Source organism: Caloenas nicobarica, chromosome 5 (genome assembly GCF_036013445.1).
Source record: "Caloenas nicobarica isolate bCalNic1 chromosome 5, bCalNic1.hap1, whole genome shotgun sequence".
Taxonomy (NCBI): Eukaryota; Metazoa; Chordata; class Aves; order Columbiformes; family Columbidae; genus Caloenas; species Caloenas nicobarica.
In genome coordinates this window covers 47,532,946-47,605,034 of record NC_088249.1, presented here as the reverse complement: position 1 = coordinate 47,605,034, position 72,089 = coordinate 47,532,946, and positions in this window count along the sequence as shown.

The window sequence follows — 72,089 nt, the reverse complement described above, 5'->3', positions numbered from 1 at the left end:
TCCAACTCCAGCACAAAAGAAGAGGAGTGTATTTCTGCATATTATATGTTTCATTTAGAGGAGTCATCATTTTTTAATGCACCTGTCTCGCCAGTTTCCTTTTTGTGTCCTGCTGTGGAGGAAAGGGCACTAATAAACTACAGTTTAAAGCTGCTGGTTTTAATTTTTTTTTATCTATACATGATTTCTTGCACACAAGCTAGGAGTCTGCTCACAGTATTTATTTGTTTAAGTAACTGCAGTTAGTCAATTTGCTTTAGTTTAGCTGGGTCACTTTCATAATCCTCAAAGTTTTCAATGCCTTTTGGTATGTTCAAGCTAAGGAAAAATAATGGTTTCCTTTGTTTTGTTAAAAGCACACCAGATTTGCTCATCTGACAGAGTTATTTTTTAACAGTGCAGTGCAAAATCAGGTGCCATACATTATGGATGAACCTGGATGCAAGGATCTGGAGGATATTAATGGCATTATTTCCCTTCACACCGGCTACCCAGCAAGTCAACTGCTCAGTGGAGATATTCCTGGTTTGATAGCCACCAGAGATCAAAAGTAGACTCTCTGTTTGCAATTTGTTAAATGCAAGTAACAGGCTAAATTTTTTTCTGATTTACAGCCCTGCAGGGGTAAGAGCAAGAATTTGCCTACCATTTGGATGCAAATACTGATGATGACTATATCCATTATGAGAATTATTTAAGACACCCTTCATCCTGCTTTCATAAATGACAAGGGGGAGTGACAGTGGTGCTCTTGCTCCTTTCTTTGCTAAAAGAGCCAGCAGGATCCCAGCTAACCAAAGCTTGCAGTGAGAGTCAGAATGACTATGCCTCTATCAAGGAATATTTTCAAGTTATGCCAAAAATGAGGCAGTCATCTTCTGGCTCATAAAAACAATTATCTGTGTAGGATTTTATCAAAAGTAGCAGCAAATAAGAAAGAAGATAAAGTTTAAACTGGGAATGTCACACTGAATCCAGCTATATTACTTTCAAGGCTCATTAAAGTGGTTAGTAGATAGCATTGAGACATTCCTTTCCCAACAGCATGGCACAGTGCAGAGGGGGAAGGAAACAGCCTGGGGACCAGCACAGCACACTATGTGGGATGCTGTCCAGTGACAGAGCCTGAAGCTCCAGAAATTGCAGATGATAGAGCTCAGTGCAGTCATTTATCCCTTCATCCAAGCCAGTGCAGAGGAGCTGCTAACCAGGCTCTTCAGGTGCCTGTCAGCTGTAGAATGAAGGATGGCAACTGACGACTGGCAGTTTTATTACTGATTTGTCGTTTATTATGGAGCTGATGAACTGTCTGACTTTCTGAAGATGAGTGGTTGGAGCTTATACAGATGCTCCTAGGTTAAGTCTCCTGTTTTTCTTTAAGAAGAAAATGAAACCATTTCCCTTTTTTATGTCTTTATTAGTGCTTTAGATGATTTAAACAAAATTAGAAATGTAATTTAGTTGTCAGTGAATAATCTAGATATTTATTTTACTTGTATTTTGCTCCTCTAGTCAAGGCACAGAAATTAGGCACTTTTTGTCAATAATGGATCTCCAGGCAGTTTCATTTCTAGACCTCTCCTATGCAATCAGGGCACTGCAGTAAGTGTACTGTAGACTCTACAACACCTTGAAATTAAGCTGTTCCCATAGAAATCATTAAAATTATTTCTTCATATATTTTGTAAAAGATAATATTTAGGACTTTTTCCTTGTGAATCCTAACAAGCCAGGCTACATCTTTTTCTTCTTCCGAACTGCCAGATTTAGCTCCTTTATGCCAAAGGGAGAGCAGACGACTGTTTCATGTGGCAATGTCTATTTCCTATAAAACAGCACAGCAATCCCACCTGTCTTAACAGTGCTTTTGGTGACACCAGGAAAGCTGTCTCTGATCAAAAGGCATTGGACAGATAGGTTACATACTGAAGTATGGATCTAAGACTAGGTTGCTTCATGGGTGATATACTGATGCTTTGTGAAGGTATGGACAGTTTGGGTTAGCATGTAGATCATGGACGCAAATGCAGTGTCAGCAGTTGATATGGATCGGGACACTGATGCGTGCAAGTGTCAGAGAGGCTTTGTTTGGCCTTGGGAGAAGAAAACCCCCAGGATCAGCCCCAGTGCAACCATCTCCCTCCTCCTTCACCTCCCACCCCCTTTAGTTAGAAACATGTTTAAGTCACAGAACAACATAAAGTGTGTCCAGACAGGATCAAAACAGGTGGCCTGTGAAACTGCAAGATTTGTGCTAGCCGCACTGATGTGAGTGTAATTCATGTTGGCAGAGTAGCAGCTGGTGCAGGAGAGGGAGCCAGGTTCTTCCAGAAGCAGTCACTCTGTCTGCCATGAACACTGTGCCATGGCTCTGCGCTCCAGCTGGCCTCAAGCACAGCCAGCCCCACAGTTGTAGGGCCACACCTGCTATGTCACCGGCTGTGCTTGGGGCAAGGAGCCAGGGCAGGCACAGCTCCTGCCTGACACAAGTGGGAAACCCAACACGTGATTTCTAGCAGACACCAAGTGGCAAAAAAAGGGATATCTCTGTGTACTTGCTAATGAAAGCTATTGCCTTGCTCCAGATTTGGTGCTTCTCCCTGCCAGAATCATCCTAAGTACTTCAGCTGCTAAGACTGGCCTTCAGACACAGGGTTTGACCTTGAAGCTTGGGAGCAAAAGCAGAAGGATCCATCAGGAAGCAGGGAGAGGTGTCCCTCAAGATGAGGCTACAGCTGTGTGCTGCTCAACCAAGGTTCACAGTCCCTTCTGATGGAACGGCTGGGACAGGGCAGCGCCAAAACATGGGAGTGGGACGGCTGTTTCCGCAAGAGATGCAGCGGAGTCCAGCCAGCAGGAAGGAACACGCTCCAGTGAACTTGTCTGTTCCAATGGCACTTAAAATGCTTAAATCCTTATTTGCAACGCCCTGGCACATTTGAATGCTGTGGTAATGAGCAAATGCCACCTCTGGAATGGGAACTTGAGCATATTGACCCCTCACCCTGTTCAAACTGCTCAACTTTCTTTACCATCTAGATAATTTTTGCTCCTGTCCACACTTCGCAGCAAGTTCTCAGACATCACTAATATTCACACATGCTGGTACACATGATACTATACACACATAAGTCTGCCCACCCCGTGGGGCATGCTACCTCCTCTTTGCTGCTCTGGGCTGGGGAGACCTACCTGTACTTACACGTAGTGCCCCAGAAACACCAGCTAGGGTGGTAAGGAACATGACATGATATTCTATGATGAAATGCAAATAAGTGCTTTCTTCATTGTGATTTTTCAGTCTGCTGTCAATTTAATGATATCCATCCATTTCTTTCAGTTCCAGAAACTATCGGTCTGTTCACAGTCATCAAGACAATTTCTTCTCAAAAAGAAAAGTGTACTCACTGAATAACTTTAAAAATTATCCTGTCTGATACAAATTACTCACAAGGCTCACTAACATTTCAGTTCTCAGTTTGCATAATAGCTGAAAAATATAGGTGTGCCAGATAGAGCCTTTTGTGCATTAGAAATGACAGAATTTTGGCTTCTAACATTTCAGATGTGTGTACATCGTCCTGAAATCATTGGGAAAGGGCAAATATGCTGCGTTTACAGCATCTCTGTACAGCCAAGAAGCTGAGATTTAACATGGGTAGATAATAAATAATAATGCTTATACTTAATGACACAGACCATTCAGAGATAGCAGTACAATAAATACTAGGGCAATATTGTAGATGTACACTAGTGCTTTGGACTTATGCAAAGCATTTCATAATGGATTCAGAGCACTTTACAAAGATGAGTTAAGCATCACCACGTTCTTGTAGCGAGTCTTTTATCGTCCTTGTGTAACAGACAGGAAAACAGGAATTGTGAAGCCAAGAGCATGTTGCAGGGTGCTGGCAGAGCCAGAACACCTAACTTAGCAGGAAAGCAAGGCCAGTGACGGATGAGCTCTAACAACTATTGCATTGAAGGTGGAGGTAAGCTAAGACAAACCTTGCACCAAAGTGCCAAGACTTGGGCACAGGTTTTCTTCTGCTTGTCATGCTGTGTGGACAGCAGTATGCACTCACTTCAGATGTGCTTTTGATGCTGTGGGATGGCAGGAGCCTTCACCATCTGCCGTGGGCAGGAGTGGCCCTTGTTCATGGCTCCTCAGGGGACCTGCTTTCCCTGAGCTGGCAGCCGGTGGCTCAGGCTGCCCATGCTGCTACTGAGAGCTGGCAGAAAGCTCACTCCTGCTGCTTGGCTTCCCTTGTGCCTCTGCCCTTGCAGTAGCAGCACAACCACATTGCAGAACTCTTCTTGTCTCTCAACATTGCCAGGCAGGCTTCATAGTAAAGTAAATGTAATGCAGTCCTGGGATTCTAGTTACAAGCCTCAGGGTCATAATTACAAGTAAAACAAAGCTGTAACATGGTTATAGCCTGTATTTAATGTGACATCTTTGTCGGTTTCATATTTCTCACAGAGTTGGACATGTGCCTTGAAGGGCAACAATGTGGATTTAATGGAATAACCTGACTACAGACACTCCTCAGTATCCAGGTGAATTATTTCTCTTTTTCCCTGTATTCACACTAGATCTTTCTGTTCTTAATGCACACAAATGTGGCATCAATAGCTTGCATGCCAACATCTGTTGTGTTCTGGGATCCCCGCCCTGGGGAGATAGCTTAATACACAGCCTTAAAGTATGCTGAAAAACTATACAGTTTTACTGAACAGTGCTGTATAGTACAAATTTTCTCTTGAGACTATGGTCTTTGTGCCTTCTTGCCTTTGCTAGTAATCAATAGATCATCTTTGGATACATTGTTAACAAGAGACCAGGAAGAAGCTCTGTGCTGGTGAGGCCTTTTGGGCCAAGCTGCTGCTCCTTAGGTACTGTTGATTCAGAAGTGTCAGGCTTGCAATGTACCGGTACAAGTTTGCATGGTGGTTATTCTGCTGTAACGCACCAACCCCTCCGGGGTTGTCTTCAGACTTTCTTGTAGCAAGCGGCCCCCAGTACCACCTGCCAGCTGGCCTGACCCTGTGCTTGGGTTCCCCTTGCCTTAGGAGGAGCATATGCAGCCTCACAGTACACCTGGTCCAAAGCCATTCCTGCAAGAGCAGAAATTTAAAATTGAAATTTGGAACTGCTTGATTGGAGGAGTCAGTGCAGCACTATATATTAGCATGGGTATGTGCACTTACTGGGGGCACAGTAATGACTTAGAAAGATTTCAAATTTCGGTTCTGGTTTTCCACGTGGGTAAACAACTAGGAAATTATTTTTCCACTGCCTTGCTGTTAGTGTAGGAATTTGCACTTATAAAAGTGTGGATCATAATGACTGTAAAATTAAAACATACAAGAAATGTACAAATTTATGCATTTTACTCACTCTGTGGTTGTGCAAATAAAACCCTAGAGACACAGCAGCAGAAAATCAGGCCATTTTATACTGTTTACTACCTAATTTAATTACCGTTCAACCCAACTTCAGAATAACTGAGTTTGACAAAAAGAAAATAAATATACCTTTATTAAGACAGAAAAGTAATGAACTTAAATCATTAGATGTAGGTGACACTTCTGTAGATCATCAGATATCAAACCCATATTATTACTTTTTGAGAATGACTTGCTTGTCTGTTGAGGGTTGGTGATGGCTCTGTTAGTTTGCATTAGACTGCAAGTAGTATCAGCTGAAGTAAGTCTGGCATTCATAGGCTCCTCACAGAGCCTTGTTTTGCTCTGTCAACACTTTTCATATGTGCATTGCATTAAAGATTCTGTATGACAGGTTTGTACCTGGAGGCATAGCCTGTTCCCTTCCTCGCACTTCTTCCCTGAAACCCCAAGTCTTTTCACATCAAGTATTTAATTTTCCTTTGTTCAGGACAAAATGATATGTAAAGTATGTGTTGCCATGGATGCAAAACTGAGAGCCTATTGATACTCCCCCTATCCAACTAGATTTCAAACAGGATATTTAACATCAGAGGGCACTATGATATGAATGTCAAGACAGAGACAGATCAGGGCAAAATTACTTTAAAGTTGAAGTTCCTGTAGCTCAAAAGTGTCTTGTTGAAATAAAGCAAATCTTGTGCCCCCTAGGGGGTTGCTGAACTTGTTGTCCATGTGCTTGGCAGTATTCCGCTGCCAGCACCCGGTTTTCTCCCTCCTCTCCTCCATGTGCCTCCCACCATGCAAACAGCACAGATCATTCCCATTTCCCACCCAAACCCACTCAGATTTGAGCTGTGGCCCAAGTATGTAATTTTTTTCTGTATAACACAGATTAAGAAGCAACGGCATTTTAAATAGCTCAGGAAAGTGGTGTGAAGACGAACGTCTGAGTGTGCTGTAGGAGGATCCCCATCAGCTGAATGACCCAGCAGGTTCAAGCTGCTCATCCATCTAGGGCAAGCAGGTAGGGAGACGGGAACACACAGCTGCTCACAGCTCAGGGACTTTTGGAGAAGACACCTCTGCCTCCGTGTTTTCTTCTTGCAGCAAATGAGGCACTGCACCTGGTTTTCATTAACAGCATGCTGGGTAGTGTCCAACTGTGTGAAGAGCCATTCATCTCACAATAGCACTATAGTGCCAGAGAGGGACACAGAGGGGGCATGGTATAAATAAATACGTTTCAAAAGTGGTTAACAATGTTCCCCTAACTTAATTTCAGCCTTGTTTTTCATACCTATTGTATTTCCCATGACTTAATATCCTTTCCTTTCAGCGGCAGCATACTCATACCAGAACATCAATTTGCCATTGTAATTACATTGGACTGTGGCCTCCACAGAACCCCATTAAAATCGTTTAATTTAATTTTTTCTAAAGACTGTAGCATTGCCTACATAGACTTGCACCAAAATTGACTCATTTTGCTTCAGATTATCTTTTCCCCACAGGATTGCATTATTATGGCTCGCACTTGCTCCTTGCTGCTGAAAGCACACACTTTAATCCAGCTTGGGTCATGAGCTAAATACCTCTTGGGATTTTTTTTATTTTTTTTGTGGGATGAGCTCTGCATACATGTGGGCAGGACACCACCAAAGACCTGCTCAGTGGTGCCTATGGCATAGCAGAGGGGGCTAGAGGAGCCTGAAATGGGGTGAGCACAAAGCTGAAATTAGCTTCTCTTCCAGGCAGCTCCATGTCTCCTGGAGTCATGGGAAAAGTGAGGGCATCTGCTGAAGCAGTGGGGACCATTGCTTCCCTTGTTTCCAACAATCACCCTGCTGTAGAGCCCTCTCTCCTTTGTCATTGTCAGTCATAAGGGCTACCGCAGTAAGAAAGGCACTTTCTTTTTTCTAACTGAAATGGGCTTTAATAAAGCTATTGTATTTGATCACTGGCTAAGGAAAGGAAGTGATGGAAGTGGTAGCAAGGCTCTTAAATCTGCCGTCCCAGTGAAGGTAGGGGATGGAGGGCCATGCAGTAGGAGAAACATGAGGGTTATAGATGTCTTAGAAACCACTGAAGCACTTGAGGATGGCCACAAAGGAAATAGGGCTTCTCAACAGAAAAAGGTGGTGGGATCAATAGCCCAGCTGAAGTGTGTCTACACACAGCATGGGCAACAGACAGGAGGAGATGCAAACCATTATGTAGCAGAAAAACTACAATGTAATTGCCATCACAGAAACATGGTGGGACAACTCTCACAACTGGAGTACCGCATTAGGTGGCTATAAGCTCTTCAGAAGGGATAGGCAAGGAAGGAGAGGAGGTTGGGTACCCATGTATATTAGGAAGTATTTTGATTGGCTGGAGCTTGATGAGGGTTATGATATGGTACGGGTGAGAATCAAGGGGAAGGGCAAGAAGGCAGACGTCCTGGTGGGAGTCTGTTACAGACCACCCAACCAGGATGAAGATGCAGATGAAATATTTTGCAGGCAGCTTGGAAAAGTCTCCCAATTGCTAGCCCTTGTTCTTGTGGGGGACTTCAACCTACCAGATGTCTGCTGGAAATACAACACAGCAGAGAGGAAGCAGTCTATGAGACTCCTGAGTGCATGGAAGACAACTTCCTAACACACGTGGTCAGTGAGCCAACTAGGGAAGGAGCCCCACTGGACCTGTTTTTTGTAAACAGAGAAGGATTCATGGGCAACGTGTCGATTGGAGGTCGCCTTGGGTATAGTGATCAGGAAATGTTTGAGTTTACTATTCTTGGAGAAGTAAGGAGGGCGGTCAGCAGAACTGCTACTTTGGACTTCCAAAGGGCAGACTTTGATCTGGCTGACACACCAGAAGGCTGTGTTGCCATTCAGTAAGACGTGGACATGCTGGAGGACTGGGTAGAGAAGAACCTGATGAAGTTTAACAAGGGCAAGTGTAGCGTCCTGCACCTGGGGAGGAGTAACCCCAGGCACCAGTACAGGTTAGGGGTTGACCTGCTGGAAAGCAGCATTGCAGAGAAGGACTTGGGAATTCTGGTTGACAACAGGTTGACCATGAGTCAACAATGTGCCCTTGTGGCCAAGAAGGCCACCAGTATGCTGAGGTGCATTAAGGAGAGCGTGTGTGGTCGACGAAGGTTATCCTCCCCCTCTATTTTGCCTTGGTGAGGCTGCATCTGGAATACTGCATCCAGTTCTGGGCTCCCCAGTTTAAGAAGGACAAGGAATTACTGGAGGGAGTCCAGTGGCAGGCTATGGAGATAATTAGGGGCCTAGAGCACCTTTCTTATGAGGAGAGACTGAGCGAGCTGGATCTGTTCAGCCTGGAGAAGAGAAGGCTGAGAGGGAACCTCATCAATGTTTATAAATATCTAAAGGGTGGATGTCAAGAGGTTGGGACCAGACTTTCAGTGGTGACCCACGATAGGATTAGGGGCAACGGGCATAGGCTGAAGCATAGGAGGTTCCATCTGAATATAAGGAAAAACTTCTTTGAGGGTGAGAGAGCACTGGAACAGGCTGGGGAGTCTCCTTCTCTGGAGACATTCAAGACCTGCCTGGACACATTCCTGTGCAATCTACTCTAGGTGTACTGGCTTTAGCAAGTGGGTTGGACTAGATGATCTCTAGAGGTCCCTTCCAACTCTAACCATTCTGTGATTCTGTGAAGCTCAGGGCCACATTCATATTCACTGATTGCTTCAAACATGCTAACGCCAGCATTCACAGCCACCTGCACTTACCTTCCCTTGCCCAAGCCACAGCACAGTTCCTGTCCTGAGTGCTCTCCTCACCTGGGTGGAAAGGTCCCTCTGTGTTCTTTTCAGTATTTTTGGGTGCAGGCTTGGCTCTGGCTGCCACAGCTCGTGTGGGAGTGAGCTCTGGGCACATTCAACTGTGCGAGACAAGGAGGTGAAATTCATGGCAGCCCTGGGCCATGGGCATTGCTGTTTCAGCTCTGCCCAGGGAGCCACTGTTCGTTGCCAGCAGACAGAAGATGAGCCGCTTGGAGCCTAAGCACTGGGCCAGTTGGATCCGATGGAATAAAATGCCTGAGGGCTGCTGTAATGAAACAAAGCATCTCCACAGGAAAGCTGGGACACAGCTAATAGCATCACCTTAGCCTCCGTTTAGTGCAATATGAAAGGGCACCACTAATGACCGTTTTTTCTTGCGAGATTTCTTTGATGGATTTTGCCATTGGAGAATGCACTGTCTTCATCCTCTGCTGGTGCAAGAACAAAACTAAAGGACATGCTGATCAGAGATAAGCAATTAGAAGCAAACGGGGTAGTGGTGCTGTAGCAGGATCTTACCTCAAGTAAATAATAAAAGATTTACAGTGCATATGGCTACACTGTCTCACGTTCATGCCAGACATCACCGATAACTACCATGCCAATTGTAGTGATAATTAACAACCAGGTTAAAGAAAATAGCTTGTTCTGCAGCAACAGCAAGTCCCTGGTAGTGCAGAGTGGATTCGCTGTCACTGAGGAAAATCTGTGTCTATGGGGGCGGATGGGCGTGTGTGGGTGGGAGTGTGTGCATGTGTGCATTGCAGAACACCACATGTTCACGCCACTAAGGGGCACGTTTTGCGGGGGTGTTGGGCTTTGCAGGGCTGCGGCCCCAAACCGATCGTGTGGCAGCTCCGCCTGACACCCCCGCGCGGGTGGCATCGCTGCTTTAAGGTGCCGGAGGGCCCGGCCCCACCGCGAGCGGGGGAAGCCCAGCCTAGCTGGGCCGGGCCGGTGGCTATGGCGCCCGCAGCGCAGCAGCAGGCGCGCCCCGTGTCCCCTAGCGACGAGCCAAGGCTCGCCGCGCCGCCTGCGTGGTGGTAACGGCCGGCGGGCTGAGGGCTGCCCGCCAGGCGGTGCTTGGTGTCGGCTGCGCCCTGCGGACGGCCGGAGATGGCGGGAGTTTGTCTGTGCTGTGGTCCCGGCAGTTGGTTCTTCGCTGGCGGTAACCGTAGTGAGGAAACCCCAAGTAATCAACCCCCCTGCTGCCCAAATAGCAGGGAAAAACCTGCGGTTGCTCAGAACTGCTTGCTCTGTTGGCAGGAGCTGCCAGCACACACTTGGACCAAACTTTGGGAGCCATCAGGGCATGACTTCTCTGTGTGCTAAAGCTGAGGAGCACTTGTTTGCTGTACATGATGTGGAGGTGCCATGAGGGAAAAGAATGGCTGGGGACAACATGAAGACGAGGTCAGGGTGGTCAAACGCAGAGCACTGACGTGTGAGGGAAGGTGCCACCAGTCCGGGGCAATGGGTGTTTTCCATGAAGGAAACAAATGGGAGCTCTTGGCATTAGTTATAATTGTGCATGCGGCTCTTGATAATCGTTGCAGTGCTGGATTTCCTTGGTTGTCTCTGTCACCTGCCTGGCCTTTCCTAAGCACCTTTCCCCTCTACCCACAGCCTCCTGCCATGTTGCTCCAGGAGCTGGTTGAGTGTGCAGTCATTCTTCTTGCCCTGTTTAGTGGGAGCTTCAGGGCTGCTCCAGGAACCTGCTGGCTCAAGGTGTCCTCATAACCCTGGTGGATCTCACTGTATGTCTCCCAAGAAGTTGCTTGATGACTGCTTTCCCAAGAGCCCAATAAAAGTGCTGCTCTGTAGCAGTGGGAGGCTTTTAAATCATAGTGTTAATTTTCTAACTACTAAAATAGACTTGAGGTGGTGGTGTGGTTATTCAGATGAAGCTCCAAGGATTGGGAGTTCATTACTCAGTTGACAATAACATTGTTCATTAACAAACAAAACAATAAGTGGAAGAAGCAAGCACTCTCTGTGTTCTCCCATGTTCCTTCACTGCTGCAAGCTTTGGGAAGTTCCTCCTCAGCTCATGTGCTAGTGAGGGAGGGGAATGAACTGGTTCAGGGGAGTTTGATGATACCAAAATATCAATCTTCTAGCCTCCAAGTTGCTTCCAACCACAATGGAAAGCTGTTACCATGTGATGGCTGTTGGAGCTATTGGTAGTGCATATAGCATAAGTGTTGTATCAGCAGCCAGTGTTAGCAAAAAGGCTACCAGTGAGGTTTTTTTTTCTCCAACTGCTAGATTAAAGCATGATGAGAAAAACTTACATACTGTTATGACTGTGATGGATGTACTCAACTGCCTCCAACCAAACCAACAGTAGTTTGGTACAGACTCCAAAGGAGGTAAAGGCCTGAGCTGTAGTCAGGCCAAGAACTCCTTTTAGGAAACCCACAAGGAAGCAGAATGGCAGAACTCTCTGTGCTAGACAAGTGTGGCAGTAGGACAGTGATCTTTTAGTAATCACAGATCACTGGATGAGCCCAATTTAAGTTTTATATTAATCATTTAGCTTAAGTAAATGAATTTTGAGTCAGAATTATAAGGTTGTGTGATTTTAATATACTGTCTGCTTCATGTTGCTTAGTAAGCTAAATTTGCTGAAACCTTGAACTGTATCTACTTAATTACTTAATTACTTGTATCTACTTAATTACAACAAAGCACCTACAAACCATCATGTTGTCCACAAGACAAGGCCTGTTTTGCACTTTGCTGAGCAAAGCAGGATTAGTTCAGACACAGTAACACTTTGAAGGCCAGCATGAAGCAGCTTTGGACTATTAACAAGGTCTGCAGCTAGACAAAACAAGGACCTCTCTGAAGACAGTGAAAGAATTCAATGAGAAGCAAGAAGACCCCAGACTCAAATATTACTATCATGTGCTAGACAGGTAAATAGTCTGTAAGGGTATAAAACCCCAGGGATTTCTATGCTTGACATGGCAGCTCTGGGAAAGCACCCAGCTCAAGGCAACTCTGATGCTGTACTACTCCATTAAATTATTTATTTCTACAAACTTTGATGCCTGAGAGTTAGCTTCAAGAGACATAGGATCCCATCCTCATCTCAAATGAACTTTGATGCCTGAGAGCTTACTTCGAGAGACCTAGGATCCAGACTTCTTAGCGACCTGGCACCAGACCCCTAAAGGGGAGGTAAGCAGGTTGAGATGCAGAATGATGAAACTTTGAAATCATAACCAAGTGATATAAAGAATCAGGTGTGCAGATATAATCCTTTGGCCATAAACACATATAATCCCTCACCTATATTCCCTTACCCTCTGTGTCTCTTAGACATGAACCATTGACCAAGTCTGGGACTAAGTTTACATGTAGCCATACCTAGACACACCTCTGAGGAGTTTAGAAAGCAAGGGAGTCCACTCTGAATCTCATGACTCAGTGGGAAAGCCTCCCTCTACCCTTTCACATCTCCTGTACCTATATAAATTACTCCAAAGTAACTCTCACCCAGTTCTGCTTGGCGTATTTCCTCCATGCGGTAAGTAACAGAGTGAACCTTGCCATCAAACTGTTAAGTCACTCTTTTCTTTAAGTGATCTAAACACTGCTCTGCAGCAAGCAGGACCCTAAATCACTTATCTGTGACAATGACTTAGCACATTTTGAATGTAAAATTGGGATTTCAGTCTCCAAGGTTTATAAAAACAGCTCCTGTTGTGTCCGGGGTCCACTGTGACTTCAGTGGAAATCAGTCAGATTAAAGTTTCTGAGAAATTAGGGCTATTATCTAGGGGAATGGAAGAAATGTAACTTGAAGTATTCTTTTAGGGAGTAGCCTGTTGTCCTTCTTTAATGAAAGGTTCCTCCTGAAGATCACGGATTTCCTTTTCTTTCTAAAGGAAGTGTCATACCACTGACTTGCTCACACAAATAAGGTTGCTAGATAGCTGTGGGTGTTGTGGTTTGTGTGTGTCTCTCTTTAGACATTAGGCAAACCAAGAAATCCAGAAAATCAGGAAGAAACACGGCTAGTGGAGTTCAGTTTGGTCTCAAGCATCCCTCCTTTTGGAGGAGGCAAGGATACCTTATATTTTGTGCTTTGGTTCAAGCTGCTACTAAAAGGAAGTACAGAAGCTTGAGCTCTTGAGACACCCTCACCTTCTTCAGATTTTCCCTGGAGTCTGGTTTGGAGCAAAGTGATCTCTGTCTGGCTTGGCGTTGCAGTGAGATTACTGACAGTCCTTTCTGTCACTGTGTGACCCCCCCGCTGCTCCCCCTGCATTGTGCAGAATCTGCCCTTTGCCCATGCTGACTCTTATTTATGTCATATTGTACACAGATTAAACTAACTGAATGCTACCAATTTATATTTACCCAATCTCCCAGCTCCATTATTGACAAGATAAATACTTACTAGCTAAAGTTTTAATTTCCTTGGAGTACTGTTTTTCTTGAAATGAGCTAGCAAGTTTGTGTTCATAATGTATACTTGCTGACACCCTCCCAGACACTTGGTACCTAGCTGCATCAGTCATGTGACGTGGGCCTTGGCTGAGTGCGCTCACCAGGTAAAATTGTTACAAGTTAGAAGTGCTTTGCAGGAGATCATCCACATTTATGCACTGGTAGGCTTCCTGTGGCATGGAGGGAGCTTGGATCAGGTGGAGACTGAATAGGATGGATTAGTATTTGTGCATACTTCAAATTGTTGGCTTTGTCCAGACTGGAAAGGTTTTAATGACTACCATTTTTTTAGCACTGGGATAGATCACATTGTCTATAATGTGTGTGTATAAGCCTAAAGGACTCATGTCCCGTGCCTGCAAAGAAGGCCCCTGCATGTTGCCATTGTACCCACTTATTAGCTTATTAATGATTCCTTAAGAGAGAACAGTAATGCAGACCACTTGGGACAGTACTCTTATCCTGCAGAAGAGCCATATAGCAAGGGAAACCAAAAGTGCAGAGACTGCCCCACGCTGATCAGTGGTCAGAGCCATGGAGCTGCCAAACTGGAGCCAGGCCACAGCTGAAGCTGGAGTCAGATGGAATTTGTATATAAACCTCTTTGATTTCAAGTTCGGTCTCTGCAGTGTTTCTTGAGAGAGAAAAAAAATGTTCTTGTTTTCTGCCTCTGTCAGTTACTTCAAGGGGATGTTAATGGACTATTGTGATGCTTCTTGGCTTGTTCAAGTCATTCTGGTTTATGTCTGGAGTATTACTAGTCCCTCAGGACACTTGACACCCACTTGTTTCACCCACTTGTTTCCTTGGGGCACGTGTGTGAAAGCATTGTTGCTTTTGATTTTTATCTCTTCCTGTTGTTTATGCTTGTTATGTCACAAGCTGGTTGCTCAAGAGACAATTGTGCTGTCCAAAGTGGAGGATGCAGTACTTCAGAAGTCTAGTGACTGGCATTCCATAAGCATCACGAGACTCAGAGTGAGAAAAGAGGGTGAGGAACAGGGGAAATTAATTCATTTCCATGCATCAGAAACAAAATATATGTGAAACAGGATTTGGTTTTGTTTTGTGGCAGTCTGGTAAATGGAGTTTAGAGGGGCTCTTCAGCAGTGGGATGAGTACTGAGAAGTGAAAAAGTCTTGAGGTAGCGCTAGTTGGTGGTATGGCAGGGAAGCATTCACCTGCATCAGAAGGGATGCTTTTAGGCTCAGCCATGGTGCATCCAAAAAACCCACATTGTGCCCTTGGGAGGTGATCTCCTTTCCCATTCCCCCTTGTCTCCAGTGGTACATAGCCTGGTTTATGCCCCATACTTATTTTGGAAGACTTCTATGCTAGCATTGACAACCCTCATCAGTGCATTGACATGTCCCTGGCTGGAAGGTTGGGACCACAGCTAGGTAGGATATCTATACCACTTTGTTTCCAACTGGGAGTGGAGGTCAGAGCCGAAGTGCCTCATAGTAGAAAGTACCAGTTAGATGTAGCTGTCTTTCATCCCTGGTGTGCTGTGGCAGAGGGTGGTATCAAGATAAAGCAAAAATACCAGCAACTTGATGTCAAAATCCAGTAGTCTCACTAGTATGTGGGGTGGATAGCCGGGCAGAAACACAAAGAGGACCTCTGACATACTTCCCACTCGTCAGTATGTGAACAAGAGGAAGTTTCTGAAGAGTGATGTGTGAGGGGCTAGATGTGGTGACTGTGAGGGACTAGCTTGGGGAAAGAGCCTTAGCTGAAGCATCGCATCTCTGAGCTTTGGAGTCATCACTACTGTAATACTCTTCTGATTTAGGCCCTAGGCTTCCCCTGTTATATGTAAGAACAGTTACTGCCAGAGAAGGTGATTTAGGAAAGCCACAATGTGAATCCATGAGGTTGACAGACAGGAATGCTTAGGAAAAATATATAGTTATAAGCTTTATCCTTCATCTTCCATGCCAATAAGATCTATTTCTGCTTGGGATATACAGCAATGAATCTTCTTCTTTTTCTGTATTCTGACTGATACCTAATTACTTATGCAGAGAAGAGGAGATGCTGAGATATTGAGTCCTGCCACAGAAGGACCAGCAGGCAGACAGTTGGAGCACTTTTCCTAAGAAGACCTAGTTTCAGGTCTGTCAAGCAGACGTCACCACTGAGCCTGATCTTTGCTAGAAGAGTGCTGGCTATGCAAGACAAGGGGATCATAAGAGCACTGCTTCATTTTGTTTTACATGTGACCTGCCTGTTGCAAAAGCGAAGGAATGGTTCAGTGGAGATTTAGGTGTTCTCCACACCAGAGTGGGGGGGAAAGGATATCTGAAGTATTTTGTTGGCAGACACTCAAGTCAAGGATTGACATTTTGGATGTCAGCATTTGAATGAGGGTTAGTTACCTAAGCCTGCCCCTAGCAAGGTGTCACCACATTTTTATTATCTTCTGTTAAATGCCATAGATAAAATCAGAAAATGCTTCTGGAAAAAGCCTCCATTAGACTTTGCCTCAACTCTTTCATTTGTCAACAAGCTGCTACCTCTCAAATAAGAGCAGTAATTTTTTGCAGGGAGTAGTTGAAGCAAAGGAAACAAGTATTTCAGATGTTCCTTATGTGCCTCACACTTCGCTTTTTCTCTCCTGAAAGATGCATAGAATCATAGAATTGTTTTGGTTGGAAAAGACGTTTAAGATCTGCTGTGTGCCTCTTGTATCTGGAAAGCAGCCTACAGACTCAGAGCAGGAGAAATCAGCAAACTCTTAGAATCATAGAATCATTTAGGGTGAAAAAGACCCTTGAGATCATCAAGTCCAACCATTAATCAAACACTGCTAAACCTGCCACTAAACCGTGTCCCTAAGCACCACATCTACATGTCTTTTAAATACCTCCAGGGTTGGTGACTCCACTACTTCCCTGAGCAGCCTATTCCAATGCTTCACAACCCTTTCTATGAAGAAATTTTTGCTAATATGCCATCTAAACCTTCCCTGGTGCAACTTGAGGCTGTTTCATCTTGGCCTATCGCTTCCTACTTGGGAAAAGAGACTGACACCCTCCTCGCTGCAACCTTATTTCAAGTAGTTGTAGAAAATTATAAGATCTCCTCCAAGCCTCCTTTTCTCCAGGCTAAACAGCCTCAGTTCCCTCAGCTGCTCCTCATAAGACTTGTGCTTCAGACCCTTCACCAGCTTCGTTGCTCTCCCTTGAACTCACTCCAGGACCTCAATGTCTTTCTTGTAGTGAAGGGCGCAAAACTGAACATGGTATTCAAGGTGGGGCCTCACCAGTGCCGAGTACAGAGGAATGTTCATTTCCTTAGTCCTGCTGACCACACGATTCCTGATACAAGCCAGGATGCTGTTGGCCACCTGGGCACACTGCTGGCTCATGTTCAGCTGGCTGTTGACCCACATGTCCCCATGCTTTTCCACCAGGCAGCTTTCCAGCCACTCTTCCCCAAGCCTCTGGCATTGCACGTGGTTGTTGTGACCCAAGTGCAGGACCCAGCACTTGGCCTTGTTGAACCTCATACAGTTGGCCTCAGGCCATCAATCCAGCCAGTCCAGATCCCTCTGTAGAGCCTTCCTACCCTCAAGCAGGTCAACACTCCTGCCCAACTTGGTATCATCTGCAGACTTACTGAGGGTGTAGTTGATCCCCTTGTCCAGATGATTGATAAAGATGTTAGAAAGGACTGGCCCAAATACTGAACCCTGAGGAACACCAGTTGTGACCATCTGTCATGGAGGCACCCCAAAGTCAGTTTTAGGTGGACAACAAGTTCCAAACCAGACTTTATTCTGGCTGGAAAAGTGCAGCCAATAAACCGACTAGAAACAGGGTTTATACAATTAGTTAGCACTCCGACAACTTAAAATACAGGTTCAGATATCAGTTGAGGAGATTATTGGGGTACATTAGGCAAAATAAGAATAATGAGGAGCCACAGCGTGCATGCACACACTTACAAGAAACAAAACCAGAGCCCTCTGACTCCAGGGTACTCACAAGAAATAATCACTCGCCTGGGTTAGGCATGGACTCACACTTGCCTGGTTAGGCAAGGACTCATTCAAGGATATATCCAGTAAATAACCACTCACCAAAACGAGGAGGTGAGGCGCTCTCAATCCTGGGAAGTCTCCTTAGATGGCGTCCCAGTTGAAGGAGAGGGCTCCAGTTCACAGACCTGCTGCTCCAAGAAGACCACTCCAAGGGGGCCTTCGGTGGGAACCCCATTTTATAGTCTGGTCAAATCTGGCTGTGGGCATTACAACCTAGTTCAGAAGCTTCTCAGCTACTCTGGGCACCTCCTCTGCTAACGACCCTGTCAATTGACTCAGGGTCCTGTTAAGGACCCTGTCAACTGACCGAGGGTCCCACTCCTCCTGCCCCAACAGCTGGTGGAGGTGGTCACCCTGCCCTGGGGTAAGGGAGGATGTGATGATCAACACCTTGGTACCATCCTAGGTGTGTACATGGGGACAGGCACAGTGGGGCTAAAAGAGCCATCGACTGCCCCATTGAAGGCTCCAGATCTCAGGGGGATGTGCAACTGCCATACAATCCACCCTGTGACCACAGTCATGATCTGACAGGCTACTTTGGAGTGGTGGTGCAGTCACCTCTTGCCTCCAAAGTCAAAAGGGCCACTCTATTGGTGAGTTTGAATGCCCACTGTGGATCATCATACCTTATGTGTCATTTTCCTGTTATACGTTATCACTACAAATGAACCTACTAATAAACAATAGAATAGTGCAAATTACAACAATTACAGTTATTATCAAATATTGGAGGAGGCTGGTTAGTCATCCTGTTAAGGAAAACAAATGCGTTAAAGGTATTTTTCACCATTTGGTCCCCAGTACAGCAACAATTGCCCCAAGTCTTCTGTTATTTGTCCTCATAGTGGTTCTTGTAATGGCACCCAGATGCTCAGGATGTAGACACGGCTTCCTGTATACACCTTTTTCCTTCCATAGGGTCAAGTGCAATATGGCCTGGCTTTGGACAGTCATTCTGTTTTCATGTTGCTGATGATTCAGGGAGCCTATGTGATGTCATGCATAGAGTTCATCAGTGTTTCCAGTTGCAGGCTTGCCTCCTAAATGGCCTGTTGGTGTCACCCTGGTGTGACCCTCATTCCAAAGACTGACTCTAACCACCGCCCAGTCTCAGCTGGAGCTTCTTCCACCCCGTCCATCTGTCCCTTGGTAGGAGCGGTCAGGATTGTCTATCTTCCTTTTGTCCTGCAAGAGAATACAAAGACGAACCTCGGTCCCTTGGAACTGGGGTTTTGGAGCTAGAAGTCTGGGACTATCCACTGGACACTAATGCGGTGGGTTTTCCCATTTTCATCAAGGGCCTCTCAAGCATATAACCCTCTATGTGTTGCTAAAGTCATGGGCACAATGCCAATGGAAGGTAGTTTCACCATGACAGGCTGGCTCCACTTGTGTTCTTGGGGGCTGGTCTTTTCCTTTGTCTGTTACAGAGTCACTGTCTGTTGGTGGCCTTTCGGGGCAAAATGCCCTGATTTTGGGGCTTCCATAGCTCCCCTAGCGGTTATTGATGATGAGGATTGTCATGGAGGCATCCCAAATATAAGTTTAGGCGGACTAGCACTCCGATAACATAAGATAAAGGTTCGGATATTAGGTTAGGAAATTATTTGGGGTGCAGTGAAATAAGAATGAGGATCCACAGCGTGCATATAGGCACTCACAAGAAAAACAAACCAGAGCCTTCTCTGCCCCGTTTTGCCCATAATAGATAAACACTAGCCTACTGCGGCCAGGACTTACACTCGTCTGCCCCAGACGAGGAAGGTACACTCATCTGTCCCAGACGAGGAAGGTACACTTGCCTACCAGGCAAGGACTTATTAAAGCATATATTCAGTAATTTATCACTCACCCACATGCGGAGGTGAGGCGCTCCCCATCCCGGGAGGTTACCTTAGACAGCTTCTCTGTCTAAGGGGAGGGACTCTGGCAGCATGGCAGACCCGCAGCTCCGAGGGGACCACACAAAGGGAGTCGCCAGCGGGAACCCCATTTATAGTCTGATCAGATCTGACTGTGGGCATTCCAGAAGCTTCTCGGCTTCTCTACACCCCGCCCCCTCGAGTGTGGGCCTTCGAGAAGCTTCTCAGCTTCTCTGGGCTGTGGGCACTCTTGGCCCCTCCTCTGCTGACGACCCTGCCCACCGACTCTGGGTCTCCACAAAGAGCCGTTAACTGCCCCACTGAAGGCCCCAGTTCTGAGAGGGGGATGGGCAGCTACCAGTGCAACCGCCACACCGGTTCTCAGGGCGTGGGGGGGAGGAAAGTGCAACTGCCAACACAAGGATAGATTGTGCCAACTGTGTGTCCCAGCTGGGTCGCGAGATGTCAGCATGTTTTTTAATCAAACCACTGGTCTGTTCCACAATCCCACTGGCTTGGGGGTAATATGGTGTATGAAACACCCACTTAATACCTTCCCCCCTAGCCCAGTCCTGAACCATGGCAGCTGAAAAATGTGTGCCATTATCACTTTGGATATTCTCAGGGGTGAGTAAAACACTAAGCCACTCACACAGTGCTTGCACTCTTTGGTCTCCAGTGGCAGTGCTGACAGCTGTAGCCATTGATAGTCCTGATACCACCTCTACTCCCACCAGGATGTATTTCTTTCCATGAGAGGGTTTTAATGGCCCGACATAGTCAACCTGCCAGGTACTCCAGAGGGCCTTGCCCTGTCTGATATTCTGGGCTGGGGCCTGATTTGGGTGATCAGCTTTAAGTCTTATCCGGCACTGTGGACAGGCTTTAAAGACTGCTCCACATGTTCCCATGGACGCTGGCCATCCCCAAGACTGGCATTCATAATACAGATCCACTTTCCCAGACTGGCCTCGCTTAATGTGTAGCCATTCAGCTAAGCGTGCCCACTCCTCTGGTATGCCTTTAGCCACTCTAATTTGGGCTAGATGGTCAGCCTGTTGGTTCCATTTGGCAGCTGGGGTTCCATCTTTTACATGTCCTTTTACCCAGCCCACACTCAAGGGCCGTGACCTGCCTGTCTCTAATAGTCTCTGCCAATCTTTGGCTCTCCACACTCTGGTGCGACCCACTTCCCACCGGTTGGATTCCCATTGGCATATCCATTCAGTTGCATCCTTATAAGTTGCATAGGAATCAGTGTAAATCATGGAGGCTTCTCCTTCTGCTACTAATAAGAGAGCATGCAACTCCCCTGCTTGAGCACTACCTTCCCCCTCCTCTGTTATTGTTTTTCCAGTGGCAATCTCCAGTGCTGCTGCCTTATACTGCCACTTTGTCCCTACCTGATAGGCTGATGCATCAGTAAACCAGACCCCTTGTGTGTCTGAGTCCTGGGTTAACTCAGGTGCTTCTTTAATTGGAGAGGGCTTATAAGGCAGGCACAGCAGGACTGGATCAGCAATTACAGGTTGCTGGAGTTTTGAAATTTTGACAGAACCCTCTTTCAATGGCAACAACTGACTAACTCCCTCCAAGTAGGCAAACCACTTTTGTACTGTTGCTTTCTGTGCCATCCCCTCGAGGGGGGTTACCCTTTGAGGATTGAGTTTAGCACAGGAAAAGGGCCTTGCACAATAATATCCTGTGACGTACGCAGTCTCTCTACCTCCTTAACTGCTCGGGTGAGTGAGAGGAGTCCCTTTTCCCACTCTGAATATCGTTGTTCAGTTTCCTTGAATGCGGTGGAAGAAAACAACAAGGGTCTGGCTGGCCCTTTTGGCCCCCTTTAGAATATGCCACAATAGGAAGCATGTTCTGCAAACCCCCATTCCACCCTTAACAGGTCTTGTGGGTGCAGTGGGCCCAATTTCTGGTAGGTTTTAAGTTCATCTTTTAGAACATTAAGGGCCTCTGTATGCTGTAAGGTCCAATCCCAACTCCTGCTTTTTTGGAGTATGTCATATAGGGGGTGGGCAATCACTGAAAATCCTGGGATATGCTTTCTCCAGTACCTTAATGTGCCCAATAGGCGTTGCAATTCTGCTTTGCTGTTTGGAGTCTGTCCCTTTTCTGTAGCAGCTAGGGTGTCATCAGGTACTGCTATGGCTTCCACTATCCACCAAGCCCCTAGGAATTTAACTTTCTGCCCAGGACCTTGGCACTTGGAAGGTGGAACATCCAATCCATTCTGTGTCAATAGGTTCAGATAGTCTCCGCTACTTGCCCAACCTGTTCCTTATTGTCTCCACACACTAAGATGTCATCTATATATTGATATACGCGAATGCCCAAGGGCACTTTCACAGTGTCAATGAGTGCAGCAAAGGCATTGTGGGCAATGGTGGGAGAGTTCTTGTACCCCTGAGGAAGCCAATTAAAGGTGTATTGTTTTCCTTCCCAGGTAAAAGCGAATTGTGCTTTGTCTTTCTCCCTTAGGGGAATCATGAAAAACATATCTTTGACATCTAAGGCAACCATCCATGGATGGGCTGCTGCTTGTATTGCAGTCACCACCAAGGATATATTTGGGATGGCAGCTGTTAGGGATGCGGTGTTGCTATTCAGTTTTCGATAATCAATAGTTAACTGCCACCGACCATCAGGCTTGCGAACGGGCCAAACTGGAGAATTATAGGGAGAAAGGGTGCGGCTGATTATTTGTCTTTTTTCAAGATCATTAATGACCTCCGTAATGCCCCGTTTTGCTGCATTTGGCAGGGGGTATTATGGAGTACAGGTTATTTTAGATAGCGGCAAAGCAGGAGCAAGTTGCAAAATCCTAATGTCAGCAGTTCCCTTAAGCTGCAGCGGCACAGAAGTAAATTGCAAGATCCTAATGCAAGCTGCCTCTGCCCTGTGGCTCCCAAGACTCCGAACCTTACCATTAGGCAAGCACCACCGTTTACCTGCCAAAATATCAAATCCCAATATATTTCCCCTATAAAGGCTCAGAGCCACTTCCACAGCCATCATCTGCTTCTCCCCAGGCAGCCAAAATTGAGTTCGAGCTAAAGGATACCTTTCTGCTACACTCATTACCCCTACTGTATTGATGGCCTTCCTCGATGGTTTAATCCTGAGTTCATCGGCTTGCTGCTTGTTCAAAACACTGATTTTGGCGCCTATGTCAATGAGACCATTGGCAGGAAAGTACTAAGCGGGTTGGACGGTCCAGGTCCCAATCCGCAGCTTCTAGTTTTTCGACTCCTTTGACTCCCTTTGTGAGGATACGAAAGGGTTAAGGTTTCCTCTCTCCTCAGTGGATCGGAGGGCGGTTGCCGGTGCTCTCTTTGTGTTCTCAGTTTTCCCCTCTAGCAATTCCACCAGCTCCTGTATATGCCCGGTGGAAAGCTTGTGCAGCAGCGTTCGGGACATCCCCTAAGGCGAGTGCCTGGCGCCGCAGACTGCCGCGCTCCTCACCGCGGGTCCGGTCCGACCGGCCGTGGAAGCGCTCAGGTTCCCGGGGCAGCGGGAGCCGTCCGGGGAGAGGCTCGCGGCTCGTTTTCCGGACCCTCCTGCTCCCGTCTGTGCTGCCGCCCGGGTCCACCCATCCCATTTCACGCCCGTAGGTGACTATATTGTGCAGGATTTCAGCCCAAGTTAATATATGTGCAGGAGGATTTCGGGGGTTCTGCTTGTTACAGTCGATAGACTCCTGAATTCTCTCCCTGAGGGACTGGACATGTACCTTTAAAGCGTCCAGCAGCCCTCTGATAAGCAGCCGAAGGTGGATCGGCTTTACCGGAGCAGCCATGGGGATTCCTTGCCGCCGTGTCTCATACATTGCTTGTATACAAGCTGCCTTTTGAACGCCCTCAGCCTGCTCCGACAAGCCTCTTATGCTAATAGTGATGGGCTCGCCACGTTCCTTGGGATCCACGGCGCCAGCCCGGTAAGCCACACGAGATGTTATGGGATGATCACCATCCGGACCATCACACACCAGGTCCCCAAAACCCCGCAGCTTCCTCATTACTCAATAATATCCAATCACCCCCCGTAAGTGAAACACGCCAAAGATATTCAGTTTCTGTTTCGCCCGGCTTGTGTGAGAATTTAGCTTGCAAGTCGCCGAGCTCAGGTCCCATCCACGGGGTAGTACGAACAGCAGTATGGGAGTTTCCACCCCATGGTGTCCCAGTCTAACAAGAGGGCTCCAGTTCACAGACCTGCTGCTCCGAGAAGACCACTCCAAGGGGGCCTTCGGCGGGAACCCCATTTTATAGTCTGGTCAGATCCGGCTGTGGGCATTACAACCTAGTCCAGAAGCTTCTCAGCTTCTCTGGGCACCTCCTCTGCTAACGACCGTGTCAATTGACTCAGGGTCCTTAACAGGTCCTTAACCCTGTCAATTGACTGAGGGTTCCACCCCTCCTGCCCCAACAGCTGGTGGAGGTGAAGTCACCCTGCCCCAGGCTAGGGGAGGATGTGACTATCAGCACCTTGGTACCACTCTAGGTGTGTACATGAGGACAGGCACAGTGGGGACAGGCCTAGTGGGGCACAAAAGGTGCTAAAAGAGCCATCAACTGCCCCATTGAAGGCTCCAGACCTCAGGGGGATGTGCAACTGCCACACAGTCCACCAACTGGTTTGTTAAAATTCCATTCACTACAACTCTTTGGGCCCAGCCATCCAGCCAGTTCTTTACCCAGCAAAGAGTACACCTGTCCAAGCCATGAGTAGTCAGTTTCTCCAGGAGAATGCCATAGGAAATAGTGTCAAAGGCTTTGCTAAAATCTACATAGACAACACCCACAGCCTTTCTGTCAACCACTAAGCGGGTCACCTTGCCATAGAAAGCAATCAGGTTAGTCAAGCAGGACCTGCCTTTCAAAAATCCATGCTGACTTGCCCTGATCTCCCAGTTGTTCTGTGTGTGCTGCCTGATGGCACTCAAGATGGTCTGTTCTATAATCTTCCTCAGCACTGAGGTCAGACTAACAGGCAGGATCCTTTATTGCTTCTTTATTAGTACTGTTACAACCTCTCTATATTCCCATATACAGATAAATCAAAAGGGAAATCCTGAGCATTAATTTATCAGGTACTCAATGTGCATTCAAGAGAGCAAATTTACCATCTGCACATGCAAGCACTGAGTGCCCCCACAAGCTGCGGAGCCTCTGACTTCGGTGGTGGCTGTGGAGCATCCGGGAATATCTGTCATACTCTGACTTCATTAATAAGGATGCAAAAAAGCAAAGGGAAAAATGAATCGCCTGTGCAATTGCATTTAATTTTCATTCTAGCAGGTTTCCCAGTTCACTTGGCAGCTATTCTTGCTTGCTTTTTTTTTTCTTTTCCTAATTCATGCTTTCTTTAAGTTTTTTTTCATTCTTTCTTGATCCTTCTGACTTAACAAAAGCGGTCCCACAAAGGCAGGCTAATGTATTCATCGCTTTGCTGCAACTTGGCTGATAGAATAAGTGGAAAAATTGATGCCTCCCATTGTTCACTGAGAATCTTTTTTGTGCTTTGTGGAGTTGAAATAAGTGTTGTCTAGTGCCCTCTGCTCCCCATCCTTACAGAACAGAGCCCGTTGTGTGGAAACTTTTCAGGCTGAGAGTTGTGGAAATGGTAAAGTTCAAGTTCACAGACCCACAAGTAAGTTTCAGAAACGATTGCTTGTTTGAGTGTTCGCTTGCTTGCTCTTGCCTTTCGTTCTCCTTCATCTAAGCGCAGGGTATTGTTATTGCCTATCTGAATGTTGCATTAAGCTCTAATTAACCCTGCTCATCAAAAAAAAAAAACCCAGAAAGCAAGCTTCTAATGTGCCTGATAGAAAGTCATATTTTCCCCCTCAATTTTCTGACTATGAACATATAATTGGTAAACATGGGTTTGTTGTTGGTTTTGTTTGTTTATTTGTTTTTCTCTGAACTGCAAACAAGTGCTTAATGAACTTATACCACAGTGTTCACCTTAAGGGCTAGCTTTCATTATAAAATGGTTTTGGACAATTATCGCATGAAATATCCAGACTTTGCCAGGCTCTAGCTAAGGTCATACTGGAGCATCGTAGAGAAGTTGAATTTGTTCTCAGTTTTTCATGCAATATCAGAAAACATGCTACAAGTAATGTGATCAGGAGGAGTGAATATGACAAAGCTGCCTGGAAGGTCTTTCTGGAAATAGGAGAGGAGGTGGATCCTCTATCTGACATTGGAGCAAGAGTCACCGATTGTCACTGCTAGTGTAAATTCTAATTTGCTAAACAAAATTAAAAACCTGAAGTATCAAATGGTGTAGCTTTGAAGCTTCCACTGAGGCATCAGGAATGAAGAAACTAGAGGGCAAAGCCACAGTCTAGTATTACCTTTTTATAAACAACCATAAAAGAAGAGAGGTGGCTTCTAATCCACAGCATATTTGTAAAATAAAGTGCAGTGGTGGGTTTGAGATTACAGTATTTTTTACAACAAGGTTTTCATGACTGTAACGAAAAATGAATTGAGATGACACATTACAAAAAAGTCCCAAACCTCGAAGTCAGTAATAATCTTCCTTTTAGGAAAACACCAGAAGTTTAGCTGCCTTATTTTGATATAAAATGAACAGTATAAAATAATAGGATAAACCTGAGACTAGAGTGACTGGCCAAGATACCTCAAGAGGTCTTTCCCATCTCTCACCCTCAGCATCCATGTTTCTATGGAGTGCAATGATGGTTTCTGCCCTTCTGAGCTGCTGAGTCACATACTTTCGTGCTTGTGAAGTTTGCATCAAGTGCAGAAGTTGTATAGCAACAGCAGTGAGCCAATGCTAGACATCTGAAAGGCTGTGGAGGAAAGTTGTGACTGAAGACATGTAGCTCCTAGATAGGCTATCCTGGCTTGTGGACCTTAATAAGAGATCTCAGACAAATTAGGATTTAATACTGTGGGTAGGAAAGGCTGACAGCTCTGCCCTAGCCTGACTCATTTCTCGATGTGCTTTTGTGGCTGCTTGATTTTTCCCCCTTCCTTCCCCTGCTGTAATCCTTATGCAAAACCTGCCCCAGCCAGGAACAAATAGCAGCTTGTTCTCTGGATGCCGTGTCCTTGTCAGTGCACTCAGGTCCTGGAATCCTTTTGCCCTTTGTTCCTCTGTTGCTTTTTTCCCACTTCTAATACAACAAGACTTGATTAATCCAAATACTGAAATGCCTCAAGCACTGTAGTTATTTTTAGCATTAACATTAGAGCTCTGCAAAGGGTGGCTAAAGATTTATGATTTTGTCTCCTACAAATCTCGCAGACTTTCCATTCTCTGCTACAACTTGAATGGATTCTAACAACCCTCACCACCAATGACCCAAATTGCCTTTTATTTCTTTCCTTAAAGAGCTGTGAGGGCCAGCAGTCTTACCTCATGACCATGGGGCAGAGTGGGTCCTGCATCTCTTCTGCAGTTCAGCACATCTAGAATTTCTGCTTTTCTTTGTGGTCATTAAAACTTTGTAAATCTTCGACCTGGAAGGAGCCTTTTTAGCACTTTCTATTGCAAGCTGGGAGAAGAAATGTTGCTTAAGCATGTGAGCACTCAAACAGAATTTTCAAGGTGGAAACTTACTTTATTTTCTGCTTTAATGTTTTAATCCACTCTTTCCTCCTGCAGCCAAAATATCCATGCTTGACTTCAGTGGGCACCAAGATTGCCATTGCGAGGGCACAGGGAAAGAATATTTCTCAGTAAGAAATGTCAAGAATGAATTTGGATCTCTCTGCACTTGTGTTTCATGCGTTACTCTCCTTCCTGGGCTCTGCACATCCAAGCATGACTGTGGTGCTACAGTCTGACCAGGATGCAGTTGTTCCCACAGATGATTTTTTTTTCCCCAAGTCAGGTGTGCCATACACCATAGCTGTTTCCTGGTGCACCTAAGCCTAGTTTCCAGTTTACATTTCAAAACCGCGCTTAATGCATCAGGAAAACAGCTGTAATTACCATGTATTTTCCAAGATGTGCTTAGGTGTGCAGGTGTGCCCACTTGTGCCGTTTGGGAGCTGCTGTTTTGTCCCTGTGTCCTCCTCTTGCTTGCAGTGTAGTTCCCCATACACCGGGGGAGCTGCAGGATATGCAAAAGGATTTCAGCTGCTGGGATGACGAGCACATAGTACTTGGCTGCTCTGATGCTGGGATAGGATAACAGGGCCAGTAGCTTGGAATTAAAGGGTAGGGAAGCCAAGCAACTAGGATCCCTGTCTAGGGATGGGGGCATTGACAAGGCAGTTGGAAGAAAGACACAAACCCTCAGTCTCTGGAGGCGACTTCTGTCACGTGTGAAGGAAAGGTATCCCTTCAAAGAAGATGTTACCTGTCACCCAGGCAAGTGGACCACCATGGAAAAAGGTATCCAGTACTTGAGGGAATTAGCTGTTCTGGAGGTGATTTATAATGACACCAATAATGGTGATTTACCCACAGATCCCAATGAAATCTGGTGCACACAACCCATGTGGCAGAAGTCCTGCGGAGTGCACCAGCGTCTTATGCCAGCTTATTAGCAGTGATGTCCTGGAAAGAAGGTGAGGAATAAACGCTGGATGAATTGGCTGGCCAGCTCTGGCAATATGAAGGAAGTCTATCTTCCTCCCTTTGGGCCCGCGTCTCTGCTGTGACATGCCAGACATGTTAGCTGAAAAATTATCCCGAGAGTTCCAGCATTTCAAAGACAATTTCTGCTCCCCACCTGTACAGTCTAGGGTCTCAGCTACTCAGAATGAGCATCTCTCTGATCAAGAGAGACAATTTAAAGGGTGCACAAAACAAGGCACACTGCAGTTTTCCTAGCATGACCATGGAGAAGACAGAAGGAGGTAGGATGGGAAACCCACCTCAGTCCTAGAGGCACAGGTGTGTGAGTTGCAAAGAAAGACAACCACAAGGGGGGATTCTGCCAGGAAAGATGTTGCCCCAGTTTCCAGCGAGCAGTTCCCCAGACAAAGTACAAGAGCTGATCTTGCTTCTGACCCTCTTGAAGGGGCTTCTGATTCATTCTTGCAAAAAGAAAGCAATGAATTCTGTTACCAGGACTGGAGGGGCCCTGCCTCCAGTCTCCTGGAGGAGAGGGATAACCAGGTTTATTGGACTGTGTGGATTCAATGGCCTGGGATACCAGAGTCACAAGAGTACGGGGCTCTAGTGGACACCAGGGCCCAATGTACTCTAAATCCATCAAACTATGAAGGGGCAGAACCCATCAGTATTTCTGAAGTGACTGAGGGATCCCAATAGTTGACTGTATTAGTTGCTGAGGTGAGTCTGATTGGGAAGGAGTGGCAAAAGCACCCCATTGAGACTGGCCCAGATGCTCTGTGCATCCTTGGTATAGATTGCCTCATAAGAGGACATTTTAAGGACCCAAAAGGGTACAGGTAGGATTTTGGCATAGCAGCCATGGCAGCAGAGGACAGTGAACAGCTGTCTCCCTTGCCTGGTCTCTCAGAGGACCCTTCTGTTGTAGGACTGCTCAGGGTCAAAGAACAGTAGGTGCCAATTGCTACCACAACAGTGCACCAGCAGCAATGTTGCACTAACCGAGACTCTCTGGTTCCCATCCATAAGTTGATTTGTCAACTGGAGAGCCAAGGAGTGATCTGTAAGACTCACTCACCCTTTAACAGTCCCATATGGCCAGTGCGGAAACCCAGTGGAGAGTGGAGACTAACAGTAGACTATCATGGCCTGAATGAAGTCACGCCACCATTAAGTGCTGCCATGCCAGGCATGTTAGAGCTGCAATATGAACTGGAGTCAAAGGCAGCCAAGTGGTATGCCACAGTCGACATCGCTAATGCATCTTTCTCTATTCCTTTAGCAGCGGAGTACAGACCACATTTGCTTTCACCTGGAGGGGCTTCCAGTACACGTGGAATTGACTGCCCCGGGGTGGAAACACAGCTCCACCATTTGCCATGGACTGATTCAGATTGCACTGGAGCAGAGCAAAGCTCTGGAACACCTGCAGTACATAGATGACATCATTGTGTGGGGCGACATAGCAGAGGAAGTTTTTGAGAAAGGTGAGAGGATAATCCAGATTCTTTTGCAAGCCTGTTTTGCTATAAAACAAAGCACGGTCAAGGGACCTGCACAGGAGATCAGTTTTTAGGAGTAAGATGGCAGGACAGATGTCAAATTTTGATGGATGTGGTCAACAAAATAGCAGCTATGTCTGCACCTGCTAATAAAAAGGAAACAAAGACTTTCTTGGGGGTTGTAGGTTTTTGGAGAATGCACATTCCAAGCTACAGTCAGATTGTGAGCCCTCTCTATCAAGTAACCTGGAAGAAGAATGACTTTGAGTGGGACCCTGAGCAACAGCAAACCTTTGAACAAATTAAGCAGGAGATAGTCCATGCTGTAGCTCTTGGGCCAGTCCGGGCAGGGCAAGATGTTAAAAATGTGCTCTACACTACAGCTGGGGAAAATGGCCCTACCTGGAGCCTTTGGCAGAAAGCACCAGGGGAGACTGGAGTTCGACCCCTGGGGTTTTGGAGCTGGGGATACAGAGGATTCAAGGCCTGCTATGCTCCAACTGAAAAGGAGATATTGGCTACATATGAAGGGGTTTGAGCTGCTTCTGAAGTGGTTGGTACTGAAGCACAGCTCCTCCTGGTGCCTCAACTGCCAATGTCAGGCTGGATGTCCAAAGGGAAGGTCTCCTCCACTCATTATGCAACTGATGCCACATGGAGTAAGTGGGTCACACTGATCATGCAACAGGCTTGAATGGGGAATCTTAGTCACCCAGGGATCATAGAAGTGATCTGTGGATGAAGACGCTGTGTGGAGTCCCACACGACGAGCCACAGAAGCTACCAAAGGACAAGGTGAATCAAGTCAGTTTGTAGAGGTGAAAGTGATCCAGCTGGCTTTAGACATGGCTGAATGAAAAAAATGGCTGGTGCTTTATCTCTACACTGACACATGAATGGTGGCAAATGCCCTGTGGGGGTGGTTATAGCAATGGAAGAGGAACAACTGGCAACGCAGAGGCAAGCCCATCTGGGCTGCTGAATTGTGGTGAGATATTGCTGCCCAGCTAGACAACCTGCCTGTAAAAGTGCACTGCATAGACACCAATATGCCTAAAAGTTGTTCCACTGAGGAACATCAAAACAACCATCAGGCAGATTGAGATGCCAAGATTAAAGTGTCTCAGATAGATTTGGACTGGGAACACAAAGGTGAATTATTTATAGCTCAGTGGGCCCATGATGACTTAAGTCATCGAGGAAGAGAGGCAACATATAGATGGCCTCGTGATCGAGGGGTGCACTTGACCATGAACACTGTTGCACAGGCTATTCACAGTTGTGAAACATGCGCTACAATCAGGGAAGCCAAGTGGTTAAAGCCTGTGTTGTATGGGGGGTGATGACTGAAGTATAAATATGGGGAGGCCTGGCAAATTAACTATATTACAGTCCCACAAACCTGACACAGCAAGCACTATGTGCTTACTATGGTGGAAGCAACCACCAGATGGCTGTAAACATATGCTGTGCCCCATGCCACTGCCTGAAACAGTATTCTGGGCCTTGAGAAGCAAGTCTTATGACATGCCAGAGAGAACTGAGTCAGACAATGGTGCTTATTTCCGGAACAACCTTGTAGACACTTGGGCAAAGAGCATGGCATTGAGTGGGTACATCACATCTCCTTTCATGCACCAGCTCCCAGGAAAATCGAACGGTACAATGAACTATTAAAGACTACACTAAGAGCAATGGGTGGTGGAACTTTCAGAAACTGGGATTCAAATTTACCGAAGGCCACCTGGTTAGTTAACACCAGAGGATCTACGAATTGAGCTGGCCCTGCCCAATTGAAGTTTTCACACTCTGTAGAGGGGTATAAAGTCCCTGTGGTGTGAATGAAGAATGTGTTGAGGAAAAGAGTCTTGGTTACTCCTGCCTTGGGCAAAGGCAAACCTATCCGTGGGATTGCTTTTGCTCAGGCACCTGGATGCCCTTGGTGGGTAATGCTGAAGGATGGGGGAGTCCAATGTGTACCTCAGGGAGATTTGGTTTTGGATGAGGATACTCCCATGATGTGAATTGTATGATGTAAATTGCTGCATAACACTATACATCAGACTAACAATATTCAGTAAGTATCTTTCAGGTTAATAAAGAATGAACTTCAACAGAACTCAACAAAGTGCAGCAATGATGGAACCAAAGCTTGCTCCAAGAACTTGGAGCAAGGTTGACCTGCAAAACGTGAGCACGAGCTATGTGTTCCAGATGCAGCATTCAGCAATACAACACTCCAACATGACACGCCATCTTTTCTACCCCAGGAGACTGTCCTCATAGATGAAGTCCAAAGTCGTGGACTCAATGAACATTTCAAAGGAATGAATTATGCCATGAACTAAGGGATAAAATATCTGTGTGTATATATGTATATTTAAGGTGGTAGTAGTTAGCTGAAATATATTGGTAAGTGTAAGGCCTGAGCATGTCATAAATGGTATAGAATAAGGTGTGGAATGTACTGCGTTGGCTGAGATAGGATTAATTTCTAGGAGTGGAATGTGCTGGGTTGGTTGAGATAGAGTTAATTTCTCCACTGCCAGCATGGCTGACCCACAAATAAACAAAGCGGGTGTTCAATACAATATGAGGTTATGCTTATTTACATAGCGGACTAACCTGGCAGGCGGGCTTTCTGGCTCTGGCTGGCTGTCGGGTCAGCTTCTTGACCACGGGGTTTGGGGCTTTTGTATTTCAGGTGCAAGTCGCGGCTCGGGGCAGGGGAGGAAGTGGTTTCAGCCCAAGCTGTGGATGGGGCAACATGAGAGTTTCAGTGTGAGCCGCATTGGGAGCCCGCTTAGCGCTGCAGGGTAGAGTGGCGCTGCTGCAGTGGGGCTGCCATATGGTGGGACCGCCACGTGGATTGGGTTGGGCTGCGTGCCCATTGCTTTTGTAGGTTCTTTCGTTATTGTGGTTGTTACTGTTTGTCTGTTTTGTTTTGTTTGGTTGGTTTGGTTTGGGGTTTTTGTTTGTTTTTCTTTCCTTTGCTCTTCTGTTAAACTGCTCTTATCCCCACCTACGAGTTTTGCCTTTGTTTCCCGATTCTCCTCCCCATCCCACCGTGGGCAGGGAAGGGGCGAGCGAGTGGCACGTGGTTTTAGCTGCCGGCTAGGGGGAGCTGGGGCTAAACTAGGACAATCAGTAATGCATTTCCCACAGAAAAAAATAGCACTATTAGTATTGACAAGTCTGTGTTTGTATTGAGGAGGAGATAACTGTATTTTTCTGAAACGGTGGTGAGCTGATGTTGCTTTGCAAAAAGTAGGTCAGGCTGGTGGCTCCAGGGAGGAGAGGTCAGTGACGCTGTGGCAGGTTTTCCCTTTTGGGGAGAACAGGCTGCACTTTCCTGCCGGTTGTGATGGAGGAGCAAATGACAGGGACAATATGTCTGTGTCAAACTTCGTAAGACCTGAGGTGATAATGATGTGGCCCTGGCTGCATCAAGTCAATGGTGCTTTGTCCATGCAGTTCTCCTCCCCAGTGCACTTCCACAGACTGGCGTATTCCACTGTGCCTCTCTGCAGCAGAGGGAGTTAGACCTCACGGTGTCAACGCCTCAGGATCTTAAATGCATGAAGTGGTTTTTGTGCCTAACATAAACATGGTAGCTGTCCTGCCCTCTAACTGCACCCCAAGTCCTGGAGAAGACAGGCTGATTCACCTGGCAATCTTTTGATCCTAGACAAGGTGGCACAGAGACAATCCTTGTCTCAACAGATATAGGGACACAGTAAAAATTGAACTGATTTTTTTTATCCTTTTGCCTTTCCCCATTTAAAAAATACCCCGTTACTGGGGTAACACCAATCCTTTGTCGCTTGTGTTAGCTGAGTGGGGAGAAAAAGCCATGGTGAGTCATGTTTTTAATGTGGACATTAAAATATTAGTCGTGAGTATGTGTTGGAGACAGTACTTGTATTAATGGTGGTAGAAAGGAACCGGGAGGGAAATGCTTATAGAAAAAAAAAAAAGTTTTACAGAGTCTCTGGGATCTAACATGCTTCCCATTAAGAAGTTATATACCCAGTCTTACAGCAGAGACTAGAAAGAGTAGATAAGTGGTGTTTGAAGTCGTTCAATTTAAACTAAGTGGATGTGGCACAGTATGGGGGAATGGATATTCTCTGAGCAGAACAAATAGTTTAGAAATAGTGCCTGGTTGCACAAAGGCCCCCAGCTCCTTGTGTCACTTCCAACCACCCACTTCCTCTATAATCGTCTGGAGTGCACTTGTTTGTCTACAACTTTTAGCAGTTGATAAGACAGCTGTTTAAAAACAAACAAGCCCAAAATAAACAACAACAACAATAATAATAACCCCCAAACCAAACCAAACAAAAAACCACAATGCCAAATTGCTCTGTTATTCTTGGAGAGTCCTAGGGCTACTTTAGGACGTCTGTGATGGAGAGGGTCTGTAGTTGTTTATGGTGTTGCTAAAACACAGTGAAGAGGTAGCTCGCTCAGAGGGGATAGAAGTCCCCTGGTGAAATGTAGCACTGGTGCATACCTATATTCTTGGAATTGAGAAAAAACAGTTGGGACTACCTGTGACCCCCCCCCACCAGTCCATATGGTAAACCATCTGAGTCCATGCTGATGCTGCTTTTTTGTACAATTTCTGTGTCAAGATTGCTTAGCCTGGCTTCAAGGGCTTTCCCTATCTCAGCAGATAGAGCTGCCCAGGGATGGCTGGCTGGGCTCGTCCTGCCTTGCTGAAACTTCACTCAGGAGTTGGTTTCGACCACCACCACCTTTTTGCTGAAGCTTTTGCATGGCATACTTTGTGGTGCTACGGAGGAGTATTTCTTGACTGTGGCTTAGGCTTTTACACATGAGAAATCAGCTGTGGTGATAGCAGGAGCTGTTGTGGTGGGGCCTGGAGAGGCCATCCACCATGGGTTCCAGCCACTGCCACAGCGACCTGTTGGTGCTGGCAGAGCAGAACACAGAAACCCACAAAAAATGCAGATGGAAAGATGCTCCAAGGAGCATCAAATTCTGCCCTTCCCTCAGGTCACTATCATTCGTATCTGCCATTTCCAACAGATGTTTTTCTAACCTTGTAATGCAAACCTGTGTTTTCCACAGCCTCTTTGGAAAGTCAGTGCAAGTCTGTTACCACCCTGAGCATTAGAAAGCCTTTCCTAATGTCTGTTTTAAATATTCCTTGCTGTAATTTAAACCTACTATTATTAGCTCTTGAGTACTCCTACCACTACCACCTTCCATTTTTCATTAACTATTCCAAGTACTTATTCCTTATTAATAAGCAGCTTGTTCAGTGTTCCCACTTACAAAAATGCTTCATACCAGAAACTCTGACATGAATTTCAGATTAATTATTAAGTAAAATAAGGGAGGCTTGGTGAGATCTGGCTGAAGTGATCTAGAATAATCAGCTATGTTATTAGTTAGAAAATATGTCAGGCCAGAGAAACGCTGCATGATAGCACCATTTATGAAATAGCAAAGCAGAAAGAAGGCATTTGCTAGTTTTTGGTGTAATTGCACAGACTGCTGTAAGATTTTTCATTGCCTGAGTGGAACAGCAAAAAGGAGGTGAAGGGGCTGATGAGTTGCAGGAAGAGGTGGTTTTGAGATGGTTACCTTATCTCAGGTGCCTGCTGGTCACTGAGTTTTTGACACTACAAGAGTCCTCTAGCACCACCTCTGAGCTGCAGGAATGCTAAGATGATGCTCTGCTGGAAGGCAGGGACTGTCAAGAGCAGATGATACACATACATCTTGCTTATTTCTGGCTCTGCAGCCAGGATGGTGTGCCAAAAATGTGTGAAACCAAAGATCAAGTGAAGAGGTCTAGAAGGGTCTTTTACCACTTGATACAGCCGTTGGGAGCTATGACTTATGCAATCAGAGATGATACTTTAATTTTTGCTCTAGATCTGTATAATTCTGCTCATGTGAACAAATTACTAACAGCAGCATTTGCAGAGATGCATTCAGCTGTCTTAACTTGCACCCCCACTCCCTTTTTCTTGACTGAATATTTGCAATTATGATAATAAAAGAGAGTTCTTAAATTTATTTATATTATTCATTTTGGAATGATCTTGAACCCCTGTTTAGTGGGGAGAATAGGCAAAGAAGGAGAAAATGAAGTGGATGATGAATGGTAGAGTTTATGTCCTTACTTGGAGCTGGACCTGGTTAGCAGGACCTAAAGTATTCTGTGTCAAGGACTGAATGCATTATAATAAACAAATTCCCTCTGTTTGCTACTCTTTCCACTGCACTAATAGGCAAAATGGTGGATGATGCACCATTCTGGGCGTGTTCCCAGGCTGGACGGTTAAGCTGACAGCCAAAACACTCACTAGCCTATTCACCCACACTGCTAGTTTACAGTTTTGTGAACTATGACTCCATCTTGTTACACTGTAATCTCTTCTGTTGCCATGTCTGAACTTTTCAGCTTGTTCTCTAATCTGAAACAGCCAGTGTCTGTGTTCTGGATCTGCTTATTCTGAAAATGAATCTCCTCACGGCCATAAAGGGACCTTATCCCAACCATCAAAGTTCAGGGAAGTCACCAGACTGCTGCCTCTTCGAGAAGTTTGAGGTGGGGGTAGATTGTCTTGTTTTTCTAACTGATCATTTTTATGTTAACCCCAAAAGTAAGTAGGAATCCATATGAGGTTGTAGCTCCCAAAGAGCAGACTGCGGGGAAAGCAGCTCACCTTTTAGCAGAGCTAAGGGTAAACGGTACAGGAAAATAAATTGGAATTTGGGGAACAAAAGTTAAGTGTCACAGAAGGATAAATACACTGCAAGCATGTCCAAGGAAGCAGGAGATAAAAAAATAGTTGTGGGGAGGTGCTGAGAACACAGAAGTATAGGGACTGTGGAAAAGATGTTGGAGAGTTTCTCACTGCTGGCCCAGGAGCCCATGCTTTTGCTGCAGCTACTGTACAGCAGAGCAGGAAGGATTAGGTACAGCTAAATCCACACTGAACTCCAGATTGTTAAACTGCCTGGGTTTGACATGTGCACTTCAGTGTTTCAAGTGTTAATTATAAGATGGCTGGAAAACATCGCACTGCAGGCCTGCTGGGGAGACTTGCTCTTAGGCCGTGTATTTCTTTAGCACTTCTTTATAGGGGTTTATTATTTCACAGCAGAGAAACTAGCAGCTGGTGCAGGATTTTAAATAAATAGATATGCTCTAGCAAGGCACGAATTGTTTGCTGAATATGTACAGAAAGTTAAGTATTGTTCAGCTGTGTTGAAAAAAGACTGTTCATTAACCTTCCTTTATACTGGCTGATCTACCTGGCACTCCAAGCAAATGGCAGCCATCAAAACATAAAGTGCACATTGTGCTAATGAGATGCTAAGCTATTGTTAGAGACATCGTTTCTGAGGGAACTAAACTGCATATTAAACAGATGAACTTGGAATTTATGAAGGACTCTTCCTGAAATTACTGAGAGGGGGAAATGTGGTTTTAATTGACTGTTTTTTACACTCAAGAGTGTCTGGACCGGGAACAGAGAAGTGTGTTTGTCATATTCTGTCTGCCACCTGAAAGAACAGGCTGCTCTCTATCAAGGACTGCACAAGGTACAAAGCAAGAGAACAAAGTATGAGAGTCAGGAGACAGGAACTCAGCATCTTGTCAGCCGTAAACCTGATCTGACCCTGGGCAAGTCACTCATACAGGGTGCCTGCATGACCCTCAGCTGCTCAGTGCTGGTTGTTTCACAGCACCACTTCTGGTGGAGGGAAGGTCTGTGGATGAGTCTTCTCTAGTCTTGCAGTTGCTTATGCCACTGCTCTATGCATCACTCCCCGTTCCCAAGTGAAAGTGTTCCTATTAGTAAAGTACAGTGGTTGAAATCTTACAGAGTTGCACCTTACAGAGATGCATTAAATTGAGCATAAACCTCCATTTGCACAGCCAGAATTTTTTTTTTAGAACTTGAAAGAACCATTAAAGCTGTGTTTAAAAAAAACAAAAAAAAAAAACCAAAAAACCCCCACAACAAAACAAAACAAGACACCAAAACAAGCTAAGTCAAGTATCCATCAGCACTTTTCCTCTTCGAGCACCCAACAAGTATACTGCAAAAGGCAGGGACAGTCTGAGAGCAAAGCAGAATATGCAGTCCTGATTGTTTGCTGGTGCTTGTATGTTTTCTGTAAGGCTTTGTTTATTTTCAGGGGCTTTTGGGCAAAGCCTGAGGTCATAGAATCATAGAATGTCCTGAGTTGGAAGGGACCCACAAGGATTATCAAATCCAGCTCTTGTCCCTGCATAGGACAATCCCAAAATTCACACCATGTGTCTGAGGGCATTGCCCAGTTGCTTCTTGAATACTGTCAGGGTTGAGGCTACCTCCTTGGGGAGCCTATTCCAGTGCTCAACAACCCTCTGGGTGAAGAACCTCTTCCTAATATCCAATCTAAACCTCCCCTGGAACATCTTCCTGCCATTCCTATAGGTCCTACCATTGGTTGCCAGAGAGATCAGTGCCTGGCCCTCCTCCTATCCTTGTGAGGAAGCTGTATCTGCGATGAGGTCTCCCTTCAGTCTCCTCCAGGCTGAACAAATCAAGTGACTTTAGTCACTCCTCATACGGCTTCCACTCTAAACCCTTCACCAATTTCATGGCCCTCACCTGGACACTCTCCAGTAGCTTTATATCTTTCTGTACTGTGGTGCCCAGAACTGCACACAGTGCTCCAGGTGAGGCCGCACCAGTGCAGAGTAGAGTGGGACAATTATCTCATTCGACCAGCTGGAAATACAGTGCTTGGTGCACCCAGGACACAGTTGGCCCTCTTGAAATCTTGAGATCTTTCACCCCTCATTAATTCCCCAGTACACTGAGGAGCTAAGAACTTTCTGAGAATTTTATCTGGTGTGTGGAGACTGTAGATCAAGGTGGCTGTGGCATGTGGATTAAACTGTCTCCTGCCACCAGTGAGTATGGTCGTTACTCAGAGGGCAGGAAGGGGACCTTTGGCTCCAAGTGGGTGTGGTCTCTTGTCATCCTTCACAGCAGACTACATTGTGGATGGTGAGTAAGGCCAGGTATGGATCTGGCGGAGAGGGGGCATCTTCTCACCTGCTACTGGTGTCTGCCTGCCTTCACAGTGGTGGAACACTGGAACTGCTTTGGTAGGACAGACCCAGCTCTTTGGAAGAGACCCTCAAGATCATCGAGCCCAACCATAACCTAACTCTGGCACTAAACCATGTTCCTAAGAACCTTGTCTATGCACCTTTTAAACACCTTCAGGGATGGTTACTCCACCACTTCCCTGGGCAGCACGTTCCACTGCTTCACAAACCTTTCCATGAAGAATTTTTTCCTAATATCTAATCTTAACCTTTCCTGGTGCAACTTGGGGCCATTTCCTCTTGTCCGGTCACTTGCTATTCAGGAGAAGAGACCAACACCCTCCATGCTACAACCTTATTTCAGGTAGTTGTAGACAGCAATAACATCTCCTCTCAGCCTCTTTTTCTCAAGGATAAGCAGCCCCAGTTCCCTTAACTGCTCCTCATCAGACTTGTGCTCCAGCCTTTTCACCAGCTTCGTCACCCTCCTCTGAACTCTCTATAGTACCTCAATGTTTTTCCTGTAGTGAGGGGACCAAAACTGAACACAGTGGGACCTCACCAGTGCCGAGTACAGTGGCACAATCACTTCTCTAGTCCTGCTAGCCACACTATTCCTGATACAAGCCAGGATGTTGTTGGCCTTTTTGGCCACCTGGACACACTGCTGGCTCATGTTCAGCTAGCTGTCAATCAACACCCACAGATCCTCTTCTTCCAGGCAGCTTTCCAGCCACTCTTCCCCAAGCCTGTAGTGCTGCCTGGGGTTGTTGTGACCCAAGTGCAGAACCTGACACTTGACCTTTTTAAACCTCATACAATTGGCCTCAACCTGATGATATAGCCAGTCCAGATCCCTCTGTATGACCTTCCTACCCTCAAGCAGATCAACACTCCCACCAAATTTGGTGTCTTCTGCAAACTTACTAAGGGTACACTCAATCCCTTCATCCAGATCATTGATAGACAGATTAAACAGAACTGGAGCCAATACTGAGCCCTGGGGAACACCACTCATGGCCAACTGGATTTGACTACGTTCACCACAATTATCTGGGCACGGCCATCCAGCCAGTTCTTTATCTATCAAAGAGTACACCCATCCAGGCCATGACCTGCCAGCTTCTCCAGGAGAATGCTGTGGGATATGGTGTCAAAAGCCTAAGTAAGGGTTAGGCTAAGTACACAACATCCACAGCCTTTCTCTCATCTACTAAGCAGGTCACCTTGTCATAGAAGGACATCAGGCTGGTCACGCAGGACCTGCCTTTCATAAACCCATGCTGATTGGGCCAAATCACTTGGTTATCTTGCATGTGCTCTGTGATGGCACTGAGGATGATCTGCTCCATGACCTTTCCTGGCAACGAAGTCAGACTGGCAGGCCTGTAATTCCCCAGATCCTCCTTCCAACCCTTCTTGTAGATGGGTGTCACATCTGCCAACTTCCAGTCGACTGGGACCTCCCCAGTTAGCCAGGGTTGCTGATGGGTAATGGAAAGTGGCAGTCCTGGTATTATTAAAAGCAAGACAAGTTTCTCTTTTAATGAATTTTTCTTTCAGTTAAGCCCTTCTTAGTAACTGCGCATTTCTGAAGTTGAATACATGTTTTGGTAGCCATAGCAATGGAATGCAAGGTCGCTGATAAGGATGCATGTCCCGTAAGTGAGAGAGGCAAGGAAGAACGAACTGAACAGGTGACTAAATCTGACCAACTAAGTATTCCATCCCATTCACGTGATACTTCATGTAAAAGTGGGAGATCACGAGGGTCTCATCCTTTTTTCTCTTTCTTTGACTATGGCCGACATCTGGGAAGGACCCTGCCTGCCGTCCCTGCAAATGTGAAGCCTAGTGACAGACGCTGCATCCTTGAATATAGTTCCGGATGGACTCATAGTCCAGGGAAATAAAAATCTCACAGTACCAGTATCAGAGATTTCTGTGGCAACTCAGAGAATAACTGTAAAAGCAGCTGCCAAATAGCAAGTGGGTAAAGACTATAGAGGTATAATGGTGGCTCAACAACCTTTCAATTCAGCTATTAAAGTGTCTGCAGCTCCCTTTATGCTGCAGGTGAATCAAAAGTGATTGAGCAGAATTAATCTCTCCCTAGAGCATTAAAAAAAAGGTTACAGTTTCAGTGCAGACTTGCTAGATTCTTTCAAATCTGAGTTTGTTAAAAATTCCTCCCTGCTGTAATACCAATGAACTGAATGTACAATTAACTGAATTTCAGCAGAGCTGAGTTTTGGAGGACTGAGTTAAAAGAATGGTGTGAATTAAAATTTTATATATTGAGATTATAAGCTTCCAGCTGAAATACATAAGCCTCCAGGAAATATTGATAATGAACTGCAAACTCCCTCGATATATTTCCAAGCACCTATGCAATGCTAAGCACATGAGCTACTCATCTTTCCTAAGGAGCTCTGATTGACTACATGAAATTTTTTTAAAATTCCATACTGAGACCACAGATGTTCGATAATATGAACAGGCATTTTATGGTTTCAGAACTAATTTAAACACCTGTTTAGGAACCCCATGTGAAGACCAGTCTCCACAGCTCTGTCTTGGAAACCTGAAGCCCTACCTGATACTCGTGTATCCAGCACTTGTGTTATTTTATGATCTAAGAAGAGCAATTTTCCTCTCCTTGCAACAAATACCAAAACTACAAACTGCAAGAGTTTTATGAAGCTTTTGCTGAGTGAAGGACAAAGGAAAACAAAATGATAAGAAAAATACTGATGTGGAAAAGTCAAAGCTATCTGGGGGAAAAAAAAGAAACCACAGGTTTTTAAAGCTTACAAGAAAAATACAATCTGTACATTTTCCAAAAGTTTGTATAGGCTTCTCCTTCCCACAACCACAGTTTCTCCTAAATTTAGCTGTAAGTGAATTTTGGATGGCAGTTTATCCAACCCAAACCTTAGCTACTCGATACTCAGCACCAAAGTGGGGAGGCCCTAAAAGAGAACAAAAGCATAACATTTCCTCCTCAGGAAACAGAAAAAAACCCAAATACGTTCTAGCACATATGTGGAAATCTTAACATAACTAAGTACAACACTGGGACATGTGAGGTTTTCGTTTGTATAAATTGCTAGCTCTAAGGACAAGTTTACTGATGCAAGCTGATTAACAGATATGCCTATTTGCAGAATAACAAGAAAGCCAGTTAGTTCAGCTGTTAGTGTTGCTGCTCCCAGCAATTTTTTTTCTTTTGAGTGAAAATTCAATACATCTCTGCCAGCCCTCCTATGTGGTACAGAGTTAAAGAGAAATTTTTACTGTTCTTTACCCACCTCTCTCTAGGACATCATTCACTGCAGAAAATCCAGGAAGGTAGGGCATTAAAATACAAATTCGGACCTCCGAAAAATCATGAGCAGCTCACATCTCCCATACAATCAGAATTATCACTCTTGCAATGCCTTCTCATTTATTTAGCTCTGTTTTCTAAGGGACCGATTTAATTTTTGTCTTCCTTAGGTTTGTTGAAATTTCTTCATATGCACATCTGTGCCAGAAACCAAGTTCCTAGACCTGCAATTACTCAAAATGCCTTACAGCCTTCATGTGAAGAGCTATAATATTAACGGAGTTCCACATCAAGGTTGCTTTGTAACAGCATGGACTTCATTGCTCTCTTTAATTTTTACAATGTGCCTAAGCAGAATTTTGAATACTAAGACTTCAAACTATAATTGAGCAAATCCATATGCAAAATCTGGCTTGTATGAGGCAAGAAGGGAAATCCTTCACTGACTGCCCTCCATGCACAGCCATCCAGGACCCAGACAATGAGGAAAAAGCTTAGAGGTGCACTGGTTCTTGGGGATCTAGATTAATTAAGAACTGTGTCTGTAATAGTAACAACAGTTTATTTTTCTAGAGACACACACACAATCTGATATCTACAACAGTTCTTGCTTTCGACAAATATTGTTGCAGAGAAATGATTTGACTATAAAGAAGCTTTGAATAGCTGGGTGTCCCTGTTTGTCAGATGAGTTGTAAAAATGATAAACCGTTCTTTCACTTTATATGAAGCAACAGCATCTCTCAAGGCTTTTATGTGCAATATGCCAGAAATCCAGTATTAAGCAGTTGAATACATCGGGCTTTTTGCCCCTCATAACCACTGAAAATATGTGGACGTCTAAATGTAATCGCGCAACTTGTCCTGTATTATTACTCACATCATGGCTTATCACCTTGGATACTTAGTGGCATTGGTGAACATATTTAATGCTGATATAAGCAACAGAAGCCAAAGAGTAATGAATTTCCCCTGTTCTTAGGTTTTACTCCAGGTTTGAGCAAGGCCATCTCATTGAAGGCAGGTGTTTGGTTGCCTTTAGGTTCCTGCTGATCAGATTTGCCATGTGGACATCAATTTCAGGCCACAGTGCAGTCAGGCAAGCAGCAACCACTGCTTCCCACAGGTCCTCAAGGTGGAGAGCACTCTGCTCCTCCTGCCAGACCAGCTGCTGTGCTTTATCAAACTGCTGCTGAATTTTTGCCTCATCCCTTTTTATAAAGTCCACACTGTTCATCATCAAAGGACTGCCTGGATGCAGATAAAGTGTAACTGAAACAAGTAACTGAACTTTGGCTATACTCCTGGCCATGGCCTCAGAACAGAGTCCATATCAGACTGTGTCTTGAAAGGGTGAGTTTCACCATGAGACTCATTCTGCGTTTCCTTGAGTGAATCCTGATAATCGTTTAGAAATACAGCACTTACAGATCCTGGGATAGAGCACAGATCTGCCACTAGACCCAGCAGAAGGCTGGGTATACTCCTGTGCTCCAGGGTACTTCTGAGTCTCTGTTCCTACCAAGAACATCACTGCATGTAGGGTCTGATGAGCACTGTATTGGTGAAGAGATTCTGGAAAACAAAATACCCTCTAAAAGTGTGACTTGAGACTGGTGGATATAGAGGTGGAATAACCTAAAGCTAGGGAGGCTTAACAAAACTGACATGGTCAGTTACCAGATAATGGCCACATCCAAACATCTCATCTCAATTGCCAACAATTAGGTTACAAGCAGTAAAAAGAAACATCGTTAAAGTAATTTGATTTTAACCAGGAAGGTTTCAAAAACTAATATTAAAAAATGGACTCATAGTAAAAAGTAGTTAGAAACAGCTACAACAGCAGGGCGGAGGTCTATTTTCCTAACAAAACAGTATCATTCCTTCATTGCTTTGAGGCTTCCTACTTTACCTACAAATAAATTATTTAGTGAAAAATCTTTTTTGTTCATTTGTTTCCAGGAAAAATATGCGAGCGAGCAGAGGCGGGCTGTGTACCTTAACCAGCAGAACCTGGCACTGTTGCTGTGGCCTGTAGGTACCAGTGAAGGACCAGATAGAACAGGGTTTGTGGTCAGACAGACCATCTCAGATTAGACCAAGCAATATAGCTGGGAGAAGCTGAGAGGCTTTTGAGCACACAAATCGTAATTAGGTGCTGCCTGTGTTTGAAAGCATGTTTGACTTTTCTAGCTATATTTGCTGGTTTAATACAATATATTATCTCTACAAACCTTTGGTTACCTATGTCCTTAGACTGTCAGAACTTTGACAAAACACCAAACAAAAATAACCAATGAACAAAACAATCATGTTCAAAAACTGAACAGTAGTTACAGGTTCAGCATGCTACTAAATATGTTAAATTGCTTTTCTTCCTTGACATAGTATATTCCGTACTGGGTCACAAAGTCCCAGGGACATGAAATTTAGTTTTCATGACTGATTTTCTGGTTTCACCACAGTGACTCATATGAGTAAAAAAGCAGTTTTTCTTATCAATTAATTATCTCCCCCATGAAAGGCAGAATATGCAAGACTAGTATACATATTTTTAATTTATTGCCTTTCTCTCTAAACAAAAATCTTCAAGACATAGGTCTGGGTCCTGACATTTGTGGAAACGAAAGCACAGGGGCAATGCCAAACTAAACCTCTTGTGCCCTAGGTTGACAGAGGGGAGTTTGCCCTGCCAGAGGCAAATTAGGAGTAATGCCACTTACAGTATTGAAACTTCCCTGAATACAGTGAAATGACTGTCCATCTTTTTGGATCTAGCTTGTGTCTATAGACCTCAGCAGACAATTGGAATCACATAAATAAATAAGAAGTTTTTAAAAGGGGCATTGAGTTGACAGAATGAGTCTCAAACCAGAGAACAAAAGGAACATGTTCATTAAGCTGACAGCCTGTTTTGACACCTCTCATGTAGCAGATGCTGTTAATCCCAATATTCCTCTGAGCAGGTACCTGAAATACAATGCATAAATTCACACCTCTCAAACAGGACATCCTTTGGACACCATCGAAATACAACATTCTCCACCCGTTTATCCGCTTCAGCTTGCTCTTTATATTTCAATTAATTAAATATTACTTGCATATGACTATATGCACATAACAAAGAAAACTATGGGGTTCTCAAAGTTCAGGCCTCAATACTAAAGCAATACTCATACCACTGCCACATGAACAAAAAGTATTTTTCTCCCCTTAACACACATTGCTTATACACTAAAACACTTCCTAGAGCTATTATAATTAATTGCATTTGATGGCAAACCAAACATTCCAGGGGAAATATAAGCAAATAATTAGCATTTTTTAATGGGTAGCCGGTGCCAGCCCCTAAGGTGTAGGTGTAATGCAGGCCCACACCCTGATGTATCCCCAAAAATAAAGCAAAAATCCTGTGGGTCTTCAGTGTTACCATGGAAGCCAGAAGAGACAGACATCCAGAAGATCCTGGGGCTAAACTACAAACCATTCTTCTTATCTGTGGAAAGCAGATTCTACCAGAGGAAGATCACCAAATACAAATCACTGAAGGTGGGAACTGAAAATAGGATCACCAGGAACAGTTACAGAATAGTAATTGTCACAAACCATCTATGGGACTCCTACAACACACAAAAAGGTGAGCTTTCCACCGAGCAGCTAGCTGTCTGAGAGACTGACTTGTCCTGGAAAGCAGAGTCACCTCTGTGGAGCTGGCCAGTTGTAATCTCCAAGGAAGTTTCATTGACAACTGATGGACAAGAATGATATTATTTTCCCCCTCACATCCTACCCCATTGTTTTTCATTTTGTTTTGACTTAATGGGACCAGATTCAATTAACTGTTAACACCACTAATTAAATGCCAGCAGTTCACAAGCAACAGTTGCCTTAAAATAGTCAAAGCAAACAGTTTTATCTTGGAGGAAATGGTGGCAAAAGGAACATTTGAAGAACAGTTCAGATTTTAAAGCAAAACACCAGGATGACTTAGAGTAAGTGATGTAGCACTTACTTGTAAAACTCTTTCTAATCAAGAAGTTCCTGTAATGACTCCAATGGGCAGATTCTCAAATTGTTTAGCACAAAACATGATAAGCACTCTGAAAACTTTCTTCATTTATCCCAGTCCCTGAAGGGGAATTTCTGCCCAGTGCCTATATACCATGCCCACCTTTCCTCCTGCAGGCATTACAACATGTCCTAGAAATGCAGAGATTCTGATCAGATTCTCCTCTGTAAGAAGAGTAAGAGCCTGCAGAGGCAACAGCACTTCTGAATCCTGTGAACTCAGACTTCTCTGACAAAAGATTCTCACATCAGCTGTCCTTGACAATGAGCTGAAACTTGGAGAGGTTGTTATCCACACTATCCACAGCTAAATGGTGGGACCAGGTTTGCCAGTATCTACTCTATTTCACTGGTCAAATATGGGCAACTTTCAAGGAAAAACAGCATGACTACAGCAATTCCAATGCAACAGTACCAAAATGGACATAGTATTTTTCTTCATCATCAGAAGAAAAGTAATCTCAGAATGCAGGAATCTAGCCCTAGAAGGCTTTATCTATCAAGCCAGTACCATCTTCTTATCCAAAACCCATTCAGCTGTTGATACCAGGCCCTAGTACAATGTATCCCATGTGAAACACCACTAAGGAAGCAAACACCACCATTGTTCCTCGATGAAGTTTGAGTCACCCCACAAAGAGCACACTACAGCAATCTTACACAATCTTGTGCGTTTTGCAAAGATAGTTGAACTTGGGGAAAAAATCACAGACAAAAGGAGTATGACCTTGCTTCAGAGAGGTTTTCAGTGCTCTTCAGGCCAGAGACTGTCTTTATTTATGTCTTGTGTATACAAAGAACATAGACTTAGCAAAATAGAAGATTCGATCTAATTTCTTCCTTTATCTACATGCACTTGTGCCAAGCAGAATACATGAGGTGAAATCTTGTCTGTTCAGGGTCTACTCAGAAGGATAAAAGAGTAATAATATTAGGACTCAGTGTTCTGGACAAAAGAACATCACCTCACAATATGGTTCCTTTCTCACTTTAAGAACTGAAGCAAAAATCAACAAAGTATCTTTGTGTGAGCTTCTAAGAAGTTACTGAGAAAGCTGAGCAGTTTGGAAATTTATAAAGAGGACTATGATGTTTAAATAATAGAATTGCTTCAATTAAGATTAATCATAAGAAGATATTCTTCAAGCATCTAATAGGTTGTGGGGGGGGGAAGAGGTGGAGACAGAAAAAAAACCACTATACCAACCAATGTAATTGCTCTAATCATATCATTAGATTCTTTCTCCCTGTGCACTCCATCCACTCCATACAGTACAGCCTCTGCAACAAACAAGAAGAGATGCAACAACTTTCATCCCTCTATATCCCCTTTCATTCTCAGAGCAGGTCCACCATGGTCAAAATTATCTGCAGTCTCAATAATGACCTTTTCTCCGTATGTTTCATAAGTAAGTCAAGTTTTGATTAAACTAACTGCAAGAAGAGATTCTAGAAAAAACCAATGCAACAGAAGTACAATAAAGTGATCTCACATTGTCACCCGCGGGGATCAAAGGCAATGCTTAGGCTAACCAACCTGCCTTGCAAACCACCTTTACTTGGGCAAACACAGCAGCTTGCAGGAGTAACAGTTGTTGGCCTTTGTATTGATCAGCCAGAGAAAGAGCAAAGTAAACTGCCAGTGGGGATTAGATGTACTAGCTGCAAGCAAGTTCTGCAGGACATCTGCCTGCAGGGAAGCACAACCCTGCTCGTCCCATACTTCTTCTTCCTTTGAAATACCGTGAACACTCATCACCACATGGGGAGCTGGGTCAGGCAGCTGATCCAGGGTAAAACTTGGGTTATTTTTCCTAGACTGCCCAGTAGGAACGTGCCAAAGGAGTGAGGGAGGGTCAGGCTTCCACCTCTGACAGCAGAGCAGAGGAAGATCCTGGCTGACAGCAATCATGAGTTCCTCTCCAGAGGGTGTAGGATATGTCACGCTTTCTTAGGCACAGATTTTCCTGCCTTTCCTCCTACTTGCTTCACTGCTCCTGACCTGTCTTTTCTCCTGTCTTTAATGAGTGCACAGCATATCCATCTTGACTTGCCCTGCTTATCAGCAGGCTGGTCAGCAGTAAGCGATAGAATAGGTTTAGCATTTCAGTGAACAGAAAACCTTGATGTTCAGCAAAAACTTTGAAGTCACTGCTGCACACACACGATATGGCTTAAAACGGCATCTTCTCACAGAAGGGGAAACATGCACTCACAAGCGCAAAGGCTACTCCTCTGCCAAATCCAAATACTGGCTTCAGAGCATTTGAGGCACTCCAGCTCACAGAGAAGGCAGATGCCAGGATGTGTTTGCTCATTTGTTTTGATTGAAAGCAATGCTTTCCTCCTAGTCTTGTTCCCAGAAAAGGCTGGACATATTTTTGGATGAAAAACTAAAAATAATAACATGGTGAGACAGATATCCCAGACAGGAAATTTCAGCCAAAATGTTTATGAGTTGGTGTGAGAGTCGGTGCAAAGAACAGTTTCTGCCTGAACATCACCATCAGGGACTTGGAGAACAGAATGGACTGAGAGAAAGAACGGGACAATGATTTGGAGAGAGGCCTGAAGAAAGGAATTGTGTTGTGCAGGTCTCTCCGACCTGGGGGCTACAGGTGCAGTATGGACTCTACCTGCTGCCTGAGCCAAACTTGCCCCCACCTCCAGAGAGGAACTGTGTTACAAAGGCCTCTCTGACCCAAGGACAATAATTGCTGTCCAGAAGATGGATTTCCACCTGTTGCTTGAGCCAGACTTGCCCCCCTCCTCCTCCCTGTAACAAAGGCCAACGAAGAAGCGCATGCGCAGAGGCTCGGCAAGGGTCTTGAGGTCACCCAACGGACCAGCAAGAGACCCCTGAACCGAGGCGACGCAGGCGCAGACAGGCTCTGGCAAGCGAAGCGGGGACTTTTTGGGCCTGCGCAGTTAAGCCTGGATTGCGCAACAAAGGCGGAGATTGGCCCCGATCTACGGGAGTGAGGGGGGGTGAAGAAGCATAAAAGACAATTCCTGACGGGACATCCTGGAGATCTCCTCACCGGAGGATCCTGAACCACGACGGAGGACCAGCAGGACTCTCATCATGGGACCCGAGACCAGAGGGACGCCTTTGGAGCTCGTTCGGTGGTAAACCCAGCCTCATTTTCCGCCTTTTCTTTTTACCTTTCCCTTTTCCTCTACTCTCTTTCTATCGCGTGCCGCTTTATGGGCAAATTAATAAAGCAACACTGCTTGATTGAATTATAACCCCTTGGCATTTTTGGTTGCATTAATTTTGCTCCTTGAGATCAAGGTAAACAAACCATCACGAGTCCATCACCGAATGGAATGTGACAGTTGGTAACACTATAATCAATTGGGAACTCTTTAGGAGAGAGAGTTGAGGTGATCTTAATAGGTGCACTACCAAAATTTCTTACTACAATTAGAACAGAGGCAGGAAAAACTATATCCAGTGCAGCTCATGCTAGGTACTGTCCACAGGCAGCATATTTGAACTAGCACAGGTTAACCTCGATTGATGGCAAGGCTGGTACCAGCAGGTAGATTTCTACGCTACAGGTTTTCTTTTAATTAACATGGTTAGATATTGGTGGAAGCCTGTGAGGAAAGTTCTCTTCAAAACTGCTCACAGGGCATTCTCCAGCAAAATCTTGCAAGGCTGAAGGGCAGGAAGCAGCACAGGCAGGTAGCCAAACCAGCGTACTTGCTGCAGATGCACTTAACTTATTAATTAGCTGTCCTGTTGGGTACAAAGGCTCTGTGCATCATCTTATGAGGCAAGGATTGAAATGACAGTAGAATTAGTTGTGGAGTTCTAATAATAAAAATCAAGGCAGGAGCATCATCTCAGGTGCTTATCTGAGTAATTACCATTTTGAAAAGAAGGAGAGAGGTAAGCAAAAGAGAAGAGCAAGAGGACATCCTCTTTCTGCCAGGGTCTGACTTCTTCGCTCTGCACAGCAGCAAGTCACCAGAGCGCTACCCCATCTGGACTTTGAAGTTTATAAACCTGGAATGGGAATTTCTCCATTTGTTCTCAGTAGATTTATCTGGCTGGTTTCCAGAGCTCTGGTCTCCTCCAGGAGTGATGCATTTTGTTGTTGTTACCAGAAGTTTAATTAGGCAACTAGAACTGAGTGCCAAAAATACCTTCTGCACAGAGTTCTTCCCCAAATAAAACCCGATTACTGTAAGGGCCTTTCCTTGAGACAATTTGCAATCCTCATGCTATTTTCAGTCCAGCTTTTCTCTTAATTCATTTGGGAGAATGAAAAAAAAGTAGAGATCAGTCAGGTGATGGTATTTCTCAGTGTCACTTAGTGGGTATCTGCTCATCAGCTAATTGTTTTGAAGCTTCAGATACTCATATAGCACATATCTGGAAATTTTCTTTACACAGGGGTGATGGCAGAATAACAACATATTTCCAATCTGAATTTAATGTCTTTCTTGCAGAAGGCACTGTAGGCAGTCAGAATGCTGTAAAGCAGCTTCCTGAGAAGTCAGGGAAATGGCAGCAACACGAGAGCACCGTGTCCTACACTTTAAAGCTACCTACTTTCATCATTACAGCCAAAATACTGCAACTTTCAGCAACTTTTGACTGCCACATTACTCACCAACTGTTACATGGTTAAATTCACCACTGCCTTGGGAAACTAGAGAGTTCTCACACCTACAATAAAATTCACAGAAAAAAAAGGCAGGCACTCTTCCCCCTTGTGTTGGTTGAGATTTTCCAGAATGAGAAGTTAATCCAGTCTCCGTAAGGCTCCCTGGAAAGGATCCATCTTTCTAATGTCATGGAAAAAAGCCCTCAAGCTAGCAAGGCACCTTTTCCCTACTCCTTGAAGTCCCATCCAAGTTTTATTGCTTTATAAACAGCAGGAAAAAAATGCAACTTCCTCTCCCTTGCTAGTGTTCCTCAGAAAATAATGTCAACCTGTGTCCTGGTTTTGTCAAAAACAAGACAAGTTTCTCTTTTAGTGAATTTTCTTTTCAGCTAAAGTCTTCTTAGTAACTGCACTTTTCTGAAGTTGGGTACATGTTTTGGTAGCCATAGCAATGGAATGCAGGGTTACTGATAAGGACGCATGTCCCGTAAGTGAGAGAGGCAAGGAGGAACGAACTGAACAGGTGACTAAATCTGACCAACTAAGTGTTCCATCCCATTCACGTGATACTTCATATTAAAGTGGGAGATCACGAGGGTCTCGTCCTTTTTTCTCTTTCTTTGACTGTGGCCAACACCTGGGAAGGACCCTGCCTGCCGTCCCTGCAAATGTGAAGCCAAGTGACAGACGCTGCATCCTTGAATCCAGTTCCGGTTTGCTGCAGAATCCAGCCTAGGACTTCCGGGTGCAGGCTCTGCTGCTGCTGCAGCAGTGCTGAGCTTTGCCGGGGAATTTCAAGATTGATTTTGTATATTTTGTATTATTTTCTCTATTTTATTAGTAGCATTAGTAAAACATTTTTAACTTTTTTCCAACTCTGTCTTTCTTCGCCCTCCTATCGCCTGTAGTTAGTGGCGGGGGGAGGGAGGGGGGCAGTGCTTAGGGGGGCTGGAGGGGATAGGGGGTAACAAAGCATCTGCCATGGTTTATTGTTGCCCTGCAATCGAACCTTGATGGCCTGTCAAATAATAACTGAACTGTCAAATAATGACCCAGCAAACAGGGTTGAAGCCGTTAGTGCGGCAGTTTGCGCAGGCAGGGTGAGCAGGAAGGGTGAGGAAACTCTGTCAGCTCAAGTGATTACTTCAATTGGTTGTTGTCACCCTCGCAGAAGGAACTAACTATGGTATCCACGTGGGGCAAAGGCAGGTCTTCTGCACTCAGCATGAAGGAGGCAGCAACCCAGACAGAGCTGCCACGGGAACACACAGCCACTCACACGTCAGGCTGCAGAGAAATGCCCTAACTTCCTAGAAGTCAGTGTTGGAGTGCCACCTCCACAGAGCTGTCCTGATACACTTGTTGGTGCTAACTGGTTTGTGTTTGTTGAGCTTCCTTGTGACTTGATCTGTACTAATTAACACTTCCTTTTAGAACTCCAGAAATCTCATTCATTTGTGACACACATTTCATCATCCCAGGGAGACAAATATATTTTCCTGACAAAGGTGCTGATAACACTATCAGACTGCAGTTTAAGGTGTGTGTCTCAGAGATGGAGAGGGGTGACAAGTCAGAATAAGAGTTAAAAATAACAGTAAGAATTGCAGCTGCAGTTTGTCTAACAGTTCGAATTGTTTGAGCCCCAGGCTGTGTGATACTCTATTTGCTGCAGACAATAATATGCAGTGCTTATTCCTTTTACCTCTGCCTCTTTATCCTATGTAGTAACACGAAAAGTTAGAATTGTTAGAATGAGAAGCTTAGGAATTTTATATATATACTGTGTATGTATATTTTTATATAAACACATTATATACAGGTATCATCTCTGTCTATGTAGTCTATTTATATAGTTTGCTTTAAATAATAAGAAATCAGGAGCTACTCTATTAGTTAAATGTAAGCCTTGCAAATAGAATACACCTGAAACTACTGCAAAATTAGCATCAGAGGCTACAGCACCTGGGGACCTTGCAACAGGTTTTGGAAAGAATTTGCAATTGGGTATATGAGATCTTTTTAACTTGGCTGTGGCAGCTGACAGTGAGCCTGTCTGCTGCAGCAAAGGAGTAAAAGGCAGTCTGACTTCATAGCTACCAATGAAATAACACTGAGCAGGGAGACCTGTGCCATTTCCATCCCAGCAAAGAACTCTGGAAATTTTGGAAATTCCCCTCCCATCATAATTCTTCCTGCACTCTCTCTATAGACATAGTGCATTGTCTATGGAGACTGAAGCCTACCTGAAAGTGGAAATTACTGATCCAAGAACTAGGGCATTAGGTTCCTTCTAGTAGGAGGAGGCACCAACTAGAAGGCACCACCTTCAAAAAGATGGACCCAATTTGAAATCACTATATCTTTGAAATGGGTCCATCTTTTTGAAACACCTTGTAGTTTACACAATCTACTCTGTGTAAAAGTCCCTATCTTATAGTTAAAACCTTTGAAGTCAGAACATTTGTGTGGATGTTGATGTGTGCACTTTGTGAGATGGACTTTTCCTGGATGTTCTTGGTCTTTTCTCTGCATCTTATATCATTGCCTTCTGCATGGGCTTTTTGTTTCACTACTGTCCTGTAGCATGACAAAAGCTCCTCTGGAAATGCAAAAGGCAATTTTTCTACCTTAATGGCTAACTCAGAATGACTTCGCTTTTGCCATTTATCTTCAATCATCTGTGCAACATAACAATGGCCATTTCTGTGTTGGCAATGTTAATACACTGTGTTATGCCAGAAACTATACTTTCTTCCCACATTGCTTATTTTCCTGGGTCCAGTTAGTAGTTCTTCTAAGCATCACTTACATCCATAAGAAAGCTGAAGAGACTGGCCTAAAATTGACAAGGACAAAATGAGCCTTGTGAGCCTTGAGCACTGTATCAGAGCATGCGGTGGATGGAGCTTGTATGGAGTACTCTGAATTTTTGTGATACTGGATTCTAATTCTGTCTTTTATGGCCATGGGTTGCTTTTGCAATCTCACAAAGAGTCTTCATGTATCAAGGATGATGTCTGTTGTTAAAATAGCTTCCAAAAGTTACTTTAGGCACCTATTCAACCCTGAACTGCCTTTGAGCAATCCAAGCTGAGCTAAAACTGTCTCCATCACAGTAAAGAGATATTAACACAATCCCAGCAGAAGAATAAATTATGAACCAGAACAATCTGCTCACCTTAAACAGACCAATACTGAGCTAATAGCTTAGTTTTGCCACCAGGGAGTAGTTGTCCATAGTCTTTCCATCTGCCCTTTTTCTGTTTCAGATTGATTAGAAATGGCTTGAGTGGGGGCATATTGATGTGGCTCAAAATGAATATTTAACTAATGCTTAGTTATTCTAAAAGGGATTTTGAAAAGAATAGGTTTGAAGAGTGGATGTTTAAAAAGGAAGATTCCTGTTTTGAAGAAACATTTTTCTATTCTCTTTCTGTTCAGCTTGGCTTTACCCTTCACCTACATAATCTGAAGAGGAAATGTTAAACTATGGCAAATGTCATGGAAATGCCTAGCAGCCCAAGCACGAAATCTTCCTAGAATGATGAAAAAGCAAGTGGTTTGCTTGATTCAACAGACAAGTATTTACCCTACCGTTTATATATCAAAAAGCAATATTACAGCATAGAGGCTCCATATAATGCTCATGTCACTTTTTCTGTCCCCACTGTAAGCCACACTTAAGTAGTAAGTTGCAAAAAAGGCATGAAATAACTGGAATCTTGAGTGATAACATCTTTGCAGTTTGCGGTTGCTAGAATTCAGTGTTTCCTATGCCAGGACTCCTCAGGGAAAGGATAACCTCGCTTTAGAAATACTGCTCTGCTCTTGTAGAGCTTATCAGTTTTCCCATACTGGGCAAACTGATGCCTGATTCCTCTTGCGCTGAGGTGAAAACAGTGTAATTCAAAAATCAATCTAAATAGTTCCTGTTTTCCCTAGGTATACATAGCAGGAGATTCTGGCTTCTGTTTTCACTTTAACATTAGTATTTTTATTAGAGACAGTTGGCACTGAGTAAAGCATCCATATGGGTGACCTGAGAAGCATCTTCCGCTTTGAAGCATGTTTCGTAATCCTTTGCCCACTGCTGTATGTTGGACACACAAAGTATTTCTCCAGCCACTTTGAAGAACAAAGAACAAGAACATTACTTCAGCCACTTCTTTCCTTTTCTCAGTTACTGGTCCACTACTCTGTTGTTGCATTATCTTAATTTCAGTGCATTTGTGAAGAAACACAGGCATGTGGTATGAGGCTAGGAAAGCAAGGGATATGGAAGCATACAGTCATTCGTCATTCAAAGAGATGCTGAGGCATTCATATAGGACTGGCACTTGAAGTCCTCTCACAGTGCAGATAAGCTGAGTCCTTATCCTCTTCTCCTCTCATGTAAGATGAAAGCATTTTGTACAAATTTAGGCATTTTTTCTTTTGGCTTAACTTCTAATAAAACAAAGTAGTAATTCATTTTTAGAATAAACAGCTCAGTAATCACAGCTCTCACTCTGTAAACTTCAGCATGCTTCTGACAGAATCTCTTCCAAAACAGAACATTCTTATTGTATTGATTTAATAAGGCCATCTTAATTTATGATAGTTTGGATTTAACAACAATCTTGTCCATAAATCCTCATGCTTTCATTTTCTACTAGAATCTTTCCAGCATCTTCAGTGGACCTGCCTACAAACCATGTACTTTCTAAGCATACCTTTTGTACACTAGTTAAAAAAGGGATAGAAGATCAGTTTTCAGAACAGGCAGTAATAAAAACGCAAGTAACACTACTTTGCTCTATCTTGTGTGTATGACTCCAGGTACTTCCCAGAAGACAAATCTCATCCATTTGACATATAGAGAGAATGGAGACTAGGAAGTTTTGCTGAATTTCTAGAGGCAGAAAATTTCAGTGGCAGAAGCCAAAGTAAGATTTGAGAGTTTATTGGCCAATTTCTCATGCCGATAGCCCTTTTCTTACTCCTGTATGTTCTTGGTTATGTTGTTCAGTACTGCCTTTGAGGAGGAGAAATTTTGCAGAAGCCACAGCTGGTCAGTTGTCCTTCTCCAAAGTGAAAGTCCCTACCCTGGTTGTGGTCATGTTTTTGTAGCAAGGAGGTGAGAGGGTTGCTCAGAGCAGCAGGCAGCCAGGCAGTGCATTATGCTGCTGCTGCTTTTTGGACAACAGCAGAGCACACAGGGAACGCAGCTACGTCAAAGGGTTTCAGTAAATGCCTCAATACAAGTCCCTCTGACAGGTGTGGCCTATCTTCCTGTTTGATGTTAATTGTTTATCAGAAGCAGCTCAGGTATTGGGAAACCAATAACATCTTCTAGTCTGTTCTGTTACAGAGCTTTTGGTAGTGGTCTTCAGGCCATACTTATGTCATCCAGACTTTGAAGCAACTTCTTCAATGTCCTGAGAGTATCCTAGTTAGTATGCCATGGAAAAACCTCAGGAGTGCTTGACCTGTCCCTATGTAGTGTTCTAAGACCTGATCTGGATGATGCCACTCCAAGAACATGCATGGTGTGCAGATGTACTCCACAAATTACTGGTGCAACTGCACCAGGCCTCTGGTATCTGCCCGTAGAAACAGAATATCTCGAATTAGAAAGGACCCATAAGGATCGTTGAGTCCAACTTCCTGCTCCTCTCAGGGGAGCCATGGCAGGATTGAGGCAGTGCGATGTAATATAATCAATCCACCAGACTTCCCCATATTAATATTTCAGCCACAGTCCTTTATACCAGAGAAGCTTTAGCCGCTTGGCTGTTTGATTATGGCACATGTTTTGCATTCATGGATAACCTATGCAATAGTGTCAATGGTCAAGTCCCACAGTGTCCCGAGGATAGAAAACAGGTCTGTAGCTAGAACCAGAGTGGAGCCTTGTGCTGTCGCTATTCTGATATTCACCAAGATCTCTTCGGTATTGCCAGCCAAATACTGTTTTGCCCAAAGCCCTGGCCAGACTGGTGGTAAGCTCCCACACAACCCTGAATGTCAAGAAACAGGCTTATGTACACATTCAAAACACTCCTGAGAAGAGGGTGGGTTGTCCCAGAATGACACACACCGCAGGAACAGACACAATGGCGTGCTTACAGACATATGTCGAAGGGACACGGTGGGGGTACTCTTCTTAAGGAAGGCTGAGCACCGTGGAGAGCCAAAAGCCATTGGCAGAGTGGGGCTGCTGCTTCAGAGATTTCCATGCAGTGCTAGGTAGTCTTATTGATCTTGCCAGTGGCAATATTCCCTGCTTGAGTGTCACCTTTCAGAGTAAGCAAGGCTGAACAATGAGACAAACTCCTCTCCCTCCAGTGCCTCTATATTAGCCTGTTGAGTCAAGTGCTTTTATTTGAGAGGCAGTGACAATGGCCTTTGCCCACAGTTTATGCAAGTGGGAATAGAGAAAATGCTTTTTTTTTTTTCCCCCAGGTAGCCATAGCAGGTGTTCTGTGATCTTTGTAGAAACAACGTGAGACTTCAGGGTATCTTGGGCCTTAGTCATAGAGCAGTGAGGTGATGGGGTGGGTCTGCAAGACACAGAAATCAGTATGTTCTGGCTCCAATGTCTTTGGAAAGAGCCAGCTGTGCGCCACAATGGTGTTCAGGTGGACCAAGCCTTTATAGGGAGCTACTGTTTCCTCTGGCCCATGGGAGTTCCTGGAGGTAGGTGCACACAGGTATTCTGGGCTTATTCCCTCCTGCCCATGGAAAGCACCAGTCAGGCAGTGAGCCTTAGTCAAGGCTGTAGGGTGAGTCACTGGAACGTAACAGAGCAGGTAAGTATTTGGAGGTTTCTCCTTGGCTGTGCTGCGGAAGTTTGAGCGTACAAGGTGTTGGTTTTGGGGTGCTTAAGCAGTGCTCTGGGCAGCCTGGAAAACCTTGATGTATGTAAGCTCTAGAGAGACTGCTGGAGTGTTCTTCCCTTGTAGGGGGTTTCCAATACTTGCTGGGGATGTGGCTGTGGAGTGATCAGTAGTGGCTGGAGGGAGAAGAGGCAGGGCACGGGAAGAAAAAATTCACAGTAAATGTCTGTCTCTCCGTATGTACAGTGATTTCTCCGGGGGGTTATGGCAGAAAGCATATGATATTTATTTATGAAATCTGGGAATTACCTATTAGTAAGAATGGCTCAGTGCCCTCACACAGTATCCCTCTGGAGTCACTGAACTCAATACCAACATCAGCTGTCCTACCGTCCCTCTCAGAGCTGTTGGTTGCACCTTTTGGTACTGTTGTCATTAACGTCAGTTGTTTCACCGTAGGAAAGCAGCAGGAATCAGTGAGCTACTTTCTCAGCCTGATTTAAAGGTCAGATTTTATTGAGGAATTAGAATGTGGTGCTCCTTTCTCAATTAACAGATGGTTAGCTGACTGAAGTGGTTTGCTCTGACTTAGTTTTCTCTTTAGTATGTTTTCATTTTAATAGTTGAGTAGAGTTTTAGCAATAAATGATCAAGCTCTTCACCAAAAAATAGTCAGTACGTGAGCCAGGATCTGAAAGCCCAGAAGTTCACACAGATAAAATGAATGAAAGTCCTTGGAGAAGGTCATGGTTTTATTTTTAATTTTGTTTTTTTTGCCAGAGATATGACTGACTCTTCAAATGCCCAGGAAATTTTTTCATCACCTGGTTTTCAGTTTTTGAAAGCTGCTTGACCCATTTTGTGTATAATTAACAAAGAACATCAAACAAGGGCTTTTTCAGTGGATGACATGTCAGTATGGATGAGGCAGAAATCTGTAACAAGGGTCTGACCCATTTTAATTATTGGCCAGTGGACTCTTGATTTGTGTGGGTTTGGTTGTGAGGCTGTTCCTGTTTATAGGGCATGATTGAAGTGACTGTCAGGCTGAGGGAGATCTCAGCTTTAGAAAAGCCCAAGAAAATGAATAAAAGAGAAGGGGAAAGTGTTTTTCTTTAGTGCCCAATATTAAACATTCATGCAGTTTTCAACTTTCTCTGCTTCTGCACATGTATGGTTCATAATAAAATTTCATATTCATTTTATTATCCAGCCCAGCTGGTGAACTTTGTGCTGAGCAAAAAAATGAAAAATCAGATAAAATCACTTAACTTTATCTGGGAACTTACATTGTGGCATCTTTGTTAAAGTCTTGACATTTTGTGTTGCAGTAGGTACAGGCCTGAGCAAGGTCCTAAATGCATTCATTTTTCCTCACTAACTTAAAGTAATCTGATCGTTCTGTAATACCAAGTTTTCTCAACTGATATAAAATGGTATTTAAAAGCAAAAACAAAACAAAATTCCAAATATTATCTCTACATAAGCAGTTTATGAGACAGATGCACCAAAAAAAAAAAAAAGGCACATTCAAAATACTTTGGTGATTCAAAACTTCTGTGAGTTCTCCCTTGCCCTGGGCCAAGAAATCCTCCTGAATTTGAGGAATTTGATTCCCCAAACACAGGGTCTGTACTCAAGGGTGCAAAGAGCTGAAGGGCTCTTAGAGGAAGGCTGTTACTTCTCCTATGTAATCCAAATGCTGCTGAAAAAAATGGTGTCCTGCATCCAGCTTTGTTCCTATTTTCAAATCCTGCTACTGACCTTGTATTGGCTGAACTGAGGTCTCTGGCCATATCAGAATTACTTCTGTGGCAGTTTTTCTGTTTTAAAAATTGATCCAGCTATTTAAAAAATAAATAATATTTGCATGACGAAGTAGCAGTTATTGCTGCAGACTTTTTTTTTTCTTTTTTTGAGAGCTGAGTGCTCTTTTCTCTGCTGCTGAGTCTCTCTGGGCTTGGGAAAGCATCTTTTAAAAGCCCAGCCTTGACTTCTGCAGGGCCTCTTGGAGCACATACATAGCGCATCAAGATGAGAGTCTCAAAGATGTTGCTGATAGCTGGGTGTCAAATAGCAGAAGAAAGGAAGGTTGTCTTCTCCCAAAGCTGCAGGGACTGACCTGTTGTCCACAGGGGCAGGAAGAGCTATTTGTGTGCAGCATCTGGGAAGGAGGTGACGTAGGTCACTGCTGAAATCTCCCCTGGTCCCTTGGCCCTAACTTGCCTCATTGGATCATGAATAGTTTCCTGTGGCCACAAGAAGCCACGTCCTGCCATGCTCACTCAGCAAACAAAGAATTAGTTCCTGTCTTCCTAGCTGAATTTCTGTTTTCAGTTGCATCCCAAAGGCTAAGTGGCCAAGGACGAAGAAGAAGTCATTTGTTACCCTGCCGATGCAGTGTGTTCTTCTCCTCTTTCCTCCCCAGGGGCTGTGTTTCACATGTAGTGTCATAAAAAGAGATATTGCAGGAAAATTTAATGAGTAGGTCAGGTCCTCTCAGAGAGGTTTCTTTGATTAAAGGCTGCCGCTGAGAAACCTCTTGACTCTCACCCAGGTGTACCCTTGCTAGCAACTCAATCGGCACCTGGGAAAAAAGGACTATAAAACAAGAGATGAGAGAGAAAATAGGCTTTGTGGTGTGTCCCTCAAGAACGACTTGTGAGTCTTCTGTTTCTGCAATGTCTTTACTAAAAATGGTTGAAGTAGACAACTCAGCAAGTTTGCTATGATCAGCAAGTTTGCTGATGACACCAAGCTGGGAGGAGTGGCTGACACGCCAGAAGGCTGTGCTGCCATCCAGCGAGATCTGGACAGGCTAGAGAGTTGGGCGGGGAAAAATTTAATGAAATATAACAAGGGGAAATGTAGAGTCTTGCATCTGGGCAGGAACAACCCCAGGTTCCAGTACAGGTTGGGGAATGACCTATTAGAGAGCAGTGTAGGGGAAAGGGACCTGGGGGTCCTGGTGGACAGCAGGATGACCATGAGCCAGCACTGTGCCCTTGTGGCCAAGAAGGCCAATGGCATCCTGGGGTGTATTAGAAGGGGGGTGGTTAGTAGGTCCAGAGAGGTTCTCCTTCCCCTCTACTCTGCCCTGGTGAGACCTCATCTGGAATATTGTGTCCAGTTCTGGGCCCCTCAGTTCAAGAAGGACAGGGAACTTCTGGAGAGAGTCCAGCGCAGGGCCACAAAGATGATTAAGGGAGTGGAGCATCTCCCTTATGAGGAAAGGCTGAGGGAGCTGGGTCTCTTTAGCTTGGAGAAGAGGAGACTGAGGGGTGACCTCATTAATGTTTATAAATATATAAAGGGTGGGTGTCACGAGGATGGAGCCAGGCTCTTCTCGGTGACAACCAACAGTAAGACACGGGGTAATGGGTCCAAGCTGGAACACAAGAGGTTCCACTTAAATGTGAGAAGAAACTTCTTCTCAGTGAGGGTGACGGAACACTGGAACAGGCTGCCCAGGGGGGTTGTGGATTCTCCTTCTCTGGAGACATTCAAAACCCGCCTGGACGCCTTCCTGTGTAACCTCACCTAAGTTTTCCTGCTCTGGCAGGGGGATTGGACTAGATGATCTTTTGAGGTCCCTTCCAATCCCTAACATTCTGTGATTCTGTGAACTCTAGTATCCTGAAATTGGTGCAGTGTTATGAGGTATGAAGTAGCTTATTTGCACATAAGATGCATGAGGATCTTGTGCGATAACAAAGCAGAGACATTGGGAAGCCTGCCTTCTGCTTAGCTGTAAACACTAGTGATCAGGTTGGTCTGTCTGTCTTGGGAGTCTCACACAGGGCTCACAATATGGCCAAGGCTCTGCTGCTTTCTTTTCTTCAGTTGTTGCTCTCCTTGCATGGTGAAACTCGCTTGAGGTTGTTGACAAAGACCATGTAGCACAGACAAAGACAAGTCTGGGTACCTCTCTTTTCTGTGCAGCTGCTTTAAAGTCACATAGGAACCCCAAGAGGTCTAATTGCAGGGAGAGGAATGATTGCACCTATTTATGTGCTGTGGATGTGTGGGACAGGTGCTGGGTGGCACTTCTAGGTTTTTATGGAGAATTTTCATAGGTAAACTTTAATGAAGAATAACAACCCTGCTTCTGGCACAACAGAACCTCAACAATTAGTCAAGCGGACTGGAAACCTCTTAGCTGATTTGTGTTCCCATTCAGAATAAAGCTGTTCCTTGATGTGTAATCTCTTTTCTTTGATTAGGACACCCTTTATTCCTTTCCTATCAGGCAGCTGTTTAGGGCCCCTACTCCATGGACTTCCTGCAGGCAAGCTTTTTGTTGCTGGTTAAGTTTTCTGTTCTTTAACATTTTACAACTGTTTCCTGTTTTCACCCTCAGTGAAAAGGGTATTAGAGAGACATAATTTGGTTTCTTATTTCCTTCCTTCAAATGCTTTATTTCTCATACATACATATACATATATATTGCCTTCCAGGAGTCTTACTTTTTCTGCTCCTGCCTTTGCTTGTCCATTAGCAAATAAGTGCTCATTGGAGATATATTATTTCTTGTGTATTGTTTTCCAGGCTTATTGGGGTGGGAGGGAGCTTGCTGTAAAGCACTAAGTATGTACATGGTATCAGAACTATTTCTACAATTACCCAGTCTGGCAAGTTGATATGTGTCAGCTGGAGCTGGCTAACAATTCTGAACTAAAAGCAGTGCTCTGTCAGTTATCTTTAAAGACCCCTGGGGTGTAGGGAAAGGAGAACCCCTCTGTGGTTTAACGGTGACATACAATGATAACCACCTGTTCTGCACAAAGCACCTGACAAATTATTGCTGATCCAAAGCTGTTAATGTTTTACCAGGGCACAAACTCTGACTTGCCTGTTTGCATAAAATCTTCTCACGTAAACACCATTTTCTGATAGAGGCTGTGGAAGACTAATATTTTATTGTTTTACAATGTTTTTGTTCTCTAACAAAGCATTATGCTTTTATTGCAGATGAAAGTATAGAGAAGTTATGGCTGTATTTTTACAAAGCAAGGTGTCAGGTTTAGCTTCCTTGTTCACACCTCTGTTTAGTTTCTCAAAGAGAACTTCAGCTCCCTTTTGTTACCAGCTAGAAAACTGAGAGCTGACCACCTTTGAAATTTGTTTATTTAAGACAAACTGGAAATGCCTCAAATTTAAGAAGGGAGATGAATGCCCTTACTGAGTCCAAGCAAGTTAGTGGCAAGGCTGCAGATGCCAGGTCACCCAGCTGTCATTGGGGCACAAATCCACTTGCTGTGGTAAGTCTTGCTCCCCTGTGATACCTCCCCTCTCACTTCTGCCCAGCAGCATCCCTCCTCTCCCTCCCTGCACCTTCCCTGCTCCACTGGCCTGAGGGGATATTAAACACTCTCTAGGAAGCAGCTTCTCTTGGTCATATCTCTATCTTTGCATCTTATCTAAAATGTAACAGCCCTTAACTCTCTCCTTGTAGTTGCCCTGGTCCTTTGCTTAGGGCTGAGCAGAAAGACATGGGTGTCACCTTCCACACTCCACCTTCCACTTACCACACTCCCTTTCAAAGCACCAATTTCTCCTTGGCCAGCCCTCTCAAGATGTGACCGGGCTTGACCCTGTCTCATCTATGAGACTAGGTGGCTCTCACCAAGGGTGGTTGGCTTCACAGGCTGCTGGTGGGTATGAACTCTGCTACATGTCACTGTGGTGCCCCAAGGGCTGCAGCTGAGACGGTGTGGGCTGGAGAGGTTACGAGGAGGAGATGTGACAGACGGATGCGCCCCAATGAAGAGCCTTAATTAAGTGATCTCCTTCTGACCAACCTGTTGGGATGCCTGCAGCTCCCACTGTTTAAATAACAGACTCTAGCCAGGCAAAGCCTCCCAGAGCTGCTGTTGGTTTTACTTAATCAGATGAGCTGCCTGGGTTTCTTTCCCCCTCCTCTTCCTGGAGTTTCACTGCTTGACAAGAAGCTGTTGGAATCTAGTGAAAAGCGATTAATGATGGAGTTGGGGTTTTTGACTGACATAGTAATTAGGCTGGAAACTGTAATTTTCATTATGTATTAGAGATGGGATTATTTCAAGGAGCTCTCATTAATGTGCTGTTCACAAACAAAGAGCCCAGTAAACTCCCTCTTAATAAGATTAATGTGAGGGTCATAATGCAGAAGGCTGCTAGGATGAATAATCAAGGTTTTTTAATAAATAAATTATCTTCTGCTGTCTGGTAAGGGCATATAGAAGTAGACTTCATTTCAAAAGATGGAGATCTGACATTTACTCATTTCCTGATAGCTAGTGGATTACCTGTGCCTATCTTCCTTTGTCCAGTTGCTGCATCGTATATGACCTGTTGTGCTCTGAAGGAAGGGAAATGTTAACACAGAGGAATGGAAAGAGGTGCTGTCAGTTTGGTTGTAGTTTGCTCAACGTGAGGAAATTCAGGCCTTTCAGGGACCCCATTTCCTGGTTGTGCAAGACTTCCTCCACGCCCTGCTGATGCCTGTGCAGTGTCTTTGGGTAAGGCTGAGAGTGACACTGCTAAAAAACATTTCCAGGCAGTTTTCCACTTCCTGAATCCACTCACATGTCTACCGTGTGTTTTGATTTTGCCTCTGCTCTGCTACTTTTAAACATCCTCTTGAAACATCTGGAGCGTGGAAAGCTTGGGAGCTACGTTGTTCTAGCATGGGATGTGAGGGGCAGTCTTCTGCTGCCATGAAAAATTTGAGAGATACCAGTGCCAAAGAGGAATACCAGCTGGTATTTATTATTGACAGTGATGGTCTGTGGAAGCATTTCATTTATGTGACAGGAATCCCGGTTATTGAGCAAACAACAACAGAGTCCAGTCCTATAGTATCCTGTGCTAACCCTTCCACAGCAAGCTCTGCCACTGTCTAGAAATATTATTGAAATTAAAACCGCAAGTCTACCTCAAAAAGGGAGATGTGCCAGATGGCAGAGTCTCAAATGTCACTATTGATTTTTACCTGAAAAGTACGGGTTTATTGTAATGGAGTGCAGTGGTGCAAAACCCCTTGGTAGTTTACCAAGGGAATTCAGAACCTCTCTTGCATACAAGCTGTGTGTTTAACTGCTCTAGCATTGAAATAAATAAATAAAGCATTACTTATCCTCTCAGTTTCATGATATCCCATTTACCTTTCAGACAATATACAGAAACAGGAGTAGGGAAACACTACTTCAACTTCATGTATGTTGAAAGGGTTTTTTTCAGCACGGTGGTAATGAGCTGAGTTAGGAAGTATATTTTAATGCAATTTGCTTATGAGCTAGACAGTGCCAGCTTGTAATGTTACATTTATTCTTATGTATCCATAGGTAGAAGTGGTGCAATAAATTGCAGAGTCATGATGCTTTGATTTCTGCTGGATACGCTAGTAATGTACTGAGGTATTTGTGCAAGATATTGTGTGTTAAATGTTGTTAAATTATGGCTTGAGCCAGGGGAAGAATGGCACACCTGAGAATGTCACTTTGGTAGACTTCGTAAAAAACTTACAGCACAAGATTGTCCCTATGCCCAAGAAGTGCTTTTCGAAGGGTATCTTATATAATTTAAATATCTTACGGTCTAAACAGATAAGCACATTAATGACAGGGCAAAAGAGCTCTCAGGTAAGCAGAGCTGGGCTTGCAGTCCTCCTGTTAGTGCCACACAGTTACATTTCTTGGTCAAAGGAAATGACTTTTTGTTTGTTTTGGGGTTTTGTTTGTTTATTTTATTAGTTTTTTAATATACTGCTGTGTCTCATTTGAGTTACAAATAGGATTTTCATTCTTCTGGAAAGAGAAATCATGGAAAGAGCTCTTTTGGCCTCACAGTATTTGATTACTTTCTTTTATCCAGTCGCAGGCATATCAGAATGCCAGTTATGCTGTTGTATCTGCTCATCCTCTCTTTGTTAAAACAGCACTAAGTATTGAAGATTGATTATCAGGGGTTTCTTGGTGAGTATGGAAATAATTGATAGCCACTATAGCTTCTTACCACTCCAAAACCTCAATTCCAGACTTCAGAGGTTCTCGGTTTCTTCCTCCTAATGTATTGCTGTTATATCTGGTTTTTAAAAAGTTTCTCTTGTCAAAGAGTAAGTAATGCAATTGCACTTTCAGTGCAGATAAACCAGGTCAGAGTCTATTTCAGCAGAGATAGCACTTCACTTCAATAAGTAAGCAAAAACGTTGAATGTGTTTCTTTAGTCTGAAGGCTGTAAACATTACTTCATCTTCTGCTCAAAGCTGGAGTGTTATTTATGGCTTACCCTATTATTTCAATGCTAAGGCCAAATAACTCTGCTGCTGCTTGTTAGGCAATGCTTCCTTAGAGTAAAGTGAGTGTAAAGGCTCCACTGGATTGCAGTTTTAAGAAGTCAGTAAGAGGAATAGCTTGATTTCAGTGAGTTAGCACAGATTCAAGATAAAAGAGACTACCAGATCACCCCTCCTGGCATTCCCAGAAGTCAAGGTTGAGAATTTCCTTTGGCACTGCTGCACTGGACCCATAACTTGTGCTCAGCCAAAGCATATCTATCCAGCAAGATCTCTGTGTGAGGTATGAGGCTTTGAGATGCCTGTTCAAATTCATTCTAGCTTAGTTGAGACCAGAAGCTCTTGCACAAGGATGGCTGGTAATACAGGATGGGAGGTGCTGAATGGTCTCATAAGACAAATGATGTACCAAACTGCCTGCCTGCCTTATGCTCTTAGGATCCTCTGTCTGCTAAATTGGTTTTAACCCTTTCTCTGGCTTTCATGGTATCACTTTTTTGCCTGTCAAGCTCTTTGGTGTGTCTCATGAATCACTGGGTACTCTCTTATCAATGTTTTACTGGCTGCTTGTACATAATAAATCAGAAGAAAGGCCATTACAGGAAGGATGCATGCTTAGGGTTTAGATTTTTTTTTCATTTGTTTGTTTTACTGTCACACTGAGATAGACATGGAGGGAAATGTGCAAAATGTATACTCAGCCACTGTTGTACTTGGGTTTTAATAAGACTGTAGAAGATTCTTGTATTTGAAAGACAGAACTTTTTGGCTGATTGTAATTTTATATCAAGCTTGAATACTTGGCAGAACTTCCAAACTGGGGGTTCTTTTTCTTTTTTAAAAGCTTCCGGATTTTTTTTTAGCAGTTTGACTCTGCAATATCTGCAGTTTTAGTGTGATACACTACCTTTGGTGCCTGCCTGTGTTGAAAACTCGCAATATGCATTTTTTTATTGCACTTAAGAAAGAGCCTCTCTTGCCTGCACTTCATTTGCCTTGGTAGAGGAGCTGGCCTCTGAAAGAGGGATGAGTGTGTCCTACAAATATAGTCTCCCTCCAAAGAACGAGAATTTTAAGATTTGCCCTGTGCATCCAAAAGACAGGCAGAGACAACCACAGAAACAAATTTCAGTGTGGAAGCCCTGCAGTTCAGGCTTAGCAGGGCACTTCAACAGTTTCTCAGAGAAGTCGCTGCCAGCCTCTGTATAGGTAGAGCAGAAAGCTCAGCTCAGGTTCTTGCCACTCACCAGGGTATTCAGAAATGGAGCAGGGCAGCTTCATGGCTGTATTTGAAAACAGGAAGTGAGAACTGTGTGACACATTATCCTATACGGGGTTTGGAAGCCAGTAGAAAATCACAAAGCCAGGATAGCCGCCTTCTTATGAATTCACTGTAGCAGTAATTTTGTATATTACTGAGCAATAGCAGCTGTTCCACAACTTACAAGTGAATTTCTTGATTGCTTTCTGGTTCCCTTTTCAGAAACACACAAGTGTCTCTTTGGGCCTGATGCATAGCTTGCACGTAGTGTGACACTTTTCTACAAAAACATTGATGTTGAAGCAAAGCAAAAGCACAAAGGAAGAGCTGCTGAATGAGAGTATTAGCACCCTGTAGCAAATATGAGAGGGAGATGTTTTCAAGTCGCTTTACTGAGTTCTTGTGAAATTGGTTGTAGATGGAGTCAGATTTTAAAAGCACATAGGAAAAACTTTTTCTAGTCACCAATTTCCAAAAGCAGCTTAAACCATAAAGACCACTAACTTTCATAGAAATTTAATGAGACTTGACATAGAGATTGCTTTTGTATATCAGAGCTCAAGCCTATTCATTCTTAGCATCTAACTTTTTATTTTTTTAAATAAAATTGACAAGGTTAAAAGTGCTTTTGCTGTCAAAGAATTCTCAGAACATCATCTCAATATAGCGCCAGCAAATGGCTCTTCTGTTTTCAAGGACAAAAATGTAGAGAGTTTCTAGCTCTTTTTCATTTTATAGGACAAGCTTAAAATGTCACTCCATCACCCTGATGTAGCCTGTCTGTTAAAAATTGAGTTTTTCATCACAGGGAGGAGGGAAGGGACAATATCAGAAGAGTAGGAAAAAGAGCCATTTTAATGTGGATCATGGATATCTCAAACCCAAGAAATCTCACAACAGAGCTGACTTCATGTCTTCTGTGCGGAGGGCCACAGGGCTTCCAATTTCTGTAATGTGCTGAAGGCACTGAGCCAAAATCAGCACTGGTGTTACAGAGCAATGCAACACATGGTTTTCAGCAGTGCTGCATTCATTTACTTCAGCAATTCCATGTGCTCTTCTTCCTGCTGGGTATTTTTTTTTCCCTGAGTTGTGATGAACACCTAGCTAACTGAGATGATTTTAATCTTTGATCACAGGAATGAGGAAAAAGAGAATTGCCAAATGCTGGCACAACTGCTGCTGCTGGTGTGATTTGTTTACAGGTGTTGCTGAAAGCTTTGCCACCAAGTACGTGTCCCTCTTTCCTTTCCATGCTTGAGGGCTGTCACACACTGAACTGTCCTTGGCATGAGTGTCAGCCTGTTGGCAGAGATGTAAAGGCCATGCAGGTACAGGTCAATTCTACTTCTTCTGCTGTAACAGGGGAAATGGAACTTGTGTTCCTTAGACATCTTCCACATCTAATCCTGACTGTAGATGAACAAATTAAGAAAAGATATTTGGGTTCAGTTACAGGCACTTGTTCCAATCCTCAGCCTTCCTGAGACTGTAAAATTTTCCAGGGAGATGGCTGAAAGACTCTTTTCAGATGTTTCAAAATTAGATGGGATAAGGCAGTAACAAATATCCTATAGGGAACATTTCTGCACTGGAAAGTGGTTTAGATGGCTCAGATTCAGAGATGGGGAAAAAATCCATTATAGTAGAGAGCAAAAATAATTTTGCAGCTGAGATGCTAAAACCCTCGTGCACTTGTATTTCTCTTTTGAGCCTTTGAAGCAGCAGCTTGTCAGTGCCTGAGTTCCTCTTAAATTTCTGTGATGCTCCCATTTCCTTATTATTATTTTATAGACAAGGGATCCAGCAACACATTACTTCTTAAATGTCCTGCCATTATGAACACATTTGCTGTTCATTATAACAGCACCAATCATGATGAATTCACTTTGCATTCATGTAGATGTCATGAGTGCTTCAGATTTTTTTTTCTAATTTAAATTATTAAATGGACACTTAAAACCATTATCTATATATGTGTTGCTCTTCCAAGGGAATAAAGGAAAAACCATGCCTGTAGATTCAGGCTTACATAATCCACCATGTAGTGAGGAAGCTTCCTTCTGGCTAGAAATTAGCAACCAGCCCTTCTCAATTTAGTGACTGTTCCTTGCGACAGCATAGAATCATAGGATGGTTTGGTTTGGAAAGGACCTTAAAGACCATCCAGTTCCAACCCGCCTGCCATGGGTAGGAACACCTTCCACTAGACCAGGTTGCTCAAAGCCCCATCCAGCCTGGCCTTGAACACTTCCAGGGATGGGACATCCACACCTTCTCTGGGCAACCTGTTCCAGTGCCTCATAGTGAATAATTTCTTCCTTACGTCTATTCTAAATCTACACTCTTTTTGTTTAAAACCATTACCACTTGTTCTATCACTTCACTCCCCAATAAAGAGCCCCTCTCCGTCTTTCCTGTAGGCCTCCTTTAAATACTGGAAGGCTATTATTAGGTCTCCCCAGAGCCTTCTTCAGGCTGAACAAGCCCAGCTATCTCAGCCTGTCTTCATAGGAGAGGTGCTTCAGCCCTGTGGCCCTCCTCAGTACTCACTCCAACAGGTCCATGTCCTTCTTATGTTGGGGGCCCCAGAGCTGGGTGCAGTACTGCAGGTGGGAGGGAATCGCCTCTCTTGATCTGCTGGTCATGCTTCTTTTGATGCAGCTCAGGATATGGTTGGCTTTCTGGGCTGCAAGTGCACATTTCTGCGACATGTTGAGCTTTTCATCAACCAACACCCCCATGCACTTCTCCTCAGGTCTGCTCTCAATCCATCCTTTGCCTACCCTGTATTTGTGCTTGGGATTGCCCTGACCCACATGCAGGACCTTGCACTTGGCCTTGTTAGACTTCATGAGGTTTGCACAGGCCCACCTCTCAAACCTGTCAAGGTCCCTCTGGATGGCATCCCTTCACTCCAGGTGTCAACTGCACCACACATCTTGGTGTTGTTGCCAAGCTTGCTGAGGGTGCGCTTGGGCTCACTGTCTGTGTCACTGGCGAAGATGTTAAACAGCAGCTGTCCCAATACCGACCTCTCAGGAGTGTCACTCATCACTGGTCTCCACTTGGACAATGAGCTGTTGGCTGCAAATCTTTGGGTGCAATCATCCAGCCAATTCCTTATCCAACAAGCAGTCCATCTGTCAAATATATATCTCTCCCATTTAAGAGAAGGATGTCAGGCAGACAGTGTCAAATGCTTTGCACAAGTCCAGCATGGACCTTAATCAGTATGTTGCATACACAACAGGTACATCTGTTCATGCCATAGGCCTTCCACTGTCACTTAGTGGCTGGCTAAATTTAATGGACCGCTTACTGTATCAGACACCAGCTTTGAGGATTTTTTTTTTGAGTTGGGGAAGGGCAAGAGCTCTGTATTTATCAGAGAAACCATCCCCTTTCTGTTTTTGCAGAATGCTTTGGGTGCTTCCCCTCGCATAATCACACTTTAGCTGTGAAAGCTTGGTACTGTCGTGTTGTCAGGGGATATAATTTGTAGTTCAGTGGTGCAGTCTCTGCTCAGTGAACCGGGAAAGAAAAATAATTTGGTGGCAGATGTTTGGAGTTCAAATAGTGATGAAGTTCCAAGTGCTAATGTGAATTGTAGAGTGTGTGGGGAGGGTACAGAAGGGGAGAAGCTCAGGGGACCAGAGAGCTTGTGCAGATGCAAGTGCAGAGTGAGGAGTGCCTAAGGGAGGCATTTAAATGTCTCTGCAGTTCTCCTACTTGACTCAAGCTCTACTAAGTCTGTCACATTGCCAAACAAAAACATGTATGTTTTTATGTACAATGCGCTCACATTGTTTCTTGATGCTTTCCAAGTCTTTTGAAGACCTGAGTGCTCCCTGGTGGCTCTGGAAATGCACCAGAGCTATTTTGTGTATTACTGAGCCTATGAAGTGCTCAAGTTTCTTATACTCTTGTGAGTCAGCTGAGAAAGCAGTGACACTGAGGAACTGCATGATCAGCTGAGGATCATTGATGAGGCAAGCCACAGGAAGGGCTGGAATGTGGAAGCTCCAGTTCCCAGATTTCTTAGCCCTTTTAAGTCTCTTCTGTTCTTTTCCTAGATCTCAGTATGTAAGTCTGAAGGCCAGAGTCCTTGGTGCCATTTTACCATATCAGATCCAGCTGACCTCAAAATATCTGACTTCACACCATGACTGAAAGGTTCAGGTCACTGTCCTGAGAACTGAGTCACTAAACAAACATTCAGGTCTCAAATAAGTAGGCTTCATTTTCAGAGGCTGGAAGAGGGAAAGGCTAGAAAACCAAAGAACAGAAAACCTGGTTTCAACCAGAGTAGCAAAATTAGGGAATGCTGAGTTGAGACCTGTAAGCTTTTTTGATAATACAGTCTCATCATGAATAAAACAATGTGATTCACTTGACAGCTCCATCTAATAAGGACTCACCTTCACTGCATTCTGTTGTTTTCAAAGTAATGAAATCTCTGCATCACCTTGAAAGAGATAATTTGGCCCCTGCATTTATATGCATGTACATGACAGCAATTTCTAGGGGGCATCCAGTGGATCCATTGCTACTTAGATTTTTGATGTAGGAGAAAGGCTTCTCCTCAGCTTTATTGGTTCAGACAGTTAGCTGGAAATCACAGTTTTGAAATAACTAGTCTGCCCCCGCCACATTTGGTGGTCCTTTTCCACACCAAGAAGGCTGTCCTATGGTTTAAACACAATTACTTCAGATGTGAAACTGCAAGGAGGAATCCTTAACATGAAAGTGGAGTGTGCAGATGAACAATGAATGCAAAATAGCTGTTGTGCTTCAGATATAGATTCTTAGTTGATTTTGAAATAGTTTTGAAATATCCCCTTATGGCTAAGCTCTTAGAGGTGCCAGTACCCTTTATTGCTTTATTTTAGGTGGAAATTTATAATGATTAATGTCTGCTGCTTCATGTCTGCACCGGAAGA